The sequence below is a fragment of the Ruditapes philippinarum genome, unplaced genomic scaffold (genome assembly GCF_026571515.1).
Source record: "Ruditapes philippinarum isolate M1 unplaced genomic scaffold, ASM2657151v2 ctg334_1_1_1_1, whole genome shotgun sequence".
In the NCBI taxonomy this organism is placed as follows: domain Eukaryota; kingdom Metazoa; phylum Mollusca; class Bivalvia; order Venerida; family Veneridae; genus Ruditapes; species Ruditapes philippinarum.
In genome coordinates this window covers 150,216-222,304 of record NW_026860936.1, presented here as the reverse complement: position 1 = coordinate 222,304, position 72,089 = coordinate 150,216, and the positions used below count along the sequence as shown (strand labels likewise).

The 72,089-nt window shown below is 33.9% G+C and overlaps 5 protein-coding genes across 5 annotated transcripts in view; 2 read left to right on the top strand and 3 right to left on the bottom strand.

Moving 5' to 3' along the window:
* The window catches only part of LOC132713975 (uncharacterized), a 19,476-nt gene extending 3,230 nt beyond the window's left edge, over positions 1-16,246 (top strand). The window contains exon 2 of the mRNA XM_060696713.1: positions 14,468-16,246. Coding sequence (XP_060552696.1) covers positions 14,513-16,246 — 1,734 coding nt within the window. The 5' untranslated portion in view covers positions 14,468-14,512. The remainder of the gene's footprint in view (positions 1-14,467) is intronic.
* A 10,622-nt stretch (positions 16,247-26,868) lies between these two features.
* Positions 26,869-28,774, top strand: LOC132713974 (ATP-dependent DNA helicase PIF1-like). Its single transcript, XM_060696712.1, has 4 exons — positions 26,869-27,103; positions 27,673-27,843; positions 28,105-28,210; positions 28,463-28,774. The coding sequence occupies exons 1-4, from the start codon at positions 26,869-26,871 to the stop codon at positions 28,665-28,667; spliced, it is 717 nt and encodes a 238-aa protein (XP_060552695.1). The 3' UTR covers positions 28,668-28,774.
* LOC132713970 (uncharacterized) lies at positions 27,020-31,160 on the bottom strand. Its single transcript, XM_060696709.1, has 2 exons — positions 28,680-31,160; positions 27,020-27,118 (listed from the first exon to the last, which is right to left on the bottom strand). The coding sequence occupies exon 1, from the start codon at positions 30,973-30,975 to the stop codon at positions 28,681-28,683; it is 2,295 nt and encodes a 764-aa protein (XP_060552692.1). The 5' UTR covers positions 30,976-31,160; the 3' UTR covers positions 27,020-27,118; position 28,680.
* Positions 31,161-38,654: 7,494 nt separating this feature from the next.
* LOC132713973 (transcription intermediary factor 1-beta-like) lies at positions 38,655-40,022 on the bottom strand. Its single transcript, XM_060696711.1, has one exon. The coding sequence runs from the start codon at positions 40,020-40,022 to the stop codon at positions 38,655-38,657; it is 1,368 nt and encodes a 455-aa protein (XP_060552694.1).
* Positions 40,023-57,999: 17,977 nt separating this feature from the next.
* On the bottom strand, positions 58,000-59,235 carry LOC132713971 (uncharacterized). The gene has a single exon (XM_060696710.1). The coding sequence runs from the start codon at positions 59,233-59,235 to the stop codon at positions 58,000-58,002; it is 1,236 nt and encodes a 411-aa protein (XP_060552693.1).
* Positions 59,236-72,089: the final 12,854 nt, after the last annotated feature.

Genomic DNA, 72,089 nt, shown 5'->3' with positions numbered 1-72,089 from the left:
TAAAAATTTTCTTTTCTTTAAACTGCTGGGGTTTTTAACAGTTTTGAGTGAGAAACGACTTTGGGCGTTGTTAGAGTCTGTTAAGAGGAAATTTTTTGGTTTAGACCGTGGATGTTAGCTTTGTATTTACTTGTCTTGCGATCAGAAAATACAATCAAAGCACTGAATGTACTGATGGGAGGGCTATGACAGAATGTTTTTCAGGACTTATAGTTTCTTATTTTTTTTTTGCTTAAAATGTTGCTGTTAAATAAGAAGAAATCTGCAACATTGCGCCATTTATCGTTCCCAGCCATTCAATATATATGGTTAATTTATGGTTTTGACTATTTCATTCTTGTTAAAATATTTTCCAGAACATTTCATTGAGGTCTTACATTCGGATTGTTTTCAATGCCAAATTTAAAAAAACCAAAAAAAAACATTTATAAATGACATACCAAAGAGGTATGAGGACCAATAAATTTCATTATAAGATCATAATACTTATTTTACAGACTGACGTTTCCTTATCAAAATATTTCTTAGGATGTTCATCATAAAATTACTTTATGTTCATTTTTTATCAATTGAATGATAATAAACAAACTGCAAAGTTAAGCAACATTTTAATTGAACATAAAAATTTACATTATTTACATGTACCATAAATTGAGATCAATTAAGAACACTGTCTTGTGACCATGAGTTGTTAAATATTTCATAGCTCTACCGGACAGGAAAGTTGTTTCTCCCAAGCCAATCTTCGAAATTAAAAATCACGTTTCAGAAAATTATTTCCTATTTCATTACTCGTCGCTGACTTTTCGGCATTTTTTAAGCTAAATATTCTTGAAAAAATACATATCTTGCAAAGCTTATTCAAAATTGAATCAACCTAAGTGAAAATTGATCAGGAAGTTATAATCTTTCATTTTTTACCGCCAACACTCAAACCAACTTATGGTAGTTAATAGATAGATTTTTAAACCTCACTTGCTTGAAATATATACTGCGGAAAATCTGTTGTTAACAGGCGTGTGCGGTTATTACGTAGGTTTTCATTGTCGACCATTTCCCGCAAATAGATGAGAACATCGAAGCGTCAGTGCTATGAATGGTGTTATAAAATAGCGTGTTTGGGAGGTTTTTTTTTTAAACTTCTCCAAATCCTTCCAGAGGTTATGCACGTCGCGGAGAAGGCACACGGCAGGTCAAGGTCAAGTCATCTCAAGTACCAGAGGTGATTGGTTGACCTGTCGTAACTTACTCTGGAGGTTTGGCGCTAATGAATGCTGTTTTTGTTGTCGTCAGTCAGGAAGTTGATGCCTTGACAGTACTGTCGTCTCCTTTACCACTAACGAACGAAGAATGGGCTACCAGGAAGATTCTGCTTGAAAAAGACGTCCCCGATGCTATAATTTCGGACATTATGTTATTCCGGTGCCGAGAATAAATGAACTTAAAACTACACACTCTTTGTTGAAAACAAAAAAAAAAAAAAACAACAACATATTTTCTGTAGTAATTTTTCAAGTGTTGTAAAATGAAAACAAAATTCGTCTTATGCCGCCAATTATTTTTAGAACACAAACATATAAGTTCTTTTTATTTGATTTATTCAAATAACATTAGTCACTTCAGCGCGCGCAAATATCGTTTTCAAATTATAATTTCGTAAGATATGTTGATGAATTTCCGATGCTCGACTGTAAGTCATTTGTATATATATATTGCGGTTTTTTTGTTTTGTTTTTTTAAAGCTTCTTATTCTTTAATATTCTTATGTTATCTCAAAATCTGTATTGAAAATTTTATTACACATGGACTATCAAATTATGATTCGTTGCCCTAGAATTGAATAAACTTTTTGTAATTACACAATACGAGGTCATTAATTTTTGATTGAAGACTGATCTTTGGCGCTTTCTCTGAAATAATTATTTCCTTGTTAAACATATTTGGCCACATATTTCTGTCATTTAACTGTTCACTTTACTTCCGATTTTTGTTGTACCGGAAACACATGTTTCTATTTGTGTTTTCTATTCGAATCTATTATCAGTTTTTAATGGGATCACCACCGGGTAAAACGACTACTAGGTACTTTGGTCATGTTTGTTTTACCCAAAAATATTTGAATGTTTCTATTTGGATTAAAATGAGCGTAGATAACTAAACTACTGGTTTGTATAAATCCCTGACCTGTCTAATTCTAATAATGAGATCAGTGGATATATTAAAGAATTCCACTACAAAAATATTCCGAAACAAAAGAGCACATGTTTAAATGTATTCCCTTTACAAATAAAAGATCAGAGAAGGGATCTGTCAATTGCCAGACATATTTTTAAAAGATACTTTTATGTTAAAAAGTTTGATTAATGAATTATGTAAGATGAAAATATAAGTATTGCTTTTTTTTTATTTTTCTAATATTAAATGTAATCTTGTGGTGAAAATTTTGTCGGAGGGTCCTTACGGATTTTTGTAGTTAAATAGTTTTTTTTTTCGGCGATACATGGTTTAAGAATATAATGTTTTCCAACTATATGTTCATCACCAATTAGTGACTTTTTAGTTTAATGTATGCAAAATATTTACTAACAGCTGTATGATATAGCGGTTTTGAGCGTTTTCCGCGTACAGCCTCCTAAGGTGTACTAATAAGTTAGTTTTCCTTAGTTATCACGCAAGCATGATCCATGTCTCTGATGTAAGCGACAGTTTACCATTATTTGTCTTTAAAAAAAATATTTTTAAGGACTATTAATGGTTTATAACACAAACAGAAGAACATGCATGATATTGAGACTACGGTGTTGCAACGTTCTAGTTTAATGACCCATCATGAACAGTTGGTCGCCTGCGTAATAATTGGAAAATTGTTATCAAAAATAATAAAGATATTTGCCACCTAATTAAAGCATTTACCTATAATTTTCATTCATGCTTTTTTGTTTAAGAAAAATATTGATTAAAGTTATTATATACATGTAGATGGGTTTTTCATACCAAGAACTATTATTATATATTTTAAATGAAATATTGAAAATTATTTGATGAAATAAAATGCGTATTTTCATTTTCCGTACTTTCACTGTAAAAAATTTATTTTTACTGCAGTGAAACAACATATTTTCCGTATTTTCACTGGTGTCTTGCCGTACTACTTTTCTTTTAAATTCTGCCAGTACTCTCAAAATTTTTAAAGGAAAGTCTTGCAAATTTTTAATGTCCTGAAAGAGAAAAATGTATATAATAAAACAGAAAAATTCAAGTTTTTTCTATAAATACATGATTTTATTTTCATCTTGTGGCAAGAAAAATACCATATTTCACTCGTGGCTACCGCCACTCATGAAAATATTATTTCATACCACTCGATGAAAATAAATCATGTATTTATAGAAAAAACTTTGAATATCCTTTATTTATTACCAACGTACGTATGCCTAAACCTGATTACCGCGGCAGTATGACATTAACGGAGTAGTGATTTTTAAAAAATAACAAAACAAAATCAAAAATTTTTCTGAGAATTATTATCTTTACAAATTGCAGATATGAAATAAAAGAATGAAATATTTTCATATTGTAATGTCTGTGATGAGTGATCAGTCAGTTTAGAAAAAATCAAGGTACTATTTTTTGATCTGATTACCGCGGCAGTAAGATTTATTTGACCGATGGTATTTACATTGGGGAGGCATAGCTCCCAAAAAACGATATTATACTTACATTCTAGTGTAAAACACTGACGTAATGTCATTTGCGCTAGTATAGAAACATAGCGTTAAAGCGCGCTATTGTTAGCGTTGCACTATAGGCGCGTCATTAATCAAGCACTGAAGCACTGTGGTAGCTGCGTAAATTTATTATGCATTTTGTGGGTTCACTTTAAAGGCATCATGTCTTGTTGAACTTTTTTGACAGTTTTCTATTCAAGTGGAATATTGGTACAAGGAAGAGCATATTTGCCATATGTTTTATTCAGGGATTATCTGACTGCCACATTACACCTGTTTATCAAAAGTACTAAATCAGTTTTTTCAAGTGGTTCGTTGAGATCGAAAAACCAAACTGCTTTCTTCTCCATATATTTGGAAGTTGGTACATTTAAGAGTACTTACGTAACAGACGCGAAGCTGGAGTAGCTTCAGTATCTTTAACAATGATCGGCTTGTTATTCCACTTATAGGCTCTGAACCTGCTTTTTGTGATTATAGTTTTATCAATCTGTATTCAAGTTATTTCAGTTCAACGAACTCGGAAAGAAATGGGGTGAAAATCTTTCTTGTTTATATGCTGTAGTAATAAGTGTTCCTCAGGTAACTTTCCGTTATTGTGTACAATGACTTATCAATTGCACTTTCAGTCCAGAGGATTCAGTGAATCTCACAAACAATTAAGTCAAGTTGGGCAGTTTAAACTAGCTATCACTAAATGTGATTTATACCATAAAACTGCTTTGGACATTAGGATGTAGACAGATTACTTGTAAAGAATTGATGAGTTATGTTTGTGGGCATTAAAGTATATTGTGGTTCTTGTATGTTGCAATGTGTTGCATTCGATGAAGTTTTATTGAACATCTGTAATATCCAGAGACAGGAAAAGGGTCAGCCATAATTCTAATATGAAGTGGAGTAATGGTTTTGTACACCTGTACTTCCTTTTTTTGCTGACCATGTATGAAGTGTATTGAATTCGCAATATAGTTTTCAAGTTATGCACTGGACAAAAGGATCAAAGGGCACTTACTGTAGGGTCATTCCTCAAGTTTTGGTTTTGCGTCTTTGGTTTCTGAGGGACTTGTTTAAGAAAAATTTTTTGCGACCGACAACTGTGGTAGGTCACATTAGTGTCACCATGAGCCGGTTGTGCTCAGGTGGCTTACAAAGTAATGATCAACGTATAAGTTGTGGTGACTCGGCGTGCCCAACTGCTGTACGATACTCTATTTTTTAAAAAGAAAAGTCGATTAAAAGGGGTATATGCATCAAAAATATTTTTTGTTGCACAATATCGACTATTTGTCTTTTGTCTCGCTGGAATTCACCTTCCTTTCTTCGTACGTTGTCTGCGTCATGAACCCATACTTCCTACTGCTTTTCACTGTAAAAAATGCCTTAATTTAGGTTATTTCACTAAAGTTAATTTCCAAGTAGCTGATTTTATGTGAATGATTGATGAGCCTTTAAACGAACAGACTTTTAGTAGGGAATATTATTTCTCAGAAAATGTGATAATTAAGAGTAGTATTATATTTGAAATATGGATTAAACTTCAGGAATTGCCGAATCCTGTTCAAATCTGGACATTGAAAATAATGGGTTCTCAAGAAAAGTTGCTCTCTTTGGTTTGTGCATTGGGTATACCTGGCTATAAGCGTCATATTGAACTTTCAGTCACAGTAAAAGCAGCATTCATTTACATTGTAGCAGATATAATTCTAAATTATATATGTTTTTCAATTGGCCATTCTGAAAATATTTATTGCTGTTTCACTCTATGAATATTTTGGATCTTGCTGCCAAAAAGAACAAATTCCTTATTTGATATGTTCAATTTTTTCATGCTTACAAAAATTATATATTTATGTAATAGTTCATTAACAGCACTGTATTCATTGTTTGCGAAATCTGCAGGTTGTTAACAGCATACTCCAAGACCGCAAGTTTTCTGTGGGCTTATCATTATCCAAATTACTTGTCACATCTGAAGGGATTCCGTTCAGTTTAATCTGTGTTCTCCTATACTGAGCTTACATATGCTGAAATAGTATATTTGTCATGTTGCAAGTAATTGTTTATCTGGCATGAATATTTTCCATCATAAAGACAATGTGCTCGCATGTCTAACACTTTACCGTAATCGGAATATTTTCTTAATCTTCATATCTTTGCAGCATTTAGTAGGTTACCCTATGTAAGATGCTAGTTTCTGTGTTCACAAGATCAAAGGCAATGGATGGTGTGAATTTAAACTAATTAACTTTACAATGCTGCTGAAAACAAACCGATATTGTCTTCTTTCATTATGACAGACAATATTTGGTTTCATTTATGTGCTTCCAGAATGAAGTCATTTAACTGCAGCGGGGGTGGGGGGAGGGGGCCAGAACCATGTGTATTTTGGTGCAGGTATATTATCATTATTTTTGTATCGTCATGCTTCTTAGTGGATAAAGTAAATTTAAAGTGGATCTATACTCAATTGGTATTCTGTATGCTGAAGTTTTTCTTTTTGATTCGAAATACTCCTTCACATAGTAAAGCTTCATTTCAAATTAATGTTTCAGAAATATACATTGTTCTACTGGTCTTCCAGACAGCTTCATGTTGACGGAGTGGGCAACTTCTGTACTGGCAGTGGGAGGCAGGTTTAGTAAACAATTAACAGCATATTTGGTGTTCAAATCAAGAACTAGAGATGCGCATAATCTGTTATTGTTTGTTCAGAATAAGTTTTAATTAACTTTTGAATGGATCATTTCACTATGAGAAACATCCCCACAACCATTATCTTCTCATTTTTATTTTCTGTGTCACATGGTTTACAAGTATATATATTTCTTTGTTATTACTAGTCTACAATGATTTGGTATTCTGGAAGGAGATTTATTTTATATTTTGTCGTGTTTTGAATTAGTTAAGGGTCTGCAATGATATCAGTCAACATTGCAGTAAACCTCTGTACAAAAATTGGGCATTTGAAAATTGGAACACCCTAAAACTGTAATTTTCTTTATTATATTTTTCACCTAATTAATAGTAAACCTGTATAGTTGTCACCATCCTGGATTCAGGCTATGCACATGCAAGTGTTACAGTAAATGTTTAAACAAGTTTGATGACTCTATTTAATTACACGGGATCGTTGATTACCACAGATGACTCCTTGAACCTTATGTTTTGAAGACCTTTTGACTGCAATCAACAACGACCTAAATATCTTATCGAAAACATGACTAACCTGTAGAATTTTTTTCTTGAGCAGAAACCCCTTCCTTACGAGTTTTCAGATCTTCACTGATCTTCATTTCTCTGAGATTTCTCTTTCAGGTCCTGAGACTTCATGGCTGAACTTATCACTTTTTGCTATACATGCGGTTTGGCTGTTCTGTTCTTGTTTACTGTATAATTGTTGATCTATGCACATTCATGTTATCGTACTGGCGAAGTCTCTACAATAAAAATTTATTCTTTATAGTCTGACAAGTTCAGTATTAACAAGCAGTTATTATTTACAATTTTCTGCATATTGAATATCTGTGTTAATATATATTAATATATTATTTAAAGGTCATTTAGCCTTAGGAGTAACTATTTTATTTTGACTTTCTTTTACATATCTTGTTGACTTCTCAAATAGTTAATGTATCATTGCACTGTGTTATACTGTAGAGAATTGGTATATATTATTTATATTTTGTTGAAGTCAAATATACTTGCTACATTTTGCTCCTTTACAAAAGTGACTTTTGTTCAGTGTTACCTCTTTTCGTTGTTAACATTTAATTGTCTTATACATCATTAACATTATTGAAATGTTGACTTCTTAACGCTTTACCAAGTTATTTATCTCTGGACTTAATGTGTTTTAGATTTCACTTTTTTACCAGGATTTCTTTTTCTTACTCTTTATTCTATAGATTGATTCCTAGAACGCAAATATGGTAAATGTACTGTTACATTTAGTTCACCAATTTGAAGCAATTTACTTTTTCAATATATATAAAAAGGAAAACTGTTTCTTCTAGTAACAAGGACTCTATTTGTCACTTCCGACTCTACTCTTATTATACTTTGCTAATGGCCTTGATGGCTGAATTCTCAGGTTGTTTATAATTATGTCTTTTCCAGTCAAAATGAGGTAAATATTTTCAAGGAATCTTCTTATAAATTATATGCAACACAAAACAAATAAATTTAACAATTGACATAAGTTAAATTCAGTATTTGACGTGAGTTGGTCAGTCATCTTAAAGGGACTCCCTGAGCTTTTGACATGACCGGATTGGAAATAATTTTTCAGAGATTGATTATCTGATATTTCTATTTTGATGTAAATCTCAGCAAAAAACCTATATGCAAAAAAGTTTCAGGATCAATAACTTGCTCTGTTTCCAGAATGATTACTTGAATAGTGTAAAATGTCCCAAAAATGGCAGTGTTAGCGAGCTTTTGATTCTACATGTATCGGGAAAGAAATGAATAAGATGATATGTATTACAAATTTCAATGTATTTCTTGAACTATATTTTTGACAGATATTGCATATCATTTGGACACAAGGGGCAACAACAGCATTATTGCAAAAAGTGGTATACTGCTTTTGTTACTGGAAATACTTCCATGAGGGTAATGTTGTTTTTTAATTTGACTACTAAAGTCAAATATATATGTGTTTCAAAACTTTTCCACAGCGGCAATAAAAAAATTTGGGTTTTAATTATATAACAAACATTTAAAGAAACTTCACTGAACAATACTAATCATAGTATTTCTGACCAATCACATTAAAACCTCACACAGAACAGTGCTATAAGGTCACACACCTAAATAAATGCATTCTTGATTTAAAACATTCATGATGATTTCAAATCAACATAAGCATTCCAACTTATAGTTACTAAATCCTTTGGCTTATAGTCAAATCATTACATCATGTACATTATATATATTACCAACTTCAAAACAGGTCATGCATCAATATTTGGAACAAATCAGAAGCAAGTAAAGGTTGACTTAAACCATTCAGACAATTATATTCATTTTAATAAAATAAAAGGATTTTTGGGTTCGGCGGGGTGAAATTAATCTTAAATCCATGTTACAATTAATATATATTTTCTAGGATCAACATTTTTCATATATAGAAAGTCCAATAAAATGTAACAAAGTTTTAGAGACACAGTCTAAGTATATCGTCTGTTTTGTAAAATCACTAGCATAAGAGAATGGACACGCACATGTTGGGAGACACATTATATGGATCAGAATACTTTAAAAAATCTAGTTTGAATTTCTTAAGATAACAAGGGCAAATATACTGAGTGCAAGCTGGGCAAAATAAATAAAACCACGTTGCATATGTTTGTCCTAGTGGTCTATTCCTCATTTAAGCTTAATACTAGTTATATGTCTAAAGAGAAAACAGAATTCAAAGAAGTCAAATCGAACTTTGAATCGCATACTCAGTTTGATTGAGCATCATGGATAATAGAGGAAAGTGCATGCACTGTCACACAAAAACAAGTTAAGCCAACGCAGTATCAACATTAAACATTAAGTAAATTTGAAAACTTAGAAACATTAGCAGGTGTATTTTTATGGCAGTGATCATGGAACTCAATGTGCAATTGTTAAGTGCAGTTCCATGAAAGTGGTGTAATGATTTCAAAAAACAATGTGTTTCCCTAATGAATAAAAGGAATGGGGAACTGAACAAAAAGGCATACTGTTCATGCCAAGAACTGAATATTTTTCTTGTTTCAAAATTGGTTTAGATGTTTCAATAATTAGAGACTATAAAACTGAATTTGGCAAAGTATTTGAACTCAGTTAGTGTTTGAAGAACCGAAGTTTAAAGATAATCAACACCTCCTCTAGGACAGATTAAACAAAGGCTTACTTTTGCATGTAACCAAAGTAGTTTTTTGACTTCCATACAAAATACTAAATCATTTAACTATACTGTGATTGCTAAAAAGCAACAGCTGAGCAAAATTGGTTTAGATAATTGCCCATTTGAGTATCTTTTTGAATTTATAAACAGGCCACCAAAAATAACAGGCTTTGAAAAATAAATAAAATCATTTCTGGGGCGATATTATGACTTTAAGCAGTAGTGCTAGGGGTGAAGGACAGTAAATTGCTTTCCAGTATGTTTACCCTCAAACAAACCGAGCTTGCAACATTATCATGGTGTCATTTGGTGTTCTTAGATTCTATTTTTCCTCATGATTATCATTGTAAACAAACAATAATTTTTGTTCACCAATTTGCCATTACATAATGTCATGCTACAATACATTGTCAATAGCATTCAATAGAATTATTAGTCTAACTAATTTAATTTGTCAGAGAGACGCTGAAAAAAGTTTGTAAAATAGGTCAACCATTCAAACTGAATTTATTTTCGAACAACAGCCAGGGGCCAGTGGTTTAGAATCAACAAACCAAAAACCACTTCAACACAGATTTCTGCCCCTACAACTCCATAGTAACTCCCTGCACCTTAAAATTAGATTATATGACACCTTTCACTTTTCTGTTTGCATTGTCTAAATTTCCTTTATTTTAAATCAGATAATAGACAATAGATTATACAATGTATGACAGTCTGCTTGGTAGAAACGAATATCTATGATTGAGTAAATAAAACAATATAACCATACTAATCTATAACAGCAATCTATTATCTATTTTTTATTATTATTAAATTCTTATATCCTATACAAATGAGAATCCAGATTAATTTTATAATTTATTATTATACAGTTAGTTATTTGAATCCTTTATCTGTTATCTATTAAATTAAAGGATATACCAAACAAATGCAAAAATACTCAAACCATAAATATTTTTCAGTCCAAATGAATTTTAAAAATGTTAATTTTAGGTGGGGCGAATCGTCACTAAATTGGTACGAATCGTCACGGTGACAAATCGTTACACTGTTACCGACAAATTTTATCAACAAATCTTCAAAAATTTATCACACGGGCGGCCCAGTTTCATAAAGTCTTTCTTATTTAGCCTAATCAAAAATGAATTTTAAAAATGTTAATTTTAGGTGGGGTGAATCGTCACTAAATTGGGACGAATCGTCACGGTGACAAATCGTTACACTGTTACCGACAAATGTTATAAACAAATCTTCAAAAATTGATCACACGGGTGGCTCAGTTTCATAAAGTCTTTCTTATTCAATCGAGGAAACTGTGAAAAATAACTAAAGAACTTACAATTTCTTCAAAATATCCTGGCTGTCTGTATCAAATAACGAACTGACGAAAGTCGAATCAACATGGCTGACCTCAATGACCTGTCACGTGATTCAATCGCGCATTGATAATTTTCTGTACACAGCGCAAATTTACTGTAATTTTCGATATCATGATACATTTCAAAATGTATGATAACCCTCCTGTAATGAATGAAGGTACGGATTTTCTAACTTGTTACCGACCATACGGAACTATTTACTACGTGCATGTAGGCCTATTATTTCAGCCGAAATTCGGTTCGCCATAAGCTTCAGGTGTAGCTTATAACTTTGGGCCGCTCTGCGCAAGCGCAGCGACCCAAATGAAGGTACGGATTTTCTAACTTGTTACCGACCATACGGAACTATTTACTACGTGCATGTAGGCCTATATTTCAGCCGAAATTCGGTTCGCCATAAGCTTCAGATGTAGCTAAATTATAACTTTGGGCCGCTCTGCGCAAGCGCAGCGACCCAAAAATTATTCATTTAACAGTTAACTGTTCTTATTTTATATATGTGATAAATAGAATATTACTTTCGTGTAGATTCAATACTAGATTTATTTAACTCGTATTTTAATAAAACAATATTATGCTCGCCAGAGACTCGCATAATATAACTTTATTCCACTCGTTCAATAAATTCAGTATTGAATTTACACTCATTCAATATCATCTATGTACGTTATTTATTGGCTTACAAAGGCTTAATTTGAGAACAAATTCGCTACCTTACATTTTCAAAGTCTGATAAAATCAAAACTTGAAAAACGTAGATCAACCAGTATAGTAAAACTTTTGGTAAACTTTTAAAACAGCCGTTTTTTAGTAGATTTTTGCGATATTTTCAATTATGCACTTAGGAAAATGATCTAACAAGTGTTTAAAATGGGTTGGGTAGGGTATCATTTTTAGTCCCCTACCGGTTTACCGGAGGGGACTTAAGGTTTACCCTCCGTCCGTCTGTCTGTCCGTCTGTCTGTCTGTCTGTATGTCCGTCTGTCTGTCAGTCTGTCTGTCTGTCTGTCTGTCAGTCCGTCCGTCCACAAAACTGGATCCCGCGATAACTTGAAAAGTACTGAAAATATTTTTATGAAACTTGATATATGGATAGATGGCAGTATGGAGATTATGCACGTTTTTGCGACGGACGCGCCCTCAGGCGCGTTCAGAGCTATGTCATCTACACATGGATTTCGTCGGCTACAATCGCGCAATGTGTCCTCAACCGAATAACAGCCCACGAAATAGTACATGAATTTGATCCTATGAAACTCCCATACTTCGTCGGGATATCTTAAAAACTTCCATATTTAGCCTTTTCAATTTCAAATTAAGTTATCCAAGTTAAAAATATAAACGTATTTGATTGGTAAAAACGCTGTAGCCCCCGTAGTATATAAATATTTCCCCATTAAAAACAAAACATTTTTATTAACAGATCAAAAGGTTTTCGTGACTTTAGAAATAACTCGCGCATTAATAAAAGAACAACTCTTTTCGTGACTCATATCGCGGGTTAGCTGAATATCCAGCAGTTATTAAAAAATAGACTACAGAACAATGGTTAGTATTATAAATAGTGCATGTAACAAGGAGTTTTTTAACACTTTACCACCATGTAGTCTTTCATGGTAATCTTTATTGAAGGAAGTTATAATATCAGTTTCTACTTCCGATTCTTGTGTTTTGCTTTACATAGTTTCTAGTCACGATATGAGTGATTATAATAGCCTTCGACCAGAAGATAACACTATTCTAAAAATAGATTCTGCATCATCTGTGCTAACTTTCGGACGAGTAAATAAAACAGCGGATACTTATTTTGTTTACATGTGTATACATGCAATACTTTAAGAAATTCTATACAATTGTAAGAAAGCAAACAAGTTGAAAATGGAATAAAGTGTGAAATTGAAAGGGACAACTAAACACTGTAGTGCTTAAGTCAATGAAAAAAAAATCTCAAAAAAATTCACCATTAATTGCTGATGATTTTAACCAAAAATATTTTAATGAGACATATCCAAGAGAAATCAAAATACAAATGACTTATATTTTATTGTCTATATGCCCACTATGATATAACACGAAGCAATTCTAATAACATTCTCACATGTATTTGTATTATATTGAAGTTTATTTGCATGTTTTTATTTTAGAAATATTTCGTTGACAGTTTTTTAAAAAATATATGCCTCTACAAATCTCGAACTTGTATGGAACAAATTTTCTCTGTTATATCTTTTGTGTTTTTTTTTTCTAAAAAAGCCTTAATGTCTCTCCGGTTGCATGTCCGTCGCATTCAGTGCTGCAGCACTTTGATTTTCTTTTCTTCCTATGTTGAAAATTTTGGTTGCTATGGCAACAAATAGGCTTAAAATATGGCAAATTTTACACATAAACTGGATCCAGTGATAACACAAAAAGTACTGGAATTTTTTTATGAAACTTAAAATATGGGTAGATGGCAGTCTGGAGATTATGCACGTTTTTTTCTTTTCTTCCTATGTTGAAAATTCTGGTTGCTATGGCAACAAATAGACTAAAAATATGGCAAATTTTACACATAAACTTGATCCTGTGTTAACGCAAAAAGTAATAGAAATATTTTTATGAAACTTGTAATATGGGTAGATGGCAGTCTGGAGATTATGCACGTTTATTCTTTTTCTTCCTATGTTGAAAATTCTGGTTTGCTATGGCAACACATAGACTGAAAATATGGCAAATTTTACACTTACACTGAATCCAGTGATAACTCAAAAAGTACTGGAAATATTTTTATGAAACTTGATATATGGGTAGATGGAAGTCTTGAGATTATGCATGTCTTATCTGTTTTCCCTATTTTTGAAAAAATATGGTTTTCCTTGGCAACAAATTGGGGTTAAAAAATGGGAAAATAAAATTGTTTTTTATAAGTCAAAAAACTAAATTTTTTTATGGGAATTTCATCTTTAAATTTAAGAGTTATCTCCTATTAAAACATTTTTTCTTTTTAAAATGTTTTATTTTGTAACAGGGGGTGTTTCGAATATTACTTTTAAATTCCTTTAGTCCCTCTTCTTCTGTTTTAAAAAAAGTTTTCCCGTGATCACTTTAAAAAACTTTCCAACAAATTACCCTTAAAAAAAAAACTTGAAACAAAACCATTCCATTTGATGGGGTTTTAACCGGTAGGGATTATGATTGCTTGCAAACTATGAAAATTTCTTGTTAAACCGTTTTTAAAATTCTGTTTAACATTAAACAAAACATTGCTTTTGTAATGTGTTAGCTGGATGTAATATTTTCTTTCCTAACCATTATTACTAGGCAAACAAGTTTCATAAGGCTGGTAATAAAGTTTCCTGAAAAAAAGAAAGATTACATACATTTTGTACAGAAAAGTGTTTATAAGTGTTTAAAATTCCAAAGCCGTACAGTAAATTGTGTTCAAATTTTGAATATTAATGTCCTACAACACAATTGTTTTGTTAATTTTCCAGTTTCTGATAGTGCCTATAGGTGTTTACTACCATAACTCTTGACAGATGGCAACAGCAAAAGAGGACGGAGATACGATGGCAGATGCAAAAGAAGACGGAAATACGGACGAAGCATTAGAGTTCTTTTGTGGTCCTTGTAAGAACGAGGATGAGCATGAAGTTCCTGTCAGTTACTGTGAAGAATGTAATGAATATCTGTGCAAGCATTGTCACAAAGCCCATAAACGACTGGCTGCTACAAGAAACCATGTGGTTCAAGAAAATGCTGGACTCCTTGCACAACCTGTTGTGAAAAACTGTTCAAAAGAATTTTCTGAAAAATGTACTGCGCATCCCAGTCAGGTGATTGCTTATTACTGTGTATCACACAATGAGTTTTGTTGTCCACAATGCCTATCTTTGGGCCACAAAGTCTGCAAAGATGTCAAAAGTGTCACTGATTATTTCAACGATTTTGACGTGCATCAAGAAGAGAACAAGTTAAAATGCAAAATGCATACACTTTGTGATGAAGTTTCAAAAAAGATGACCAAAGTTCAGAGTAGCATAAAGGCTATAGAAAATTGTCACGAAGTAGCTCAGAAAGAAATGTTAGATGCAAAATGCATGTCTATTGATCACATTGAAAACCTATATAGTTCACTTACTGGGAAACTTAATAAGATGAGAGAAGAAGATATGAATAAGATTGTCCCATATAGACACAAATGCAACGCCGTTTTGTTTGACATGAACACATTGGAATCTTACTTCAAAGAAAAGACTAAGTATAGTAAGAACCAACTGTGTTTTGCTATTAAGAAGGCCGATGCAAAGGTAGACATAAACTTCCATGAAATGTCAGAGGTAAACTGTAGTGAACATTTAAATTTTACTAGGTACAAGTTCATACCTAACGAAGCCATAAAAAATATACCAACACAATTGAGCTCTTTCGGGTCACTTGATATTCAGAATAATGTAATTAAGTCTGCTGTAGAAATTAAAAGTTTGCACACCAAAGATGTGACTGATGGCAAGAACTGTTGCATTACAGGGCTTGCTTTGATAGCAGATAGCAAAATTGTTCTGACCGACTTTAGCAATTCATCCGTGAAGCTTATTGATACTGATGAAGATAAAGTGATATCAAAATTGAAAGTTAAGTCAGCACCATGGGATGTCACTTGTGTGTCTAACAATAAAGTAGCTGTTACTGTCCCAGAAAAGAAAATTATTGAATTGTTAACGATCGACGAAAGTTCAAAATTTTCACTCAAACAAAGCATTACATGTACAGGCAAATGCTACGGGATAACAAAGAGTAAAGACAAACTTTTAGCTATTGTAATTGAAAAGGATAATACAGCTAAATTACAGCTATACGAATCAGATGGTACGATTCTCTTATCGGTTTTAGTTGATAACAAAAATCCGCAATATGTTGTATGTGATGATGATCGTTCAAGGATATATATCTCCGGTAATTCTCGACATACGTACGTGTATATCGTAGAACTCTCAAGTGAGGACTTCAGAAATTTAGACCGATTGAGGTCATGTAGGTATGACGTAATTGGTATGGAAATAGACAATACTGGGGTTTTGTACTATTGTAATTCGAACTATAATGAAATAGGTGCAGTCAAATTAGACGAAAAAGAAGGAAATGAAAGGAAAGGACAAAGTCTCATTTCAGGTATAAAACCTAAACCTAAGTGTTTAGCATTCTGTAATGAGACCAGTCGACTTTTTGTCGGGTTAGATGGAAATGAAATAAAGGTTTATGTTGTGTTTTAAATATCGTATATGCACTTGTGTTCTGGTTAAATAGAGAAAAACGGAATCCATAAAAACACACTTCAAACGACAAAATTGAAACTGTTGCAGGATCGGTTCAATTGAATCTGTTCATAGACTGTACTGGGAAGTGCTAGCTACCGTCCACACCCCTAGCACCGGCTTAATAATTAAAGTTTGAAATATTTTTGTGATAATAACTAAACAAAGACAAGAGGATAAAGATATGTAGATATGTTCTCGTACTAACTACGGATTAGTTATTTAAGTCAGTATACAGTATGAACCTGTGTTAGTGCATATGTAATTAAAACTTATTATTTAATTAGTAAATAATGCGTATACGTTAAATTTAGGTCTCTCCCTTAAATACTTTTTTTTGCGTATGAAGAATAACTATTTCTTTCATGTGAATATGCACATCTCATGTTTAAATATAGAAACAATTGTAATTTAAGAATGCACGTACATGTATTTACTAGAGGAATGTATTTAGTAGAGCTACTGGAATACAGTTTAACTGAACATAGGTTCTGTTTTTCAGTATAACCTGAATTTCGTGGGGGGGGGGGGGACTTTATGAAGAATTTGGATAAACTATTCAAGTTTAACATAGAAATATGCATTATCTTCCAACTATTAAGCAAGTGAGTGTTATTCTATCGTGGTCAGTATAATCAAGTTAACATTTATGATTGATAACAAAACAATAAAAGGGTGTCATGTTGACTTCAAGCTGAAACATATCCAAAACGTAAGAGGTCTAATTGCTTCTCTTACAACACAAACCATCTGTAAGTTGGAAGCTACATACAATTGATATGGTGTTCTACGAGAATTGATCTAGACATATACATTCTCGATATGCTAAAAATCAAATGTTCCGAGTCATTTTTCCTCGGAAAAATAGTTTGTCTGACACTATCATAATGTATCATTTACCAGAAATATATCCGTAAACTAGTATTTACCATATCTTCAATAAAAATGACACGAATATTGTCTATTCAATGTTTAAGAAACACCGTTGGTCCATAGAATATTTTAATTAGGCAGTATCTGACTACATGTACTTTCGATTCTTTCCTATCTATGTATTTTTTTTCATATATATTCTTTTCTATCCAGGGCTCCACATTATGTGGAGCAGAACAGATAACGACAATCATGTTACATTTATGAGAATGAAACCCATTGAAAGTTTCTTTATGACATATGTTAGATTGACATCTATCTTTTATTTAAATCTAAAATCATGGAGGAGGTCAACACATCTAAACACCATGTCGGTTTATATACCGGTATTTATTTTAACTTTGTCAACCAGTTTCGGATATTAATTATTCATAAATTTATCATTTTAACTTAAAAAGTCACTTAAAAGTCACAGCTAAGGTACATGTTGCTGTCGGATATTTCGTATGATTCAAAGATTGGTTGGATAAGTTCAGATATATCAAATTGGAAAATGTTTTCATCTGTTTTGGTTTTGATATATGTTTTTTTATTGTGCCACTCTGTACATAGAATATTCCATTTAATTTTGTTTAAAATAGATATCATAATGTAAACTTTAAGTATGATCCTTTCTTTAGTATTTTAGTTCTTGCGTTTTTCTATTGCTAATTTTAGTATCTTGATACCACGATGATGTACGTCTATTGTTTCAAAATATTTATTCGATTGTATATTGCTAGTGCTCTTTAATGACATAAATATTATAAAAAATATTTAGTATCTTCCACAGGGGTAAGACGCTTTCATTTGATATTATCACCTACCGCTACCTCCTCCCCCTAACTAATACTATAGAGGTAAAATGAAAATTATGTATAATAGCGTCATATAAATTTTGTAATGAATACTAAATGTGGAAATTGACTTTAAATAATATTTTTGGGGGTTGTAACTGGGACTGGGGGCGGGGGGGTAGCGGATAATAGGGGATAATATCAGATCAAAGCGTCTTATCTCAGGTAGGATAATAGTTTAAGTGCTTTAGGTAGAAATCAGCATATTCAGAGACTTTTTCACGAGGGACTTTGTGAGTGATTTTTTCTGTGAATTTTAGAAAATATATAAAATAATGATGCTCTACTTTTTGAGCAAATAAATTCAATGTGATTATAAGGTATAAGTTTATATTTCTAGTATTATCTTAAAAATAAATTAATTTTTTTGGACACATTATTAGTTTAGTGTGTACAAATATTGGTAGACATACTTAATTCTACATAGTTAAATGATAACTGATTATGTGTATTTCCATGCTCTTCTCAAATAGTGTAACCGCCAGACATCATAAAGGCCATGAACATTAGTATTTTAAGAGTTATTGCCCTTGACTTAGTAAAAATCTACAACTCAAAATGTATTTGATCTTTAGTCATGGAGCCTAACAGGAATGTTGCTCAGCATGTGAAGTTGTGCACCTGGGTATTTTCGTGTGGATATATATATATAGAGAGTTTTTAGAGTTATTGCCCTTTACTTAGTAAAAATTTGCAATTTTCAGCTTGTGTCACATATAGCTCAAAAAGTATTTGACATAAGGTCATGAAACGTCACAGAATGTTGATCAGCATGTGAAGTTTTGCATCTGGGGTTTCACTTGTGAATTAATATGTTTTTGTCAGAGTTAATGCCCTTGACTAAGTGAAAATTTGTGATTTTCAATTTGTATCGTGCGTAGCTCAACATGTATTTAACCTAGAGTCATGAAACTTAACAGGAATGTTGGTCAGCATATTTAAGTGTGCACCTTGGATTTCGTTTGTAAATTTATTCAGTATTTGTAGAGTTATAGCCCTTGACTTAAAAACTGTTTCATTATGTTGTATTATTTGTTCATTGAGTGTTTGAGTTAGAATCAATCAACTTTGCAGGCATAATGATCAACATCACTGTGAAGCTATGCACCTGAGATTTTTCATGTGGATTGTTTTCAGTTTTGTTAGAGTTATTGTCCTTGACTTGGTATAAATTGGCCATTTTGAACTTGTTAATGCATAGCTCAAATAGTATTTGACCTGTAGGTCTTAAAGTTTACAAGAATGTTCGTCAGCATGTGCACTTATACACATTGGGGTTCGCTTGTGGATTTATTCAGTATTTGTAAAGTTCTTGCCCTTTGCTTAGTAAAAGGTTTTTAGCTTTCGACTTGTGGCACATGCAGCCCAAAAATATTTGACCTAGAGTCATAAGATTGACAAAAGAGTGGAGTGTGGGGGCACCCATTTTATAGTTTGTCTTTCATTTTTGTCTGATATCCCATTAACAGTTTTTATAATAATACGAAACAAGAAAAGCATTGATGCAAAGCATCAAAGGGCGTCCAAGCAAGAAATGCAGAAAGTGAAGAATAACTTGTAGACATATTGTGACAAGATATTCATATAAACTTTTCAATGGTTAATTGGTTTTTACCAGAATGAACGGACGAAAGACATTGTTCATTATTAACTTCGATTGGCATGCTAGAGATTAGAATATTACTTGTTTTTTTATGATCGTGATTATTAATAGCAACGGATATACATGTATACAATCATTTATAATCCATATATATGTGTAACGCATGATCAACAGCACACTTGTGGAATTGTCCCTTAATATGTTATCACTATTAGCGAAGACCCCCTCTTAAGGTATCTGTTCACACTTAGTAAAAATATGATACTGGCTATATTACCATGTTGATCATGTTGAGCATAATTGTTTATTATACAATAATTGTAATAGCTATTTTAATATAAAAATACAGATTTTATGAATATTGTTTTCCTCTTTTTTGTGTTTTATGTGCTTTTTTAATACTGAGTTTTTTATGTTTACTACCCTTTTTTTAAAATAAATTTTAAGAATTCAATTGTCATATTGACCGACGATTATAAGTCAAAACTTAACTGGAAAAAGTCAGTAAATTATGGTTAATCTTTCAATATATAATATTGTTTATTCTTAAACTATGTACATGTACATTTGTATTTTTCTTTATAATTTTCTAAATTATCAATTAATTGAATAATTCATAAAATCTAATTTGTACCTTTGAATAATTCCTCGGCATCTTTACTAAACACGAATAACAAATTAAATAAAATGTTTCAAAGTTGATAGTGTCATATTAATACCATAAAAATGTACCTTTTTTCTCAATTATTGTACATATTTATTGTTTTTATCTCATATAGATAAAATGAAACATGCTATTGTTGTTCGATTTTTTTCGAATTGTATGTTTATGTATAAAAATAATCAATAAATTTGAGAGTTGATCTATGTTTATTAATTATTGTAACCAAACTAAGTGACAAACATTCATTTTGGAAAAAAAAGCTTATTTTTCTGTAAAATATTTGCTCTGTTCTGTAACGATATCAAACATCTACTCCGAAATCGAGAGAAACCGGACAATAAACGTGTGATTCTATTCGCCGGTCACTAGTAAATCCCGGTCAAAATAGAACGGGAGAGACCGGGAATTACCGATAGGAGTACATCCCTCTATGATGGTCATCAACTCATCATTCTATTTTAACATACCATAATAACCCACTGTGTACTACAAAATGATAAATAAAAAAAACCGAAGAGACGGAAAAGGTTATTTCATTTGAAAATGTTTGCATTGCGAAATTCTCCAGTTCACTATTCATTGTACATATCGCGACATTTCATTTTTAATAAATAATAATCAAGCACCCTCATACTGATCTTTTATTATGACCGACTAAAAGGCTCGAGAAGTTGCTGTCGCCCTTTCACAAAATCCGATTTAATTCCATAAGGGGCGCCGCGCTTCGGCGCGGACGCCAATAATTATTAGGATGATCTACAGAAGGAGAGTTGTCTTAAGATCGTAAACTATTAAAAATTGTTTCAAAATCAATGGGTTCACGGGGGAGGAAGTGTTACACGAAGGATGGAGTTCTTATGATAACTTGTTTGGAGTTCTAATGATAACTGTCACGGAGTTCCTGGAAAACGTTACGGATTTCTGTGGAAAACTTTTCTATTTACTTGGAGAACTCAGGTGAAAAATGGTCATTTTAACTTTAAATGGGGAGTTTGAGGTGCTAAATTAAACTTTGATAATTAAGCTTGCCCTATATATTGTATAATGTTTCAGAAAAACCTTTTATTCAATTTTTCATCGCCTATTTATAAAAAAATTGAGTAGTTTTGAGTAAAATTTCCAAATTACTTGCTCATTCGTACATATTGACCTTTTCATTTGTGATCTTCTTCGTTGCTATACATAATTACATAATTATAATGCAGAGTTGCAAACATAAAGCCCAAGCTAATAAATTTATACCCGATTTTTCAAATGTCACGGAGTTCTTGTGATAACTCAAAATATGTCCTGGAGTTCTTATGATAACTTTTGTTACTGCCAGTGTGTTTCTTGTGCTAAATTACGGCCCGTTTAAGCCATAGGAACTCTGGAACAGGACAGCATATTGCGGCGCATAAATCCGAATCCGTACCGGCTTTACATATTGTTTGTCCGACCTTTGAATATCTTTTCATATTATGCGAGCGGGTGGTCTTTAATTATCTAATCTCAATTAAATATAATCTGCTAATTTAAAAATCAGTCAAATATACGGTATATTGAAAAAAGAAAAGGAGTGACATACGCCATTTGCCGCAACGTTCGGCGTAAGTTACCCCCCTTGATATGCTTGATTTTTGTTTTAATTTTTCTAGTAATGAATACGAGATTAGTGCCTAAAATATTTATCTATGGATCATGTTTAAATATTCCTTTTTTCAGTTAGACAAAATCAGTTGGACCATATTACTAAAGTGTCTGTTTTCTCCATTTTAACAAATCAATACACGAATACGCCCGTTATAATGCCGCCTATACATGTCAACACGTGTACAAACAATAAACCGTTAACGTTATATCCGGACGATACCTGATAGTTGACAAAAATAACGGGAACAAAATTCTGAAAAAATAGTAATCAATTGTAGCCAAAGGGGAAAAACTCATGCCGAAAACGTTGTGGCAAATGGCGGATGTCACTCCTTGTCTTTTTTTATAATACCGTAAAATTTGACCAATTTTAAAAGAGACAGATTGGGTTCAATTGATAATATATTTTTTGAGTCCATACACTCGGATAATACTAAAAGATATTTAGATGTAACAGAAACGTATTTAAAAACCGTTACAAGATCGAAAATATACGCCGCAATCTGCGGTCCCGTTCTCGAGTTCCTGTGGTTTAAGCGTATTTTATTAGTCACTAAGTGTGTAAATCATAATGAAGCATAGTACGCGTATCATTTGCACACACATTTGGTTATATAACGGTGGTTTAGAGTGTATTTCAGTTCAAGAGATATTTTTCTTACCTCCGTTTCTTGTGTTTTTTTGTGTTTGTTTGGGTTTTTGGGTTTGTTTGATTGTTGTTTTTTTCCATTTCATTGGAATGACTGAAAACATACTTGATGTAGAGCATTTACTTACATGATAAAATAGGCTTTGAATTTAATATTTAAGCATGATTTCTTCATGTATACATTATTCCTCGCAGTTCTAGAAAACATAAAGTAATTATGCTATCGGTCTGCCGAAACAAATTACATGTAAATGGATGGTTTGCAGCAAAATAGGAAGTAGTATGCATTACCTTTATCTAAATTTAATGAGGTGGGTGTCATCTTTAGATATTCAATGGATATCTTAATTTCTAAAAGGTATAAATTTTGTCAAAGAAACGTATAAAGTTCTATGACAATGATATGACAATAGAAAGTAAGCCTTTAATGGTGACTCACATATAGATATCATAATCATGATAAGTTTGAACATTCTCGAATCAAGTGATTTAAAGTTTTTAACAAAGTTCACAAATTGTTTTTATTAACAAATGTGTTTGTTCATCGTAAATCACTGGACAAATTAGTGTCTTTCTCATAATTAAAACTGTTTATTACAAGAACATGTACATCTGCTATATCAAACACTTTCGTTAAATATATTCGTTAAATATACACATTCAGTCCAATGGCAACTCTTAAAACTATGGAGGGCGTTTGTTGCCAAAATTCCAGACATGTAAAGTGTTCCTTTTGAAAACTACTTTTGATAATGCAAACGTGTATGTTTAGCATTTTGGATTGTATTCGTGCACTGCAAATAATAGCCTTTTAATTCAATCTTTTAATTGAAGGCACCCGCTTTTAGATAACAAGTTGACATATAGATTTTAACAACTGACTTAACATGGAAAAAAAAACACATTTACAAGTTCGTATATAATACATAAGAAATTTTGCACACTTATAGATTCTTATCTGTACCTGAAATATACAAATGAAATGTAGAACTCGAATACAGAAAATAGAGTTTAAAAAAACGTGTTTCCATTTTTAGAACTACAAGAGTACGTTTACACCGTAACATGTTTAATATGACAAAAGTAGATTCACAAAGTTAAACGATTTTAAGTCATGCATGACGCCCCGCCCCTCTCTCAGTATTTACGAACTTCTGTTACGGAAATGTACGGACAGGTATAAAACCCGGCTCCTCTCCCCTATTTCTCAATAAAGCAAATGAAAACACGGTGTCCCCTTTAACATTTTTTTTATTTATCTCAGGAAAATACGAGGTAAAATAATAAGTTAGTGCATACGTTATCTTAATCATTTTGTATTAGATAAATGGTAAAATCAGCAATTTCAATTGATTAAGCAAGTGATAAACTTTTGTAACAAATGCAACAAAAATATGTTAGGAAGAAACGGGGTGTTTTCCTTCAGTTTTATTAGAAATAGGAGAGATGCGCCGGGTTTTATACCTGTCCGCAATAGAAGTTCGTAAATACTCAGAGAGGGGCGGGGCGTCATGCATGACTTAAAATCGTTTAACTTTGTGAATCTACTTTTGTCATGTTAAACATGTTACTGTGTAAACGTACTCGCACGTTTTTTTTCTGTATTCGAGTTTTTCATTTCATTTGTATATTTCAGGTACATATAGTTATCTATAAGTGTGCAAACTTGCATATGTATTGTATGCAATGAAAGATACGAACTTGTAAATTTGTTGTTGTTTTCCGTATTAGGTAAGTTGTTAAGATCTATATGTTAACGTGTTATATAACGGCGGAAACCTTCAATTGAAAAGATTGGATTGAGAGGCACATTACGTGTTATGCACGGATACAAAAAAAAATAGTAGACATACAAGTTTGCATTATCAAAAGTATTTTTAAAAAGAACACTTTACATGTCTGGAATATTGGCAACGAACGCCCTCTATATAAAACATTTACATTGGAAGAAAAGTGGTGAAATGCCCGAAAAAATGAGGAATACAATACTTAATTATATTGGACGTGTCGATCCATATACATATAATTATAACAAGACGCTCGTGTGTCTTATTAGCTCGACTTTGTTTATGAAAAAAACAATCAATAAAAAAATCAAGATAATGTTAAATCATGACGGCGTTGCTGTCCGCAATCGTGTACCTTGATCATAACTTTTTAAGTTCTTGATGTATTGTCTTCATACTTGGACACATCAACCCTTGGGACAAGACCTTACACTAGACCAGACTAACCTTGACCTTCATCCATAAATGACCTTAACATTCAAGGTCAGATGTCAAAATTTTAATTTTCTTTTGCTATTAGTTGCTATAACTTTGTTATTTTTGAATGGATTGTCTGCAAAATAATCTTTTAGGATAGCCCTTGGCTTTAAAGTAATAAAAAATGACCTTGACCTTCACTCGTAATTTTTTTGACTCTCAATGTCAAGTTATTGATTTTTTTTATTCTTTTGCTAAAACTGGCTATACCGGTTATTATTTAATGGATTGACTTCATATTATAAAAGAAAATTCTTTAGGATAAGACCTTCATGTATATCAAACTCAAATTGACATTGGCTCTTTTATGACCTTGACCTTGAAGGTTAAATTATTGAATTTTCACTTTAATTTTGCTTCAATTGACTGTAACTTGGTAATTGATAAATGGGTTATTTTCATACTTTGACAAAACAACATTTTGGACAAGACCCTTTGAAAGGTTGAACTGACATTGACCTTTAAATGACTGTCTGTCAAGGTCAAAGTATTGAATTTTGTGTTAAATTGTCATAATTCTGTAACTGGCTATAATATATATAGCCATGTAAGAGAAATTTTAGTCACAGAGACTGAATGAATACAATTTAAAGTTATGTATTGTTATAGATATTTAGCGTGTAATTAAGTAGAGTGTAGCATACTGTTATCCCATTCTGAGTTGAAATGATAAGGTTTCGTATTTGACTGATCATTTGGCGTGTTGGTCGCGTGTGTCCTGCTGTCATATAAATAGGCTGTGTTGTTACGGTATGGCCTGCTGTCATAACCTGGCGTGTTGATAAGTAAGGCGTGCTGAAAGTAGGGTAAGGGGTACTTATTTCATCTGACATGTAACAGTACGGCCGGGTGTCATTATCTGACATGTTGACACGGCATTTTATCATTATAGTTAAGGATGAAATGCTGCTATTACCTGTCGTGTTAGTTAAGAATCGCGTTTTGTTGTAGTACGGCCTTGGTAGTAAAGGATGAAATGCTGTTATAATCTGACTTGTTTGTAGACTCTGCCATTTTGGTAGAATTTGGCAAAATAAAGCTTGAAAGGTTGTGATTATCCACAATCTAAATAAAATCAGCTCCTAAATTACGCTACGCATTAATTAGGATCTAACATAGTCACCTTTTCGTTGTCTTTCAAACAACCAATCATTGGCGATTTTTCATTATTTCGAAACCGATGCGGTTTCTAATTTTAACCTCTGGAAAACCAATACAGAGGAGGTAGCTGGCACAGGTGCTAGTGGCATTGATTTGACCTAATTAAATGTGTTTGACCTTGTTAAAAAAAAAAAAAAAAAAAAAAGACCTAAAATGTGTTTGACTTATTTATACAATAAAATATCAATATATTAAAAAAAAAATTAAAAAAAAAATTTTTTTTTTCACTGTTATATTATTATAGACAAGGTATGCAACATTCAGGTACGAAAATTATGGGTACGCCGGTTATCTGTGTTAAAATTTTTATCGGGCGGTAATATCGTCCGATTTTTGCATGGAATCAATGCACAATATATTTTTCTATTACATTTTACTATTTACAGATCCCCAATTAACCGCTAGTTAATGTTATAAAGCCCGAAAGTAAGAAATCACCCAGGTCCGAAAGATGATACCGCCATGACATGTGCGTTGTAACTTGCATTTTCGCTTGAAATGCATAAATAAAGAGACCAACAGGGTCTAACACACATGCAAACAACTGGATGCTACTTACTTTTTAATGTTCTTATGCTCGATAAATGAAACTCGGTCTAATGAGCCTGTATTTCAATAAATATTCTGCTACTAGGCGATGTTTTCTTCAAAATTATTATGACCCGGAAGTGTTCGTCCGACAACAGGTGCGTGGTTCCCCGTTTCGCTTGATGCTATAGCGTGGTTAACGGAAGCCAGTAGAATGTTTTCATTTATCATTCGGCATTCTCACTTATTATCAATGTACCGTATATAAAACGTTTTTCTTTTCGCGGAATACGTCAAATTTAACTAAAATATGGCAAATCTCAACAAAAATCAGTCGTCTGCATTAGATGCTGTTCTCTCAGGCCACAATGTCTTAATCACAGCAGGAACAGGAAAGTCCTTCCTCATTAGCGAAATAGTTAAAACATGTGAAAATCAGGGTAAAATTGTAGCGCTGACATGCACAACTGGCATCGCCTGCTCTGTATATACGGATATGACACTAAAGGCAAACACATTGCATCGCTGGTCAGGGATAGAAGATGGTCGGTATCCTCCGTCTGAAATAAAAACAGTTATTCTAAACAAGTTAAAAAATGAAAATGGTTAATAACTTAGAAATACAGAATTCTCATCATTGATGAGTTTAAAATTTAAGTAAAAAGGTGTTTTACAGCCTAGTGAAATTTTTCTATAAAAAAAGAAAAAATTTTATTTTTGGGGGTATAAAAGCTGGTTCTTAGTTGATTTCACCCCGCTTCCACCGTACCCAAAACCAGTATAATGAGAAGGGGAAATACGCTTTGAAAGTGATTTATTCTCAAATGTGATTTCACACAAAATTATGCTGAATGAGGTTGTGAGACAGAAAAATGAAACATTTATAAAAGTTCTAAAAGAAGTTTCTGCAGGTGCACTTTCCCATGACTCGGTCCAATTCATTAAATCCCTCAACAGGCCCCTTGTAAACAGTAATCAGGAAAGCCTTAAATTGTTGCAACAAATGATATTGTTGATGACTTTAACCGAGATAAGTTATTGAAAATGGAAGGTCCAGTATATGAGTACATATCAGAGGACAAAGGTAAAATAACGTGTTTAAATCATGTTCTAGCACCACATAAGTTGTGGCTGAAAGTGGGTGCTGTAATATTACTAAGAAATCTATCAAATAAGCTTGTAAATGGCATTAGAGGAGATGTTATCAGCATTTCAGAAGATGGACCAGTGGTGGATTTTCATTCAGTTGGAATACAAGCTCCAATGAAAAAAATTCAATTCACAGGTAATTGAATGATAGTATAAATTTTTGACATGTAGTATACTAGCACACATTTTAAGTCACACATTTTTTTCTGTAAAAAACCCAAAACAACAACAAGAAAACAAATACAGTATATAAAACATGTTATGATGTATGTTTAAAAATTGTGAATAAATTTTGGTCAAATTTGATATAAAGATACAGATGTTTCATTATAATAAGCATTGCAATTGAGATTTAACATTTATAGGTATAGAACTATATATTCCTGATATTTTTCAGTGTTCAGCCTTAGAGATAATAAAGACATTGCTGTGAGGGAACAACTGCCATTAAAGTTGGCTTTTGCCATAACAATTCACAAAGCACAGGGAATGACGCTTGACATGTAACAGAATAGTTATAATTTAAAGTAAAATTTAGATTGATATTGTTATTTATGCATTTTGAATAATTCCTTTGTATATATTGCTAAGTGTATGCACACAAGATATGGTTAAAAGTTTAAACATTCTTAATTTATTTTCATACAAAGTATGTTTGCAAGAAAAGTGGTGTTATGTGTCTTCTGCAAAAGAAATAAATGACTTGGTTAATTTAGTTTTCATAACTAACCATAAAGTTCACTTTTATCATTCAGGGTTGAAGTGGATTGCAGGGGTATATTCAAGCCTGGTCATCTTGGAGTGGCTATGAGCAGGGCTAGAGATTTCTGTGGACTAAGAGTTACAAATTTCACCCAACGGGCATGCATGCCACAACCTGACATTGTAAAGGATTTTATCAACCAACCATCACAGACATTTTCTGAGGATCTAAGTTGTTGTCAAGAAACATTAAGGTAAATTTATACTGACCTTAGCACCTGATGACTTTTATTGGAGGTCTTTCATTGACAGTCGATGAAGCTCGACGTTTCAGTGGCTTTTTAATAGCTGACTCGTATAGCATGGTCCCATCTCTAAATTTATCTGTATTGCCTTTTTGAGATATTGTCTTTTGACCTAAGATTATGCTATTTAATGTTCTTCCATACTGTAATGCATTGGGATTGCTGTTTTCTCCATTATAGGTAGACCGCATTTGGTTAAAAGTATTTTCAATCACATCAGAATTAATCAATCCAGGCGTAATGTAAATAGAACATTTCTTGTAAAAAAAATTATTGCACAAACTAATAAATCCAATAATACATGCATGAATATCCTCATGGCATTGAAATGAAAGCAATGATTTGTTGGATCCTTTGCTACCAGACACTGAAAGTTCCCAGGTTTTGAACCACTCGTCAATTTCATGTAGCTGTTTAAGTCTTTCATCATCCAATGAACGCACAGGCTTAAAACTTCTGAAAATTTCTATCAATTTTGAAGTTTTTTCGAGTAGTTCTATTGCTCCATCAAGATCACTTCTTTTAGGGCCAAGATAAAGCTTGTATTGTTTAATGACATGCAGCATATCACTGTTTAAAACCTCTTCAGCCAAATGATTTCTCATTTTGGACTGAGTTGAAGGAAATAAGTGTTCATTTGTTATTTTTTGATGCAGTTGTAAAGCATTTGACCTGTCCCATTGAAAGCAGTCAATGAACATTTGCCATTGAACAGTTTTATCAGAGGTGAATTTAAGTAGACGTGTAGAGGATTTGAGGATACCACTTTTTAACATGTTGTTCCGAATTTTCTTAAGTACATGGGACACATCCATCATGAATATCATCGAGTCTAAATTACATGGATTTTGACTGGAATATGTTGTTAAATTTGAAACATTGTATTTCAAAAAAGATCTATTGCATTGAGCTCCATCCATACAAGTGTATATTGCCTTGAAGCCAAATGTTTGAAGTTTATCAACTGCTTCCCAAAATAGTGAATACAGTTCTGGAGCTTGAATCCCATCTGTTATAAAATAGGCAAATGGGAATCTAAAACCTGTTATGCCTGAAAAAACTAGTTGGAGAGCATGGGTACCTAGAATGTTATCTGCCTTGCCAGTTCTTAGTATATGGCAGGTATTACCTTCAGAACCCATTTCCATAAGCCCAGAAAGTTCCACAACATCACCATTTTTGTTAATTTGAAGATCTGTCTGAATTGACATTTCGTCCAAAATGATACCTCCTGACCAGCCCTCAATTGGTAGTGCTCTACGTTTAGCCTCGAGGTGCATCCATTTGAATATGTCATTGTCAAAACCAACATTATTTTGAATTCTATTTTTATATAAAATTAACAATAAGGGTGAGGGTAACAGTAGAAGTTTGCTATCCATGAAGTCCTGATAAGACTGTGGGCTCCTCATAAACCACTTAAGGCAAGCAGATATTACACCTGAGCTCCACCTTCTTCCTCGAGGGTCTCGTTCACAATTATTAGCCTGATTTAAAAGTATGTCAATAATTTCCTTGCTTGCACCAGGAAACATGTTGATTATGCTTTCCTTTGTTGCTCTTATTGGTTTTGAACTATTTTCTTTGTTTGCTTCAATGATGTTTCTTTGTTTTAGAACTTGATTTTCAGTATCATTGGCTTTCACTTTGTTTAAATCTGGAGCATTAACTTTCATGTATTTACATTTGTGACACATTTTTTCTGTAGAATTTAAAGGCACAATCCGATCACAAAGTATTGACCTGATTTTTCTGTGCAGGTTATCCCATACTTTTAGATTTTCAACTGTATGGTAACGGCTTACAATCACAGATTTTGTCAGGGGAAAAGCATAACATAGAGGTAAAAGACTTGCCACTTTGCACACATTATTTATGCTATTTGCAGATAGTTCATATGTGTCAGACACACAAACTGCATCTAAATTCACATTCTTTCCAGCTACATTTAATTTCCATGTACCATCTTTATGAAAAGTAATTAGTTTGAATATTTTACAGCCATTTACTTCATAATCAAGGTCGTTGTTTTTACAAGTTAGAGATGTTTCAGTCTCTGACTCAATGGTGACAGATTCCAGTGGCAGGTGATCTTTTAAGTTTTGAAAATGGAAAGTTTCAGCTGCGTCATAGCTAGTTGTCTGTAGCTTTATACCATTGAAGACCGTCTCTGTCGTCTGCTTTGTTTTTCGACGGATTTTGACAACATTTGGGAATAAGGCTGAAATATGGGCAGAGAACAACTTTTTTCCAATATTCATCTTATAGCCTCCCTCAAGTGTTTCAAACTGAAAAGCATTATATAGCACTTGCTGGTCTGTCTTTGAATCACAGGATTCAACAACTCTGGACAACAGCCTGAAACAAAAAAATGAGGATTTCAAATGGGTTAAAGGCACATTAAGTCCCAAAATGTAAATGTTTATATTTCTCAAAATCTGTTCAATATTGGGACTCTGTAACATCTCAACATTTTTTTTCCTTCTTTTACATTTTTTAGCCACTACTAAAGTTGTACTATTTTGTATAGAAATGTTTTGTATTTAAGGCAAAATACCTATTTTTAAAAGAATACACAGGCAAAATCATATCGCTTCATTCAGAATTTTTAATTCAATATTCTATTAATGTTTTAGAAATGAACACACTATCAGTTATATGTGCGAAGATTTTATCCTTATGAAGAAATAAGTGGAGGTTTACAACACTTACTATTTTACAAGACGTAATTGCATGTTCAGCGTTAACTTTTCCTCTTGTTAAACGTCTAACATGCCCATAATCCATTATTTAAACATTATTAAACACATGTTTGACATGTTTCCAAAGAATATTAAAAAATGTATATTTCTGAGGCATAGTGTGTCTTTAAACATAATTTGGTGATTCTGTTAACTTTTTATATAATTTAATTTAGATTCCATTTTGTTATAAATCATTTATATAGACAAATATGCTGGAAGTTGTAAACTTTCATTATTATTGTGATTTGAGTAAATAAAGTTAATATAATATGCCTATGTATCCTTTTAAAAATCTTTGATATTGCAAAATATTGATAGTTGCTACACAGTTTCTTTGTAAATATAGAATAAACTTGTTTTGACTTCACAGAAAGTAGATTATTGTATTATGTTTAAAATTCTACACATTATAGGTCACAATATTAATATAATAGTGTCATTAACAACATTTAATAGCAGTTTTTTTAAGGAAGGTCCAACTTGACCTGTCATAGGGAAACATAGCTTAATCATGCATATACATAGTTCTTTTAACCTTTTTATAAGACATATTCAGTAAAAATGTCATAGATTTCGATAGATTTCTGTTATTAAAATATTTATATAATGGGTGAGCATAGTATTGTTAAGATAAGAATCTTATGTCATAGCAATCAAAGGTATCAAAGCAAGCATTGTCTTCCATAAGCATGGATGTCCACTTTCCATACTAAGCAATTTTTTTTTTCCTTTACCACCACTGACTCCCCTAAGCAACAAATTTGACATGCCGGAGCACTCAATGACTTTTTTGTAACAATTGACTTTCCAAAGCAACAAATGACTTCCACAGCAACAATTGATTTTCCATAGTAAACAAAATACTTATATTGAACAAATATAAGGGTCTGGAATTATAATCCTCTAAAAGCATATTAGAATAAGTGAAAGAGACAGAGGGATTTTTGAAAATGAAGATTTAAAATATATTTATTTATATTTCAGGAAAACAGAGGTGTTTGGGTTTATCTCAGTAAGTGACAAACCAGTGATCCCTTTTGATATTGATATAGATGCTCAGTGTGAGGACCAGTTTGACAGTGAATTTGAACAACTTATTAATGAAATAGATGAATTTAATGCTGACAGTAATCTTCCGCAAGACCTTAACTTGGACCAAATAATCCAAGATATGAAAACAGATGAAGTTCTCACCCCATTTCAAGATAATGTGAACACTATTATAACCTCTTTAAACAAACAGAAATACAAGGATTTCTGCTGCAGAGAATATAATTTTTTGAAAGATCTTAATGTAAAAATGAATTTTACTGGTCCAGTTAAGTGTGCAGATTTGGGTGACTTTTACACTTCAGTTCATAAACATCACACAAGTGCTGAATTTCTATTAAGCTGTATGCAATTATTTGAAAATGAAAGTTTCATGGATGAACACAAGCATATATGTTTTTTTCATCAGTAGAAATCAGAAAGTTCATTTTGAAGCAGTCGTCTGAAAACTATACTTCACAACAAAGCGGGTACATGTAGTACAAAGGACAGTAACAGATGCTTCTCGTACTAGAATAAGGTATGTAGGTGGTTACTGCATAGCAAAATTAAGATTTAAGTACATAAAGAAAAAAAATACTGTGAGATATTCTAAAAAACCTGAAGATCAGCAACTTTATGAAGAGTGTTTGATTGCTACTGAAATATTGAACCAGATGCAAGTGGATGAACAGTACATACTGGCAAACAGCAGTGAACCTGAATCACTATATGATATTACTAGGAAACAGAATGTCAATAGAGGATTAACAAATATTTCTGATGAACTGTTTAAGTTCTTTATTTGTTTGTCTCAAACTGTTTTATCAATCATGACCACTGAAAAATTCAACAAGTATAAAAAAGATTTTTTTGAAAACTCTAAACAAGAAATAATAAATAATAAGGAGTTACTGCAATCCTTTTCAACTGTAGTTCTGAATCAGTCAAATTTAGACAATGTATCAAGTACTCCTTTCAAAGTGTCAGAAAATGATATTAGGACAATTTTTGAAAAAATTGTGAAATCTTTCCTCTTAATCATGATTGCACAGTTTCGGAAAGATATGATAGATTTGTATAATATTGATAAAAAAAATGGCACATAGAAAGCAAATAAGGGTATCCAGTAAAAAGGATTCTAAAAAATCTGTAGTTGATGAAACAAAAGACAGTAAAAAAGGCAATGATAAAAAAAGCAGAATCAAAAAACGAAAAACAACTGATGTTGAATCCTCTGATCAACTCTTAGACTTAGAGGCACCATCCCGTGTAGTTTCTGTTCTTGAAAATGAACCTTCCACCAGTAGTGAGCCAGCTCCATCAACATCACATAATCAGACTTTATCGGATTCGGATGATAACGATGACAATATTCTTTGCAAAAAGTGCTTTACAGCTGATAAAGAAATTGAATGGATACAGTGTGATAATTGTTCCGAATGGCTGCATCGCGGTTGTGCAGGTTTAAAACATCACCTAAAATGGAAAAAGTACAAAAACAAGGGTTCTGTTTACACATGCAATGAATGTTTATAAAAAATCTTTCAATTACCATGTAACCAAATTTCATTTTGTACGTTTAATATAAATATTAACAATTTTTCCGCCAATTGTAATACAGTGCCCGATGTAAACAAAGTGTAATATGACGAACATTCTACTGGCTTCCGTTTACCACGCACTAGCATCAAGCGAAACGGGGAACCACGCACCTGTTGTCGGACGAACACTTCCGGGTCATAATAATTTTGAAGAAAACATTGCCTAGTAGCAGAATATTTATTGAAATACAGGCTCATTAGACCGAGTTTCATTTATCGAGCATAAGAACATTAAAAAGTAAGTAGAATCCAGTTGTTTGCATGTGTGTTAGACCCTGTTGGTCTCTTTATTTATGCATTTCAAGCGAAAATGCCAGTTACAACGTACATGTCATGGCGGTCTCATCTTTCGGACCTGGGTGATTTCTTACTTTCGGGCTTTATAACATTAACTAGCGGTTAATTGGGGATCTGTAAATAGTAAATTGTAATAGAAAAATATATTGTCCATTGATTCCATGCAAAAATCGGACGATATTACCGCCCAATAAAAATTTTTAACACTGATAACCGGCGTACCCATAATTTTCGTACCTGAATGTTGCATACCTTGTCAATAATAATATAACAGTGAAAAAAAAAATTTTAATTTTTTTTTTTTAATATATTGATATTTTATTGTATAAATAACAAAGTCAAACACATTTTAGGTCTTTTTTTAACAAGGTCAAACACATTTTAATTAGGTCAAATCAATGCCACTAGCACCTGTGGTAGCTGGCGGACAGGTAAACTGGCAACTAAAAATTAACTTCATTTTTTTTTTTTTTTTTTTAAATAACACCAAAGACTTTTTTTCTAGCAATAATCAACAATTTATTAAACTTCCACGGGTAACGGTATTTAGATACTTCTTTAAATGCCTATCTGATTGCATGGATAAAAATAGCCTTTCTCAGGAAATCCGATTTATAATGAAGGCGAAACATATACGGCCGTCATCAGATCTACATGGAAGCTGCTTACTTTAGTCAGATTGTGATTATCCATTGTGAACTCGTGTTATTGTCCGGTATCTAAACATATTCCCGTGCCGTGTTATTTCCTTTCCTAGGATTGTTTTTAATTTCGTTGTTATTTGCCAAATTAAGATAAACCCCTATTCACTGTTAACATATACAGAATAATATCAGGTAAAGAGACATTCTTTGATTAATACTTTCTGTAATAAATAAGACGAACTTCCCAACAAATGACCATTTTCCGGAGTGAACCATAGCTTACAAACTGATCCGTTTTTCGGATTGGCCACATGAGTCCCCCGTTAACGACAGCGCTCCTGTAAGAAAAATGGCCGCGAAAATTTATTGAAATCTGACATTTAATGGTAACACATCTATTCACACAATTTGCCAATAAATTATTGATTATATTCCGGTTGTACATGTACTATGATTGAAACAAAAAAGCTGCAAATAAGTTTTTTTTAAAACACACTGGTATACATGTACAATGATAGTTAACACGAATATATTTTGAATGCATAAAAATTAGCATATAGCATCTGCATTTTTTGCATGTAAATTTCAAAAAATTTCTTTTGTTAAATCGTCTTTTGTATTTACACAACGTTATGAAATAAGGTTATCATTTGTTAACTATTTGATAACATTGTGTAAATTTTAGCGTATGCTAGACTGTAATATCGTACTCATACTAATGTGTTCAATGTCTTAATCAAAGTTTGACGAAATGGGCCAAGAGGTTGCGATTTCAATTTCAGCGAGACACAGGCGTTTAAGTCTTCATGACGGTTTCGTGTGCTGACAAATTTCAGAACCTACACTGAGATACCCATGGTTCCGATTTCGTTGCAGATTGGCCAGAATAATGGCTTGATGTTTCCTTGTACGGTATTTAAAAGCTCGAATTGCATAAGCTATATAGTCAACGCAGATTGTTTATTTAGAAAATACACAACACGTATTATTCGTACATTATTTTCCGGGGTCCTCGCCCACTGAGCAACGTCGCAAAATGTCCGCATCGCAACGATTTCTTCTGCTGGTATATAAACTGCGTATATTCTAAAAAAATACTCAATACATAATAGAAAGGGCATCGAAACACGAGGTGATTTGTACGAGGGAGCAGGGCAACTATGGTGGCTGATTTGGGACATTGCGCGTTGCGTTGTCGATAGCGACAAAATAATATTGAGATACAACATGGGGAAAATCTTAAAATAGTATTTTCGTCATTGAAAAGTGTGAAATTTTCACTGTGAAATTATCAAATATAATTTTCACGGATAAATCAGTAATCCACTGAAAAGCATAAAATAAAACGCTTGCATTACTTTCGTTTTCTTTCAAAAAATGGTGGAGCAATTTTATTAAAGTGAACGTACGAGGACAACATACGGGTACTTGGTTAAAATCCTTGTTTAAAGACACAAAATAACAAAATAATAATATATATAGAATGCACCGAGATGATTAGGATGTTCAGGGTTGCGTAATATTATTAATTATTAAAATACTGTCATTTTGTTAAACTTTTTAATTGGAAAAAACAATAACAGCCATAACAACAATCACACAGCAGTGTATAGAAGATAAATACATGTAAAAGAATTACACATTCCTATATTTTACAATAAGTTAACACAGAAAGTTATAATAATTTGTGCTTGTCGGTTTAATAATCGGAATCTCCCTAGTGTAAAGTACCATTATTATATCACAAAAGGTTGTAGTTTATTTCTCAACTTAAAGGTTATTAGAGGAGCGAATATATACATGTATGTGTCTTATTATATATTGGGGTTGCGTTCAATGAACGCCGCCTTTCCTTGTTGATCTTGTTTATCATATTTCAGGTGTACATGGTCACATACAAGATAGGTATACAGTATTTTTAAAAAGTGGTTATATCACTATAATTTTGTGTTATTGTATAGGACTGATTATTTCCCTTATCTTGATATTCGGTCATTTAAATAAAACGATTAATTAATTAAGCTATTGAAATTTGATATGTTAAGTTGTAATTTATATTAAAGTATATTGAAATTACAGATATAACTATTTAGCACTATTGTGATTTAAATAGACCAACCGATCTGTCACAAATTTGTTTTGTATCTGTATTAACATTTGTGAACGCGCACCTCAAACTTCACAACAATTATTAAAATGATCTCAAAACAACTTTAAAATAATAAATTACTTTACTGATAACGGAAAACGTTATTTTGATCAGATATTTGAAGTTCAGCTTTAATCTAGCAAAACAATATTTACAATTACATAGTCTCGTGAATTATAAGGCAATGTACATCCTGGTGTATAAAAAAATACATAATTTCCATACCCTAGAACAAAATGGGATAGATCAGATTAGACTTTAATTCAACTTAAACTAGAAATAACATGTCCCTGCTGAGAGCGACTATTTTTATGCAGAAATATTACTCAACACAACATTACTCAACACCATAGCACTTGCAACATAATTGTTTGATCTATATTCACGACAAGTAGTTTGTATTAAGAATGGCCATATTTCCATACTAACTGTGCATAATTAAATTTGATATAATTATGATGTTTGATGATAATATTAAAGGCACATTATGCCTGGGGAAATCCATAGTTATTTAATTCTATAGAAATGTCAAAAATATTTTGATTATAGATTCATGGTATGTTAGATGTTTAACAGCTGAGGAAAGTACAGCTGAATATGCCATTATGTGTCGTAAAGGAAGCAATATATAATAAAGTAGTATTTTTAATTCTATACAAAATACTTATTCACCATAATCATATCAATTGCCAAAAAGCAAAAGGAGCAAAGATAATGCATCTACATGTATATGGCAAATGGATATTTTTGAAGCTGTATTACGATACAAAAATAAAATGTTTTTGAGAATAAAAAATATAGCATTTCTGAGGCACAATGGGCCTTTAACTGAGTGTGACATCTAATAATAAATATCACACTAAAACCCAGTCTTTCAACATGCAAACATGTGACATGCAAATAGCCATTGAATAAAAACCAAGTAAACAATGCTCATTGAAATGCAGTCTTGCACAGCTTTCGAACTACATAATAATTATTATTTATGTTGGTTGCGAATGCTTGGATTGCTTCATAGTTATTCATGCCATGAGTAAAAAAACTACAATTTTATATCCCTTTTTGTTAAACAGGACAGTTGGGTGATATTCAGTCATCTTTCGGCTGCATTATAGGTAATTATAAATATCAGTTTGTGAGTATCAAGTTTTTTTTAAAGTCAAGCATTTTAATGACACTGCAATTTTCTGAATCAAAACGTTCACTAATAAACAATTTTCCTTTGCCTTCTACAATGAGGATGGACACTGGCCTCCCTACATCTTGCAAGTAGATATATTGCCTTTCTCTTGTTCTAGGTACAATGACACCGACCTTGTCGCTCTTGTTTAGATAACAAACAACGACATAATCGCCGTCGGCGACTGTCATGCCAGCTGGCCGTCCCATCTCCTCATTTTTTATTGTTTTTGTTAGATGTCCTTCAAGTGTAAATTCATACACAGCTTCGTTCTCCCAGTCAGAGACGTACATTCACACCTTATTATTACTCAGAGAAACATATCTTGGATACTTTAGTACGGTAGTATCAATGACTTGATGAAGAATATGTCCTTTCATGTCTAATACCTGAATAGCAGGAGGATCATAGAATGATACAGCCAGTGTACCATTGTGATGATCGATTCCCAAGCACCCTTCCCTGACTTTAAGTTTTCGACTAACAGACAATCCGTTTTGCGTATCAAGAAACAAGATTTTGTCCTCATTTAGTAAAGTTGTTGCAGCACAGTTGGAATTAATTGTCGTAACGTCTGCTGGGGGACTGGCTGTTTCTAAGGTTGATGTGATTTTACCCTGTGCATAATTAAAGACTTTTAATGATCTGTTGATTTGATCTGCACACAGAATTTCAGTTTCAGATATGATTGTCATACTCCTTATGTAACAGTCCATTTCCTGTTTCGTCTTAATATCGAACTTCTGCGACAAATGAGCTTTAATGCCAATGATACTCTCCCTGCATTTTCCTGGGTATTTCTTTAATTGCTTATCAAGATGGCCTATGATTTTGTTATCTATTTTCAAAGCGTTCATTTCTTCAGAAGGAGTGAATTTGAAAGTGTGGGTTTGACTTTTAGATGAAATATCCTTATTTATTTCGTGACATTTCTGCAGTTTTTCCTGCACAAGTTTAGATGTAACAAACAAGTTATTAATATTGTCTTTACACTGTTCTAGTTTACTCTGTAATATGACAATTTCATCATTTATTTCATCGCATTGATCATGAAGTTTCTTCTGTGTACGAACATCACAATCATTAACCATTTCAACTTCCTGCATAAGAGTTTCTTCTACATTGTCAAGATAGGTGTCCATATCTTTACGGAATTGTTTAATGTCCTTAATGGCTATTGCTTTTATTTCGTCTGCTGTTTGAAGACTGCATTTGATTTCTTCTTTACATGACGCCAGACTTTTCTTCAGATGATCAATTCTATACTTGGTATAAACAAGTTCGTCACTGACATTACATTTTCTGGAGACGTCTGGAACGAGTTGAATCTTGCAGGAAGTATGTTTAAGAACCATACAATCTCTACATCCAACACTATTGTGTTCGTTGCAGTAAAACTTTACTATTTCGTTCTTATGGTAATCACAGAGTTCCGTGCATGCATCATTTCGAGCAGGAAGAAAACTGGGCATTTCACCTTTGAATTTGATTACATAAAATTTTGTCACGGCCAACTTCCGGTGTGCTTTGATACAGGATGAACATATAAACTCATTACAATCCTCACAATAACCTTCTGCCTGTATCGTATCATCGTCACCCTTGCATGGCTGGCAAAATAAAATAGCATCTGAAGATCTTTTACGTCCCGGAACATCCATTCCAATAATAAAAAATAGCCCTTTCCGACACAAACCTGTTTATGCACGTTTAAGTCCGCAATAATAGAGTATATAGTTTTTGTTTTGCTATGCACTAACGTTGCTCCTCTTTGTCTGTACACTCATTTCTTAATTTTAAAAACAACTAAACTATCGTTATAAAGATAAATTTATTTACACTACATTTTTGTTACTCGTGGTAGACTAAATATCTTGTATATATTTTCGTGAACTGTGATATCAAAAGATAAAAAATCTAGGTTATCGATTAGTGTCTCGACGAATGGAGATTAATCAATAATGCAATATTACCGTCTATAGTTTAGTTAGAGTTATATGTTTACTTTGTTTACTGAAATGCAAGTACATTTTATTTGAGTTTTGTGACAACAGTATTCGTCACGTATATGCCTAAACATAATAATATATGCTTAAACACTTTTTTCCAGTATTTCTATTCTCCTAAACTGGGATGCATATGTTCGCCGTTTGTCAGTCCGTCCGAATAACTAGATAAGGTTTCGGCAATTTAACAGTAAAGCGTTCCGTTCAATTCTTTCTGCAGCAATAGAATAAGTAGCCGTCGAATGACAAATGAGTTCTCTCCAAATCCATTATGATAGAGGGCGTCCGTCCGTCCGATATTTCCGCCTTTACAACCTGTCCGTTATAAAATTCACTGCCCAGAGACCAGAGCCCTGGTTTTTATAAGTGATACTGGAAAAAGGTATTGTATTATAATTGTCGATTTTGTCAGTAAAATATTTCAACAATATTAAAACTTGACCAGGGACTTTACCACATAATACGGGTATGTTCATTCTTTGAACTTTCACAGCTATGCCCTTTCATTCCTGTCATAATTTGGCCAGAACACATCATTCATGCTAGGCAAACGATATTGTTTAACTGCTCACAGTGATAAAACACAGTGAAATGAGTGAGTGTAAAAACATTGTTCTAGACTTTTATTTTAATAAAGAATTATGCCCCTTTGATAGTCACATAATTTTGCGGTGAATATAACTCTTAATCTGTTTTAGAGTTTTTGTTGTAAGGAATGTATTGAGGAGAGTATAGGATAATTGAATAGCAAATTTTGCAGCATTAATTTCATGGTAGGGACATTACTAAAGATGTATCTCCACGAAAAAAAGTACACGAGTGAATATCTTGTAAAAGTTCTAGCATCGTCATTTTGGGGCATTCGTATCGAAATTGAATTTTAAATGATGAGAAAAATGTTCTATGTGGCAAAGCATTTTTTGATATTTTAAAAACTAGCATATTCTTTTTTGGAAAAGGTGTTTATCATTTGAGTCTTGTTTTGGTCAAAGGATCTACAGCGGATTCGTCGAGGGATCTCATCTAAACAGATCACCTAAGTATGATAGAGCCATCGTGAAGGAGGAGTTCTACAGATGTATACAAAGTGAGATAATTATATAGGTCTTGATTCGCTATATAATTATCTCATTTTGTATACAGAAGGCTATTTTCTACAGTTTGTCCCGTCAGCTACCTATAAAACGAAACAATCCATGTTTAAATATACAAATGTATTCACGTACGTACTCATGTTGGTGATAAAGCATGAAATAAAATAGTATATTATTAGAATATGTGTGTCTGTGTAATGTTGGATATTTGAATTGGTGAAACTATGTTGTTACAAGTCTTTTTAAAAATGAAATGTTTGCGAATCACAAATGGATATTAATATACCGCACAGCACTTGACCAGAATGGGCGCTAACAGCGATAAACTTTTTTACTTCACAATCTAAATTCAGTTACATTAAAACAAACATCCGGCAGAATAAGAATCAAATAAGGTTCATTTTTTATTCTTTAGCATACACAATGATAAAAGAAATTGTTTCATTTCACTAATAAAATAAGAATTGTCAAATAGTGAACGGAACAAGCATTTTTACATTTATATTCTGAGAGCAGAAAAATAAAAACGAACCATGATATATGTATATACATAATAGCGGTAACATTGTTAAAAACACAGAAACCCAGCGATAGATTTAAGGCAAAAAAATGAAATACATTTTAATCTGGTTTTCTCTTGAGTAAATTTACTCACTAAACCGTGAGTAAATCAATTATTTTCTATTCTCAAATACTTCTAAACAACAAAAACAACAACAAACATTATAGGTTTAGGTCGTTGTATTTGACAGAATTATCGATCAAACAAAGAGAGAGAAAAAATATAGAAAAACAGCTCCATAAAGAAAACACTATTGAAGAAAATCACAATACATTACAACTATTAAATCTAAAAATTTCAAAAATTTATAACTACATTAATTTAAACACCAACAAAAGAAAAACAGAATAAAAACTATACTCGCCTTAATGAAAATTCTTTGTCTTAACTTTAATCACCTTGACCAGATCCAATCATCCACCAAAATCAATCATCATGGCTTTAACAGCAGTCATCTTGACTTAGATTCTGTCATCTTGGCCCCATACACACAAGTCATTCTAACCCAAATTCAGCAATCCATGTTCCTATTTACAACGGTCATCCTGACCTAACAAAAACATTCAGCCATCCTGGCCTATACAACGGTCCTCCTGACCAAATTCAGCCATCCTGGCATATACAACGGTCATCCTGACCAAACAAAAACATTCAGCCATCCTGGCCTATACAAAGGTCATCCTGACCAAACAAAAACATTCAGCCATCCTGGCCTATACAACGGTCATCCTGACCAAATTCAGCCATCCTGGCATATACAACGGTCATCCTGACCAAACAAAAACATTCAGCCATCCTGGCCTATACAACGGTCATCCTGACCAAATTCAGCCATCCTGGCATATACAACGGTCATCCTGACCAAACAAAAACATTCAGCCATCCTGGCCTATACAACGGTCATCCTGGCCTATACAACGGTCATCCTGACTAAATTCAGCCATCCTGGCCTATACAACAGTCATCCTGACCAAAAGTCTACAAAAGTAATCTTGACAAATATTTTAGTTATTCTGACTACATTCAGATATGCTGTCCTTTGAATGTAACACCCTGGCCTTATCCTGTTGTGTGTTTTTTTGTTGTTTTTTTTTTTTGTTTTTTTTAGAAGTTTGTGATTTCATTTTAACAGTTTTCTAGATAAATTAACAAGACTCTTAAACGTAATAAAATATTCATCTGAATATATTTAATAGCAAATATCTCTTAAAAATATGTAATTGCTTAATTTCTAGTAGTGTACATTATAGAAACTTAATCAGAAATAATAACATAAATAACTGTTAGCATGTAATCACAAATTCTAAAGTAAGAGTCTATGTTCGAACCCTGACTATTATCGTCTCCACAGTTGCAAGCTTGCAGTATAATTGCATATAAAAGATAAAAAAAAGTAGGGCTTTATCTCAAAATAAAAAGTGATGTATTATTTTTGTATAAAACAAATTAAAATAAATTGATTATTATTATTTAATAAGATTTGCACTATGAATGTTTTAAATCATCAAATTTCAATACAATCATGTATTATAAATCTAAATTTAAAGATACAGAAAATGTGTTTTCGATGAATCATTCACAATACCATCTTTAGCAGTCGCACACTTCCATCTACCATGTCTTTGCCAAAGTCTATCACTTGTGTTAATAATTACACAATTATGCAACTTAAACTATCTGCCGTCTTATTCAGCGACCTGTTAATCCAAATAACATTTAAAGATCATTTTCTGCACATGACATAAATATTTTAAATGCGAAATTATGCAACACTAAATCTCTGCTACCTTTTTCTATTGTGCTTACGCAGTTCTTGCTATATGTATGTCATTGAACTGTTTTACCTTTAAAATTTTGAAATAAAACTATCCAGACAAAATTGAATTGCTAACAGTTCCCTTATACGTCGAACTCTGACAACGTTCATAATCTGACCACAGAACCATCATAGTCAATATATGCAGCACCAGCCACCGCTGACTCATCAGCATATAATTATGAACACTTCCGGTACATAATCTTTAAATAAAGATTTCTGAAAAGGAGAACTTAATATGTTTCTCCAGAATTCAAGAAATGATTTGGCATCATTTGCACGTTGAAATTTCAACAGGTATTACATTACCATATTCAATAACAGACAATATATCTCTATCTACTTGAATAATATCAGTCCAATATTGCAGAAAACTTTTTAATCTTCCTTTAACAGATAAGTCAGAAATTGAGCAAGAGATTTCAAATTGATTTGCAATAAAAGAATGATAATTAATGCTAGAGAAAAAGTTACTATTAGCAAAAGTCCAATACTTATCAGAATCACTTTCTATTTGCTGTTTGTTGTTGTTGCATGCCTTAGTCCACAATGAATTGTTGTTGTTATTGTTGTTGTTGTTGCTGCGGGCTGAACTGAGAAGAGGGTGTGGCGACTGGTCCCAATGCTCCATGACCACGAGATCCGATGACTCCGTATTCGGTGGCACAACCTGATGCGAGGTGTCCAATTTCTCCACATTTATAGCATACTACCTCCCCCAACTGCATGAAGCGCCGCCCCATTGGTCCCCTCGAATAGGGGGTGCTATTTCCTCTATAGCTGCGAAAAGAAGACTGCCCAATAGGGCTGAAAATATCAGAAAACACAGCTTTCTTACGTTTTTCAATCTTATTAATAGCCCTTTCCTCTGCTTTTCTGATACGCCTATCATCATCCGAATCAGAGGCAAAGTCACACAACTCATACTCATTAAATGTACCCCACCCAGCTGAGGAACTATCAGCAATACGAATAATTTTATTTCTATGCTCTAATTTTTCTCTGGCTTCCTTCAAAACTTGCTTAGCTTTTGAAGCATCTCTTTTACTAACTGCTCTACCACAAATGTCTAACAGCTCTAAAATTTCACAGTTAAAATCAAATTGCTTCTTATTTCCAGCATTGGAGAAAGAAATTGAATTGTTAAGTCTGACCTTCTTTCTTGAAGTTTCAGCTGTCCACTCTTCTTCTGCTTTCAAATCGTGTTTCAATTCTGAAAACTTCTTGTCGAAAATTTCTTGCATTTCTCCAATAAGAGCCCTCTTTAAATCTGAACTGCTTTCTTCTGTCATTTTACGAATTGTATTCTGTCAAATACAGACCTCGAGTGACGCTTATACACATATACTCCCTTATATACAGTACACGCACGTGAAAATCGTTCAAAATGATAAAGGAATGTGCAACAGAGTAAATCGAATTAACGTAAAACCATAAATATTTGCTATAGATATAACAGATACCATAAACTGCGTATTGTTCAAAACGAAAATAATTTCATGTAATTTAATATGTAAAATGCACAAAATAATTTGCAAAAAAATCACACACCTAAGCTGTATCACAATGGCCTCTCCTCCGATAGTGAACAGACTTTTAGTTTCAATTCTTTATGAATATGAGTGTTTAAATATTCTTATCATTATTATGTTAAAATACTTAGTTTCTTGTTATCTTTCAATATGAATATTTACTGATAAATATGATATGTTATAAATTGATAAAGAAATGAGAATGATTTGCTAAACACGAATAACGTGAATATAAGTAATTTTAACGGTCAGTTCATTCCTTCAGGATTCTTCACAATTTCTTCAATTACGTTATGGATAAGTACGAGTTTTTCTTCAAAAGCGTTTATCCTAGCCAACTGTCTCCTTCACGTCTGTAAGAAGGCACTTTTGAAGAAAATACAAGTGACTTTATCTGACTTATACGGCGTTTTTTTTTAAAGTGTAAAGAGCAGATAAATCAAAAAATGCATTTACTGATAACTAGATTTCATTGAAAATAATGTATGTTCTTGCTGAAAATGTAATTCTATATAAATAGCTGCATGGCCTATAAGATTAAGGCAGTGCAAGGTGTGGATAAATTATATTATAAATTTTCTTATTTAAATCGGACAAAATTGACTTCCATTCATTAACGAACAGTGTTAAAATGGCTTTATCAAAAGGGTGTCATATTTACTAAAACTGATTATGTTGATGAACATTGAAATATGTACCAAACATCTATTGCGTCAATCTTATATGGATAAATCTTGTGAACCTCAAAGTTGTTAAGTTTTCTTATTTACATTTTTAACGCAATGACCGTTGATTTATTTATCTATTTATTTATTTTTCGGGGGGGGGGGGGCGGATGAGCGACAGTAAATGTCATATTTCTTTTCCTGATAGAATGTTACACGGTATACAAGAAAAGATAGAGTGGCAGCATCATCCAACGAACAACCGTTTCGTCGAGAGAAAAAAACAACAACAGTCGACAGTAGCTTTGTTCAATGAAATGGCCATATATTTCCTTTATTCTTTTTTCGATAAACTAGAATTGCTGAATTGCGCTATCACGTTCGCTACAACTTTCCGTCTGTTTCTATAGTGTCCAGTTGAGGCAGTTAAATTCTCGCCTGTTAAGTTTTAAGACTGACTGAATCTCTTGTTATTGCTCGCCTATTTAGTTTAATAGATACTTGGTTAAAAGATGTTGACAGTGGAAAAATTATCGGGGCTGTATTCTTAGACTTAAAGAAAGCCTTTGATTTGGTTGACCATGAAATACTTTTGCATAAACTTAAACTTTATCATTTTTCTGAAAATGCCGTTAAGTTTTTTAAGTCATATCTTTCTAACAGAATACAACTGGTTAAGATAGGTAATCTTCAATCTCAGCCAATGAAAATAATTTCCGGTGTTCCACAAGGCTCAATATTAGGACCTTTATTATTTCTAATATACATAAATGACATAGCTTTCATAGGTAATGATATAAAAATTGATTTATACGCAGATGATTCTACTCTTTATGAGTCCGGAGAAAATATATCAAAAGTAGAAATAAAACTTCAAGATCATTTAAATAACATTGACAAATGGTGCAAAATAAATAATATGGCCTTAAATCCAGATAAATCAAAATGTATGGTAATAGGAACAAGACAAAAAGTAAATATTATGAGAAAATTAATTCTTAAGATAAATGAAATAGCTCTGGAAAATGTAACTGATCAAAAAGTCTTGGGTATTTGCATAGATAACAACTTAAAATGGCACTTGCAAATTGAGAATGTTTGTAAAAAACTTAACGGAAAAATTGCCTTATTGAAAAAAATATCGTATTTTTTGCACTTTGATATGAAATTATTGTTTTACAATGCATATATATTGCCCATTATGGACTATTGTTGTATCATATGGGGTAAAGGAAACACAAACTACATAAATAATGTTTGTAATTTACAAAAACGAATTGCTAAAATCATTTTACAGCAACCTCAAAGATCTCCGTCAATAAATCTATTCGAAACTCTTAATTGGTTACCGTTCCTTGACAGATGTAAATACCACACGGCGGTGCTTGTTTTTAAAACTTTAAATAACATGGCACCGACTTATATGACAGAACTGATGACTTTATCCGACAACAAAATATATAACTTAAGATCTAGGTCACGAAAAGATATTGTATTATCGACAAGACCTAAAACAAATTATATTAAAGACACATTTTCTTATTATGGCATGAACATTTGGATAAATATACCTTTAAATATTCGTAATGTTAATAACCTTAAATGTTTTAAAGAAAAATACAAAGCATATCTTGATGTTCATATGAGTGAATGAATGAGTGAATGAATGAATGAATAAATATATACGAACGAACGAACGATGCAATATACGTATATGTTTAAACAAATTGTTGAGTGTCTGTCGAAAGTATATGAGTTGTATTATTCTAAAAATTACATATTATACACTCATTTTTCTACCTATGCATATCCTGTTGTTGTTGTTGTTGTTTTCTATTTCAGAAGGCCACATTGGAAATAAGATATATATGATTGTTATTGTATGTTCTTAATGTGTAACCTTCTTTAAATAAAGATATTATTATTATTATTATTATTTGAAGACTAGGGGCGCTATTGTACTCACCCAGACATCGATGTCGGCGTCATTCTTTGGTTTAGTATTTGCGTGCAAGTTGGTGTCTCCAAAAATACTAAAGGGAAGGAATGAAACTTAACTTATTTGAGAGCATAATATGCTTTATCAAAGGCCCATTACTCTAATGCGGATTTTGACAGAACTTTTGGACCTTAGAAAATTCTACATTATCCGGACTCGTTTTTGTACCAAGCACTAAGAATAGTACGTGGAGCGCATAGATAAGTAGCTAGATATTACATTCTCTTTTAAAGAACATGCATTGTAGTCACGGGTGCTGTTGATAAGATACAGTTCTTGAAAGGAACATGCGAGAAAAAAATGAATGTTAATCATCTATAAAAATACAGAAGGGGGACACAAGACTTTTAGAGAAAAGAATCTTGCATGTCAATAGGTGTCTTATTACTGGCCCAAACATGACAACGAATAATGCAGCTGCACTAATTCTGCTTGAAATGTAACAGTTCTTTAAAAGTGTCTTCTTACAGACGTAAGAAGACAACTTTTGAATGACTCTGCTAGGGTATAGTTGTATAAAATAGCTTGTAAAGTGCCTACTATTTTAAGCTTTTTAAGCATGATTTTGTTTGTTTAACAAAATGTCACCTTGCTGGATGTAGTAAAACAAGATAAACAATTTTCGTAACATTCACTTTAATTTGAACAAAAACCAAAAAAAAAAACACAACAAAATTGGGAACTTAAGAAGAAATACGGCTTCAGACTATAATCGCTCACTGAACATGTACATCTGTAATGTGTTTCCCTGCATGCGGATAAATAAATTAAGATTTTATGATCAAGTGTAAAAAAAATATTTCAGTACCGGTTACCATGACCCATCAAAAATAAGACAAAACTAGAATTGTGTCTATATGACACATATGCCCCCACTCATCCAGTGCTACTAGATACAATTATATGCCTAGACACTACATTTCTGAAGTCCATGTATCTCTCTTTTATTTTTTTTATAAAAATAAAAAAAACAATAATAAATAAACACTTCAATAATTCAGTTGTACAGTCATGAGCCAAAAGAGGGGATAAAAACAATAATGAACCAATGGAGAAAGATAACAGTTAATCAAAGACGCAAGGTTGTGAAAAGGAATTGTTAGATAAAATAATGATTTCAGAAAATAGAACTTGTAATTAAAGAGCAACGGTAAAGGTCAAAATAGAAAATGGTGTATTACACAGGTGCACATGCTCATCAATATTTCTGTAAAGTTTTTGTGACTAGCCGTATTGATTTTTGATTTATATGCGACGCAATTTGAAAATTGAACATTTTTACATGATTCAAGGACCATAACTCTAACATTTCTAAATAAATCTACACCTGCAATCCCAGGTGCTTAACTTAACATGTTGATCAACATTCCTGTGAAGTTTTTTTTACTGTAGCTTTAGCAGTTTTGGAGATAAAGGCGCCACAAGTTGAAAATTGAAAAGATTGACTAAGTAAGAGGCCATAACTCTAAAACTTCCAAATAAATCCTCACTTGAAACCCCAGATGCACAAGATCACACGCCGATCAACATTCTGGTGGAGTCTCTTGACTCTAGCTTCAGTACTTTTGGATATACCGGCGACAGAAGTTTAAAATTGCAAAATTTGACTAAATAAGGGATCATAACTCTTAACAAATCCAAATCAGTCCACACCTGAAACCCCAGGTGCACATCTCCATACGCTGATCAATATTCCTGTGAAGTTTCTTGACTCTAGCTTCAACACTTCTGGAGACACAGGCGACACGACATTTTGGGACGAACGGGCGGACAGTTTCACCGACAAGGGCGAATCTAAATGCCCCCACTCTGAGGGGGCAAACTTGAAGGATCATCTCCGAAAAATATGTACAATGTTTGACTGACATCAACAACATAATACAATCATTGAACAAAATTGAATAAAAATCCATTTCTAGCACAATTGTAAATAAGGGGGAAATTATTTGAAAATCAAACAAAGCAGAGTTATTTTATGGCTCTTGGTTACTGCAATCCCTCTGACTGATCTAACTCGTTTTTACAGTTGAAATTATTTTCTTTCATCTTAGTCTCAAAACATGAGTGACAGATGAATGAACAAGGTGACCAATATGTACACCCTATCTCTATTGCGAGATAATATACATGTCTAAAACGAGTGTCTAAATTCTGATTTTGTAAGTAGTCAAGAATAGTCAAAAAATAAATATATTGTTCTTTTTGTCTGAAATAAGATGGCATTTTGTACATGCGTCTATAATGAAGCATATTTTCTTCCATATTAAATTATTCATCTGGCATAATTAATATAAATCATATTCAGAACTAACACTGCAGGTGATTCATACTCTCACCCAACCACTTTTAGCTATTTTAAAATGGAATTTTCTGATGTCAAAATTGATCTGGACCTATATTTTATGATGTTTCATCAGTGAACCAATGATAATTACAATTAATTGCCTTGCTAAAAGGGTATAATAATCTCCTATCCATGATTGTGGTAAAAACAAAAGGGCAGATAACTAAGTAAACAATAATCTTATGTATAATAAACTTAAAGTCTTTCCTCAAAGATTGCTGTGTCAAAGTATACGGACAACTTCATTCATAGATAAGTCAGCTACAGCCTCAAGTATATTTGTAATATTTTTTAAGTTAGTAAATACATATTATTATGTCAAACTTAAACGGTCAGAGTTATGAAACTTTACACACACGCGCAAACACACGCACACACAGAGATTCATTGGTCCAGGTATTTATAATTTCCGTTTCTAATTAAAAAGTGTTATCGTCAATCACAGCAAAAATCAGTGAGAATTCAATAATTACACATTCAAGGTAAATGACATTTAAAAGTCAAAGTTAGTTTGATCTTCATAAAGGTTTTGTCCTAAAGATGTCGAATCTATATATGAAGACAGTCCATTCATGAACTAGAACTGCCACAGGAGTGACGAATACCCCCAACTTATCTCTTTGCCACAGCCTATATTTGGTAGCATAATTTATAAATATTTAAAAAAACACTTTTACTTCAAAGTTAAAGTTAATTAGTTCTGCATAGAAATGGCATGGGTTCTGCACATTGGCTTGTTAATATGAGCATTTTAATCAAGTTAGAAAAATACTTCAAAATAAAAGGATTTCTAGAGTAACTGTCTGATTTTTGAACTTTGACCTCCAAGGCTGACCTTTACCTTGAGCCAGCAAGGCTGTGACATGAGTTTTACCAATTGCAATGCCTAGGTTATCATGATCCAAGTTTAATGGAAATATATCAAGGAGTAAACAACTTTCACAGCAAAAACAAAATTGTATGATATTTGACTTTTGACCTTTAAGGGTGACCTTGACCTAAAGTCAGCACATGTGGTATGACTTTTGCATAACACGTTGTTAATATGAGCATTTAAGTCAAGTTAAAAGAAAATGGTCTGTAAGGATTTACTGAAGACCCGTAAATTTGTCTGATAGTTAACCTTTGACTTTAACATTTTTAAATTGAACCAGCAGAGTTGTGATACAAGTTCTGTCCAGTGCATGGCCGTCGACATGTCCTTATCCGAAAAAAATATTTGTAGTTAGCGTGCAGTGACATTTCATTTCCTCGATCACTTCTTAATTATTATTGTTGGAACAATCCCACCAGAGCTGGTCACGGTGTCCAAGTAGTATTTTTGCAATAACCTGTGGGTCTTCCAACTTGAAGTCACAGAATTTTACGATCCGTCTACGGCCCCATGAATTGCAAACTCAACGGTTTTAGTTTATCGTATACATCGATATGCCATACAAAGTTTAGACCAGGATACGAATACTTCCTTTAAAGAAGCCGCTTACTTTTTCTTCTGTCCATGCCATCTAGATCTGCTATCTGCAAAAATCATATCAATGTTGACCGACGTACATTCAGGCCATATCTAAGTTTAAGTCTTTTCCACATTGCTTTATATCCAATACATTTACCACTCCCAGATAGTTCTCCAAGAATTGCACGAAAAATATCTTCATTATTTGATTCTACTGTTCGCCTTTGTAAATTGAGTTTCTTTATGATTCTTTTTAAGTGACGATAACTAACTTTTATTCCATGAATCAAAAGAAGACTAGCTAATATCTCTTTGTATTTATATCCCACCGAGAAATAATGAACTATCAAATCCATCATCGCTTTATTCGCAATACGTTCTCCTGTTGCCAGTGCAGGAAACGCCATAGAAATAATGATGAAATATAATACCAGCATCTGCAATTACATCAGACAATACAATTACTTAATATACCATATCTTGTACTCTGACAAACAGATGCACAGAGATTGAACCCTGACATATATCAGTATTTTAAAATAAAAACTTCTGGTTTAGACCCCGGCCGGAGTCTTATTCAAGATAGGGGGCTACATTACGATGCAATAAAAACCACAACCATGGGATTGCAATCAGGACAATATAATACTCTTTTAGGATAGGTAAGTTAATCAGACAGACCTTGACCTTCACTCATAAATGAATTTGATCTTGAAGGTCAAATTATGGAAATTTTCAATTTTTTTGCTGACATTGGCTAAAACTTAATTATCAATGAATGCATTGACTTCATATCATAACCAAACATTCCTTAGGATAAGTCTTTATGTGTATTAGACTCAAATTGACCTTGGCTATTTTATGATCTTGACCTTGTAGGTTAAATAATTGAAATTTTCACTGACTTTTGATATAATTGACTGTAAGTTAATTTATAAATGAATATCTTCAAACTTTGACAAAACAAAGTTTTTGCCAAGAATTACGTCTTAAAGGTTAAACTGACATTGACATTGAGCTTTAAATATTACCTTCAATACTTTTACTTATGAGCATTTTGTGAAAAATGGCTGTTTTCATTGAAAAGTCTCCCGTTACAAGTTCTAATTGCTATAAAACTAGAAAAACTGCTTCAATACTAATCAAACTTGGCACAATCATCACTGTACAATAACATCTAATAACACATGTCCAATTTTTCACAATTTTGTTACTTCGAGTGCAATATAGATTATAATGCACTTTTGTAGACTCTGAATATAAAAGAATCGACGATCAATAGAATACAATTTGGATTCGAAAAGGTTCTTTTCTTTACTTGGAAAATGAAAACGAGGCTAGATTGAATAGTATGGATTGTCCCCATTGTTTGGACATGAAATATGAATAATAATTTTTATTTGGCGACCACATTGTACAAAGTTTATACAAATCTGGTACTTTTTATGTGAAATAAAGAATTCTACATGTATTACACATGTTGTATAAATTTAAGAAAATGCGGGATAAGCACGTCTTGCTTTAAATGTCACAAAGGTCTGGGTTTGACTTATGTGACAAATATTAAATAGTTTCTATTAAACCTACATGTACTATGGAATGTGTGGCGATTGGTAGTATTTTTCTTTGTTATAAATGTATAACTATTCAGTTTCCATTTTTTTTTAAGTTAAAGGGATTAGGTCTAGTTTCGATTCTGACCACGTTAGATTCGCCTGTGCAATTTTCAAGTTTCGAAAATCATTTTCTTTCAAAATAAGTATATCGAGTAGACCGCAAAATCATTATTTAAGCAATTCGAGACTATTCGGAAAGTTATTCAAAGTGAAGCGATCAATTTGCAGCTCTACTCGTTTAAAAATAAACTTTAATGGAGATAAAATTAGTTTTGGAAGAATGGCAATGACTGGGTTGATCAAAGTATAATATTTTATTTCAGCATTTTTTGTTGGCTAAAAGTAAGTAGCTATGTGCCATCTGGTACAACATTTCAAAGTTTTATTGATATCTCAAGGCCCAAATGGGCATGTGAGAAAACAACAATATAACAAATGATTACAAAACAATGTAAAGTGATACATAAATGAAATGAAACCGTGGCAATGTTATGAACATAATTATGTATGTAAGGAAACCAAAAGCAAAAGAACAAAATAGAATATAAAAAAAATATATACATGTACAAAATTTAACAATTTAGAATCGGAGAATGAGATCAAAATGAAAAAAAAAATCAATATGTATTGTTAAGCACAAAGATAATTTTCTTACATAATATTGCTAGATTTAGTTTTTTAACATTTTTGCTTTCATTATTCATTAACTTTGAAAAATTAATAATGTTAGGCCTATGAAAATATGAATTGTCTAAATATGTCGTTCTCAGGCATTGAAAATAGGAACAGTGAAATAAATAATGAAACTCGTCACCTAACAGATTATCAGAACATAAACAACACACTCTTAGACTTCTATCCAATTTAAAAAATCTACCTGTTTCAATTGGCATTTTGTGGTTCATACATCTAATTTTGAAAAACGATATTGCTAAATCTGATGGTAAAATGTTAAAGTATTTTTCAAAACCATATTGACTTTTAAAACTTCTATAATTCAGACATTTACTGGATTCATAAATAGTAGTTTGCCAACCTTGAATAAACTGATCCTTAATTCTAGCAGAAATATTTTTTTTTTAAATATGGGACGGAATTGACTGTTTGAAAAATCCAAGAACTGGACAAACCGAGAGAATCTAAAGAAGTATGCACAAATTTCAACCAATGAAAATCCACATCAAAATCAGAGTATATAGTTTCTTTGACATGCAATACAGCATAGAACAAATTTTATCTTTTTTATCATTAATCAATTTGCCCCAATAGTTCAGAACTATTGACTTAATTTGCAATGACAAAGGCAATATTCCTAGCTCACCATAAATCATACATGATGGGGTAAATTGCTTCAGTCCGAAAACTAATTTAATATATTAGTTTTTAATATATTTCAATTGGAAACGATCAATTATTTCCAAGAAAATCACTAATTAAGGTATCTGAAAACCCTAAAAAAAGAAAGTCACACCCATCTGTTTCTGGCAATTTAATGTCTCCATCAAAGTCCAAACTATCTGAATAGATAAACATTGACTATGTAAAACCTTCAAAATTGCAAAAGAGAGCAAATTCAACAAAGTCTCCAAAGCCCAGTGCCAGTAAATCAACAGTTGAGTTTACGAGGACTGCACTTTCAATGGAAGACAGTGAGAGTGATGAATCACAGTCCAACCTTGCAGATAGCCAGGAATACGTATGTTATGTCTGTAATAAGTTCTGACCAGATACCCTCAATCTTGAATACTTTCTTGAATTTATTCAATGGGCACAATGTGATAAATGTGGACATTGGACCCATCTCGAATATTGTACAAAAGTAAAGTGCCTAAGGCGGGATTTAACATTTTTGTGTCCCCATTGTAGTTAGAATCTGTTGTGTCCCCATTGTAGTTAGAATCTGACAGAAAATTGAAAAAAAAATTAACTTGTTATTGTTTTAGGTACAGTTTTTGGAACAGTAAAAGTATTAACAGTTAACTAATTTTGAGTCTTTCCTTAACTAAAATAACAACAAACACTATACTAGCATGACCAGACGGGGTACGTTTATTTGATGAGCAAAAACAGGTAACAGGGCTTTAAACAGAGCAATATTTTACACACAATTGATAACAATGGAAAGAACATGTAATCTAAGCACGTTATTATTATATCAGTTGTTCTGGTCTTGCAAAATATTCATTACATGATAACAGTATACGCCTTTGCCTGCGAATAAATTGTTTTTTAAAAAAAATATACAACCATGAAATGCTTTTATACAACAAATTTAATCAGGCACGCTAACGCGATCTAACTCGGTCAGGAAAACTCAGAGATAAAATTCATTTTTTTAATGAAAAAACACTGAGAACCTTTGTCCGTTTGCCAACTGTAAGAACGTTAAATCCTGGACCTCATTTATCTAGCGTTTGAATCATACTATGATAAACATCAAAAATATTCTCAATACATCATGAATTTGTAAAAACAAAACTTATTCAATATGAAATTGGATATGTTACGCTCGAAAACGTCTGGTAGAATGACCAGTACACATTAACATTAACCGTTCATTGCGACTTAAGCACGAGAAAAACGATGACAAATCACTGTATAGAAAGCGATACGCAAAGACAAACATTTTACGCGCTATACTATCGAAACGCGTAAAATTTCAAGTCTTTCCTTAACTAAAAATAACAACAAACACTATAGCTGGCATGACCAGACGGGGTACGTAGGAAAAACTATCAAAAAGAACGGGCTGGAAGCCGCAATCACACACTTATTATAGACCTAGCTGTTTCGTGACAGCTAACCTTCCTGTCTAGTGAATCGGCAACATAGCCGTTACTTTGCTCTTATCGCATTTCCAACGACCGTGACGTTTCCAACAACGATCACTGACAGAAGCATTTGCAGCAACCGTAGCACCACCGCTTCTTAAAGAATGTAACCCGAAATCAACATTGCCTGCGATTTCACGTAATCTATGTAAAAGCGTTTCCCGAGCTCGAGTGTAACTGAGCGGTTTATCTTTATAAATGAGCTTAGAAATACCTCGCGTTCTGAAACACGGCTTGAACAAAAAATGAGAATTTGCAGAAAAAATGTTAGCCTCTACGAAATATCTTCTTAGCATAGAATAAGGACAAGCGATTGTGTCGCCCTTAGCAACAACCACGTCACTTCCGTGCCTGTATTGGTCGGTTTTGCTTTTACGGATATGTAAAGAAAAATAAATCGTCATGGAACGTAATGTCATTACAATGCAAATTTCGTATTTCATTCAAACGGAGAAACGCTGAAAATCCTAATAAAATCATGCACAAATCTCTTAATATTAATACATCAGTTGTACTTTTCGTATTTACTACACAATTCAATTAAAAGATCTTTAGTCACTGGTTGCTTCTTATTCACATGTCTAGATAAAGTACGTTTAGCACTTTCAACTAAGTTTTTTACAAAATGGTTCTCTGTGGATCCTGAAGATTGTTTAAAGAATGTGCCCATTTGATTCCATAAACAGTAGAGGAAATCACGTGATTAGAACAACCTTTGTTCATCAAGTCAGTTAGATACAAAGCTATACAAACTGGTGAAGCAGGCAAAGCACTCCCTCCTTTAGACGTAATGAATGTTTTCCATTTCATGAAAATAAGAGAAATATTTATTACAGTAGTGTCACTTCTAGAGTCTACAATTTATCAGCCATTTGAGATGCAAGATTCTTCAAAAGAGGGTCATCAATCCCGGCCTTGTTGAGCTCATCGTTTATCGTCTGCTTCAATCTCAAGCCTGAATAAGAAGTACAACAATGCAGAAGCATGAAGAAATAATTTATATAAATCTTAAAGCTATAAAACCAAACTTCAATGGTCTGCCATCAAATATTCCGTTTCTTCCTCTGCCCCTTTTTGTCAAAATTCCTGGCTGAAAGAGAAACATATTCAAGTACAAAAATTTGCTTGATTTTTTTCCATCGGGAAACAAAACGGGCCAATACGGTGCCGACCGCCATATGGGTACAACTAAGTGCACGTGCATTTTTCCTTTTTAATTTTGTTCAAAGTAATCAAAACTAATCTCGGGGGCGGAATAAGCCAATTATTTTCACCAGCCCATGCTTGTGCAAAAGCGTCGATACCGGCTGTTTCCAGGGCACCAACATCTAGAATTGAATTTCAAACATTTACAATTATAATCGTAAGCGAAACGATCAAAAGAATGAGGACCCATTTTGACTCAAGTATATCGAACACCCAGTCTGTAACTGACCAGTCGTCACTGTTTCAAAACACCTGCTGAGAAAAATCAGCCTCCGAATTATCTTCCCTTGGAACCAGTGAGGAAACAATGATATGTCATGCTTTCTGCAAACATCATAAATTTGCACAGAAATATCATTCAAATAAGGCTTTTTACTGCCAACTTTCAAAAATTGAACATACATTTCTGTTGTCTGAATTTATTAAAACTTTATTTTCCTGCAGATATTGCAAAGAAGAATAAATAGACCTCCGTACAGCCTCGAGCTCTCGCCACGTGGAGCTTAAAATCTGCTCAGATTCGGACCATGTTGCCAAAAAATTGACTATCGTCAATTCCATCAACATAACTACCAAATCCAGATCCACTGGCGTCAACAAAGACGTTTTTTACACCAATGACGTCAACGGAGACGCTTGCGTTATCAACGCTCTCCATCTGTCCAAAACTACACATGTTCAGTGACCTCAAATTTTCCTTCCAAAAAATCAATTCCGATAAAACCTCGGACGAAACCTTAACAGGTGCGTTCCAACTTGCCTTGGATTGTATACACTGATAAAGTGACCTTGACTTTAAACGGACAACTGGACCTAATACACATTGCATAGACAATAACTGGCCTGTTAAACATGCCAACATACGGACTGGAATGAAAACTTGTCCTGTACTAACTTTCAAAACAAGTTGTTCTATAAGCTGAAAAGCTCTTTCTAATCTATCCTCCGTTACTCTCAAAATTCCCTGTTCCATGTCCCAGAAGTAACCTAGCCATGTTAAAAATAAACAAGGTTGCCAGTTGCATTTTTCATCCGCTATCAAGAACCCAAAATCTATCAAGTCTTGTCTAATGAAAGAACTATCTCTCAAAGCTTCAGCGAAAGTGTGATTGCCACCAAGGCCGTCATCTAAAAATAATACGACTCTTAAACCCAAGCTACGCCATTTTTCTACAAGTACCCTCAAAACCTTTGTAAAAATATATCCTGCTGTGGATATCCCAAAAGGCAAAACGTTGAACACATAATACTTTTTGTGACCATTTTGTGTCCAATGAAAACCTAAATATGTCCTATGTGACCGATCGATCATTATATGGTGGTATGCACTTTTAATGTCAAACGAAAACACATAATCACCTTTATGAAAAAGTTGCCTAGCAACAGACTGGTCTTCGTACCGACTTTGTGATTTAAATAAAACCGGATTTACATGTCTGCAATCAAGTACCAGTCTGGCTTTACCTGAACGATTAAAAGCTACAGTCAACGGGTTAACAACTAACGGAACCGACTGTACTTCAGAAACACACCCTTTAGCCACCAAATTTTGGATTTCTGCAGTGACAAAGGTAGAATTCTCTAAAGCAGAACTGTTATTCTTAATTTCAGTAGTAGCAGGAAAATTCATAAAAGGAAGTTTATAGCCTTTGTCTATAACATCAATAATATATTCATTAGAACATGCCTCCTTCCAATGCTTTAAGTTTCCCCTTAACCTACCTACCGGAGTGACTACTTCCGGTGACATTTCTAGACCGTTACAGTAGTATAGGCGCCTCTTTAGGGGCACGACTGCGCATGCGCGGCGCCATATTGGATTCTATTTTTAGAATGACATCATCGTTCTATTTTGAGAATGTGATCATCCGTCTATTTTTAGAATGACATTATCGTTCTATTTTTAATCTCCCGGAAGTATACGGAGCTGACTCGTATACACGATTTAGGGCTTGAATCGCGGACATTGAGGGTCAGGTCCTCGGCCCTAGACGGAGAGATAATTAACATCATGAAAGATAAAAGAAATGTTTCTAAATAGATACGTGCTTAATTTATAAATAAAAAAACAAATAGTTTTTTTTTTAATATGTTCAAAATAAATAATATTTATAAAATATAACTCGTTTACTTACCTACATTTAGTAAGGAAATGACTGTCATAGCGTAACGTTCTTGTAGACTGCGCATGATCTATTTTTAGTCGCGGTATTTCACAACCACCAGGAGCTATTTCATCAGCCCCACGCGGGTGTCAATGAAAGAAAAAGGCATTAAGTACAGTCGCCGCTCAGTCTAGATTCACAATACCTAGCGGAACTATTTTGAACAAAAACCCTTTATCCTTCGTTACTAAATATAACTTTTCATTAATCACAAAAGAATCTATTATCCTTTCAAACGCAGCGACCGTCAAGTACAGTCGCCACTTAGTCTAGATTTACAATACCTAGCGGAACTATGTTGAACAAAAACCCTTTATCCTTCGTTACTAAATATAGCTTTTCATTAATCTTATCCTTTTAAATGCAGCGACCATTAAGTAAAAACTCATTAACGAGAAATTGCTACGCATGCATTAACATATTTTAACACTTCATATATTGTACCGTTCCTTTTAAGTGCATGCTACGGTAAACTGATTGCATATTTTAAACACGGTTGCCCTTAGCAACTGGTCAAATTTTGTGATTTTTATGAACACTTCAGATTCTTATTTTTTTATACAAAAATAAATTTTAAATGAATAACTTATGTATAAGAAAGTTGTAAACTGATTTTAAATGAAATTTATAATACATTTAAGCTATAAACCGGTTTTTTATCGTTTGGGCAACCGTTTACGCTCAAAATTTTCGAGATAAAGTCGTTATAAGATAGAATAAACCGAAAGCTTTCGTTTTGACCCGGGGTTCTCGATTCGATTTTCAGCCGTTTTTGAGTTATGACGCAAGAGCGATTTTAAACCCTAAATTGCGAAAGTCAATAAAAACGTTAGAACTTTTTACCAATCGATTCGTCTCGTCGCGCTGATTAAGAAAATATATAGGTTTATGGGTTTATCTTTTACCATTTTCGAGTAATTCGAGTTTAAATTCACCGGAAGTGACGTCACAGAAATTTCAAAATCGATTTCTTCGTTATTACTTGACCGAATATATACGTGTTTGGTATCGTTGGAAAGCATTTTACCACACCTGTTACCTGACGCTATTCAAAAAGCCATTGGACCGGAACTGAAATCACTGAAGCGTAAAAACGTGTTTTCTGTACCACGTCCGGACCGAACTAAGGCGTGTTTGGTATCAAACGAAATGTCTTAAGTCGCTCTTTATGAATACGGACTAAAATCGAAATTAAAATCACTCATGCGTAAAAATCATTAAAATAACTAAAATAAGCTTACCCCCAGTCTTTACTCCTTGCCTATCAAACTATTTATGACAAGTTACTATAGCCTATCGTTAAACGGTCCAGTTACGACAGGTTTAAACCGGTATTGCTATTTTTGATTAGCCAATGAAATTGAAGAACGGTGACGTTTAAAAATAGACAGCCTCGTTTTGAACCCACTCTTTTTCATTAACCAATCAAAATGGAGAACGATGACGTTTAAAAATAGACAGCCTCGTTTTGAACCCACTCTTTTTCATTAACCAATCAAAATGGAGAACGATGACGTTCTTACCAAAAATAGATATGACGCGCGCAACGGAGAGTATATAAAAATGCGCTTTAGCCCCCTCCGTCATTCTGACTTCAGAACTCTAACCGACAACATGGAAAACATAGCAGCTACTTTCGAAATGATGGTGAATTCTTTCACCGACGCTGAAGAATTAATGAATTTTGCTGCGACATGGGGGATACAGGATTCCCCCGGGGTGCGGTTTCGACTATTTCAGTTAAGGAACCCACAATATGGAGATGACTTTGTGAATGAACAAATGGAAAGATTACTCGACAGTTTAAACGACACAATGCAGAACCGAGAAGACACGGAAAATTTTGATTTGGCGCTAGAGTACGTAAGAGAGCAAGAGGAAATCCATGGTGCAGTAAGAGCACTATTATTTGACGAAGAAATGGATAAGATGGCGACTGCTTGTGTGGAAGACGGGGAGTGGAGCCCTCAATCACCAGGGCTACAAGTAGGGAGTGGGGATGAGCCTCAAGCGGGACCCTCTCATAGGCCCGACGCCCCACGGAGCTTCAGTATACGATAAGTAAAAAATCAGAAAGGACATACGCAACAAAAGCAGCGGTGGATCGTACATATCAAGTGAAAATTGATGAACAGTATAATGGACAGAGACTGCAAAATGTGAGACAAGGACTTCACCAAATGTTTGAAGACGTGCTCGAAGAAGCCCGGGGCAATTTGGCGGGGAACGATTTGGGTCGTGTCGTTATTCATCATCAAGGATTACACGATCCCATCATTGTGCCCCTCCAGCCCTGGGACCAGTTGACCGCCGATAAAGTGATGGAAATCATCGAAAAGGTACTGAATAGCAACCAAAACTTGTCCATCGATGAAAGCTTCTATATATCTATAGGCTCTATTGAATTACCAAAAGGAGGAGCAAGGCGGAGAATCACTAAACTAAAAGGAAAAAATAATTCGTTAAAGTTAAAAACCTCTATAGTCACAATTGAGAACGAAGATCAACTGTGTATGGCGAGGGCGATCGGGGTGAGCTGGGCAAAACTCAATAGATGTACACCAGAAGAATGGAAAGAAATAGCTAAAAAACGTCAAAAGAAAAGTAACCTACAACTGATACTAGAAAACCATAAAGTGCCAGAGCATTACTACAAAGATTTGATCAAAAAGAAAAGAGACGAACAGAGACAACTAGCGGTAGCCATCAGCCAATTAGCCGGAGTGCCCTTAGATCGGCCCGCTAGTTTGAATGACGTAGAGGCGTTCGAAGAAGTGTTGGGAGTGCGCGTGATGGTGGTCAGCGCCATACTAGGCAACAAGTTTATTACCAGCCCTAGTCAGGACGAACGTCCATGTATTTACCTGTACCTCGTGGACGACGACCACTTTCACGCCATCACCAGCATAACAGGATTCTTCAGCGCGAGGTATTTCTGCGACCAATGCCTCAAACACTACGACCACAGAGAAAATCATCAGTGTGAGACCTCTTGTATTGTGTGTAAGACGGACAACTGCCCAGAAACAAACAACACAGTCAAATGTGATAACTGTAACATGACATGCAGATCAGACAAATGTTTTAAACAACATAAAACAGTACCAGTACATAAAAAAGGAAAATGTAAAGGAAAACCCAGCGGACTATCCCAGTGTCAAAAATACTGGAAATGCCCAACATGCTACAAAGTCATAAGGACCGACAAAAGGAAAAAAGAAGACCATGAGTGCGGAGAATATTTGTGTAACTCGTGCGAACAATATGTAATGGAAGGACATTTATGTTATCTCAGATCAATACCAGCCAAGGAACATTATAATTCTAAATTTATATTTTTTGATTTTGAATGTTGTCAGGATGAAGTGTCAGAGTGTGAAAATGGATATGTAGCGAGTAGAAAACGAAATTGTAAAGACTGTCAATCAGAACAGGTATGTAAATCTTGCTCTAAATGTCAACACTGTAAATCATCTTGGTGCGGAAAAGCCACTCATCGTCCCAATTTTGTAGTAGCACATACTGTATGTCCAAAATGTATCGATAAAACCTTGACCCCCGAATCTATATGTAAAAAATGCGGTACACGGTGCGACGAATGTGACAACTCTGAGCTACATGATAATGAAGACCCAGGACCGTGTCCGGGTAAATGTGGATTCAGAGAAGTCACGTTCGAAGGAGCCGACACTGCAGAAAAATTTGGTGAATGGTTATTTTCCCCTCATCACGAAAATTTCAAAGTATTTGCTCATAATATGAAAGGTTACGACGGTTATTTTCTGTTAGAGTACTTAATAGACCAATCCATGAGACCGGACAAGATTATTTACAGTGGCTCCAAAATTATGTATATGACAATAGAGTCAGATTTACATATCAAAGTGATTGACAGTCTCAACTTTTTACCCATGAAATTGTCCGCCCTCCCTAAAGCTTTTGGATTGACTGAATTAAAGAAAGGTTGGTTTCCCCATTACTTTAATACTAGCGAAAATCAGACATATGTAGGCCCGTACCCAAATGCTCAGTGTTATGGTCATGATTTTATGAGTGAGAAAGAGAGAGCTGAATTGTTAGTGTGGTTGAGTGAGAGAAAGGACGACGTGTTTGATTTTAGAAAAGAAATATTAGATTATTGTAGGAGTGATGTAGATATTTTAAGACAAGCGTGTTTGAAATTTAGAGAGTTGTTAATGAGTGCTACGGGTGAAAGAATAGAGGTGGTGAATGAAAAAGGAAAGAAAGAAAAAACGTGGTCGGAGCCGTTGATCCATTCGATTCCGTGACCATAGCTTCGTCTGCATGAATGTCTTTAGAACCAAATTTTTAGAAGAAGAATGGAAAGTAAAATTAGAGGGGCAGGGCATGATTGGATACCTTCAAAATTAATAGACGGAAAGCTTTATGTGTTGCGCGAAAACGAATGATCCTCGAAACCAAACTCACGGTGAGAAAGTAACTGAGACAGAATTTGTAAGGACACCCATAGCGAAAATTCCTCCTAATGGTTATAATGATCAATATAGCGAAGCGTCCATACAATGGTTAGAAAATGGGTGGCGTGTACAAAAAAACGTCAAAAATTCAGCACGCTTTAAATAAGGGAGAGAAATCTTTACCGGGAACACGTTACAAATTAGACGGTTACTGCGAGGAAACAAACACGGCCTATGAGTACCATGGTTGTATCTTTCATGGATGCCCTGATTGTTTCGCAGATAACCGAGAAGAAACGCGTCACCCACTCACCAACCAATCATTAGATGAATTGTACGCGTTAACGATGAAAAAGAAAGCTTACATCCAACAGTTAGGCATGAAATTACGTTTGCATTTGGGACCCACCGAATTCAAAAACAACAAAAGATTCAAAATACTGAACTGAAACAATTCGTAGAAAGCTTAAGATATAATTGATAGGTTAGACCCGAGGGAAAGTTTCTTCGGGGGTCGCACCAATGCCAGTCAGCTCTATTACAAAGGGAAGAACAGGAAAAAAATCAAGTTTGTGGATTTCACGAGCTTGTATCCATGGGTGAATAAGTATTGTCAATATCCCGTAGGACATCCTACCATCATAACCAAAGATGTTAAAGACATCGAAGGCTATTTCGGTATAGCCAAGGTTAAAATATTACCCCCTAGAGGATTATACCATCCCGTGCTACCGTATCGCTCAAATAACAAGTTGAAATTCCCCCTATGTAGGACCTGCGCCGATACTGAGAATCAAAACCCATGCGCCTGTTCAGAACAAGAAAGAGCGTTGACTGGTACGTGGTGCACTCCGGAGATTCAAACGGCCGTTAAATTAGGATATCAAATTAAAAAGATTTACGAAGTATAATCCACTGGGAGGAATCCACACAATATGACCCAAAAACCGGATCAGGGGGACTGTTTGCCAATTACATAAACACATTTTTAAAAGTTTAAGCAAGAGGCAAGCGGTTTCTCGCCGACTGGATACACAATGAGCAAGATATGACAAATATGTGTCTCAATACTTACAGAAAGAGGGAGTTTCGTTGGATCGGGCAAACATCTCGAAAGAACCGGGTTTGAGAGCTCTGGCTAAATTATGTCTCAATAGTTTTTGGGCAAGTTTGGTTCAGAGACTCAAATATGCGCCAGACAGAGTTCTTTCACGAACTACAGGTCAACTCTTCTTCCAATTGTTTGCCGATCTGACGAAAGAACCTCTGAATTTTCACATACTTACAATGACATGATACAATAGAATGGCAATATAAACGAGACTGCCAACCCGAAGATAATAAAACGAACATATACCTTAGCTACGTTTACTACATGCTGGCAAGACTCAAACTCTACAGTGTGCTCGAAAAGCTCGATAGACGAGTGCTGTATTACGAATACGGACAGCGTCATCTATGTAAGTCGCCCTGGACAGTATGATCCGCCATTAGGAGATTACTTGGGTGAACTCACGATGAGCTGAGTGAGGGGAGCAATATTGTAGAATTTGTTGTCGGTGTCCTAAAAATTATGCTATAGAACCAATAAAAACAACGAAACTTGTAAAGTCAGGGTTTCACATTAAATTATAAAATAGCCAACTCATCAACTTTGTAAAGTGTGGAAAGATATAGTAACAGACCCACAACAAGAATTCAAATATCGTAGTAACAAACCTAGTAAAATTGTAGAGATAAAAGAAAAAGAAAATTGTACAATAGGAAGAAAAGAAAAGTTATCAGATGGTGTATACAAGCGTAGAAAACTGGACAATTATGATACTAGTACCATATGGATATTAGAATAAATTATTGCTGTTGTAAATATTTGTTCTTATTGTTTCGTTTTTCTGTCACATGCGTTAAAAAAAGTGTAACTGCTTTTTCAATTTTTGTCACTACTGATTCAAAAAGTGTTACGCATATTTCAGTTTTTGCACGTTGTACATGTAATTTTCCATAGGGTATGTTTCAAAAAAGTGTCACTGCTGTGTCAAAAAAGTGTCACTGCTTATTCAAAAAGTGTCACTAATGTGTCAAAAATAGTGTCATTGCTGTTTCAAAAAGTGTAAACTACTTTTTTCATATTTGTCACGTATGATTCTGTTTTTTGTCACATGTGTATTAAAAATGTATATTATTGAATAAAAGTATGTAAGAATATGCAGTCTTGCTTATTTCATTCTATCTTTCGTAAGAATATGAACGATACCGAGTCCCATGAACCCGAAAGGGACACGTTTATTCACTTTTCAAAAGCGGATGAAGAAATACGTTCTAACGGAGACAAGTGGCATTTATTAGGTACACGAGTACCCCAAGGCTGAAATTGTCTACTTTTGCCAAATGATTATTGTCTACATTATTATCATCGTCTCAATTATAAATCTATCCCTTCAAAACGGTACTACGCGAATTGTGGATAATGTTTGCTAAGGCAGTTGTATAGATACGCCTTACCTAGTCCTAAGCTGAAGAAATAATAATGAAGGCATCTCTACCTTTCGAACCAATGGCTCCAGTATGTGTATAAGTGGACAGGGACGGGAAGCCGGAAAAACGCAATGGTGTACAAGTTTTTGCTTAACTTGAGAGATATGTATTCTAAAGACCCCACCATCACACATCTTATAAGTTCTTATGGTAATTCATCAGGACTTATTTGATATGAAATGGAAATCGGTCCATTCGCAAATTTTTACAGTAAACGAGGTCTACCAACAGCGGAGAAATGGATGACTTTACGCAAAGACAAAGACATAAGCTGATTATCATTGATGATCTCATGCATGAAGGATGATGAAAAACAAAGATATGGAGCTACTCTTCACGCAAGGTTGCCACCACAGGAGAGTATCCTGTCATACTTATCACGCAAAACCTGTATCCAGGAGGTAAACATGCCAGGACAATTGCTCTTAAATACTTGGTATATGGTATTTGATGAAAAAGTTTAAGAGACGTGTCTCAGGTGGGAATATTGGGACGTCAGCTCTATCCCGGTAAATCGAAGGATTTGTGAAAGCCTATGAGGACGCCTTAAGTACAAAACACGTTATTTTTTGGTAGACATGAGTCCACATGCTGAGGATAAATACCGTCTAAGAACGCATGTTTTCCCGGCGAGGACCCCTTAGTTTATAAACGACGTAAGAAGCAGTGTGGAACTTGTAAGAGTAACCATGGTCGAACTCATTCAACAACAACGTCATTTTCTTACATCTCCTTAAATAGTACTACAACCGCACAAAGGAAGGCATTGTTGAGTAACAATACTAAACAACAGTTGAAAGCTCTTTCTCAAATTGCCTATAATATTCTGCGCTTTAAAATACGCCTTACACCTCGGAGAAAGCTCAACTTAAACGTCAAGACGTGTCATTCATCTAATCTGGAAACAGATCAATAGGTTTCAAACAAAAGAGGGAGGCCATTCGACATAAGCCTAGAGTGATCTACACCCTGGTGAAAATTGCTTTCCGCGTATTTGAAAGCCGGTATTCGGCATAATGGAAAAGTTATTTTTGGTACCCTTACGAAAAATATCAACGTATGTTTCGCAACCGAAAACCAAAGGTTTGGAGAAGTAACGGAAGAATGAGGCCACCAAAGTGTCATTACCACCTCCCGGAGAACGGAAGAAATTAACTAAAAAGGCGGGAAAATTCTCAAAAAGACTAAAATAGACTGGATATCATTTTAGAAACAAAACAAAGACAATGTTCTTTTTTTCATATATTTTATTGCTATATAACAAAATAAATGAATACAAAAAAATACATTTCAGAGTTTGTTTTTATTTACAGTATTTTCTAACATATATATCATTCCATTGTCTATTAATACACATCAAAAGGTTTGACAATGTCTTTCATAGTCCTTCCTGTACATCTGGCCCGTGATATTAATATACACAATAAGCAGTCCGCAGGTATCTGATTTAGTGTCCTGAATAGGATCACACACCATCCAATACTTGTTCGTTAATACGGTTTCTAAGCCCACATTGTAGTCACTCGGTATTTTTCCGAGAGAATCAAAGACTCGTACGGCCCTTGTCTCGGAAAATAAAAAAGTAAACCCAATGTTTCCCTGCCCATCGCTCGTGTCTGTGTTCGAGATCACGAATTGTCCTATTTGTTTACGGATTTTGATCAGCAGCGCACACTTTTTACGGGTACCCTTCGAGTAAACGTTCCAGTTCTAGATTATTCATTTCACGTTAAACCGCCCTGGCTTTGTCAATATTGAGTACTTCTGGGAAGGTGGCGTACATAATCAGTGTGACACTCTCTGGTAAAGCCTCCGAAAATTTAAGTTCTAGCCGACAGTGGCCCTTTCCTTTTCGTGTTGAATGAATAGTAGGGGTCAATATCTAGGGCATATAAGCAGTACCCTTTTCTATAAATCTTGTTTTGAAATGTTCAAACTCGCTTTTGTAGAGAGCTTAATGTTCTGTTTTTTTTTTTTTTTTTCTTTTGGGGGAACAATTCCACATACTGATCCGCCGCATAATTAAGGTTTTGCATCGGCTGGCTAGGCTAAAAGACTGTCCATAGCCACATAGAGTCCTACAAAACTGCAGTTGTAATGTTTAAATGTTGAATGGATTCTTCGAGTAATCGCCATTAAAACGCGGCACTCGGGACATAGACTATACATATCAGTTTACTAGGCACTAATCTTGAAAGATATTCGTCCAGCGCTGTAACTGAATTGACCCGTAGCAATGGCTGTCGTTTTGATCTCTGTGCGTAAGTAAGGTATACGGCTGGTATGTCTTTGAATGAGTTTTTTCGTGCGCTATAAGTATACGCTACTAGTGAGTCGCTGAATACATAGTTTAAAATAAGCGTCCACTATTTTTACTCGATAATCGGGATTGGTGGTGTCTGTAATGAGTCTAAATGGGTCCCGGGTAGGATGGAGTTTATACAGACAGAGACTCCCGTTATGAGTAGCTTCGACTGTTGAAACAAAATCAACGTGTAATGGTCCCTTCCATTTCTACAATTTGCTACCTTTAGTGGAGGCTGTATCTGATATTATAGTCCGTTATTACTTCCTTTACCATTATTTGGTACCAACGTCTCCCGTATCTTTATGGAAAAGTTGGCTGGTCAGTAGGTTACTTTGCATATTTTCGTTGGACTGTAAATCGTGTCGATGTACGCTTTGTAGGGAATAATTGATTCCCGTGTGAGATAAAGGCGTTTGTTTGAAGAGATACATCGACTTGACCGAATATGTGTGTAATGGTAAATTGATTGTCCAACTATTTCCGTCCGGGTCTACTGCACTACCGTCCCGTGGACAATATTTTGCAGTTTTAGGTTGAGCACGCTTCTTTTTAGATCCAAGTACGCCGATGTATGGCCCCGGTATATTAAATTCGAGAGCTGATGCATTCGTCACTTGATTTACTGGACGTTATGTAAAGTCCATTCTCTCGATTGTAATGACGTGGTCCTGGTAGGGGGTGTAACGAACAAAGACAGTTCTTCCTGATGAAAATCTTCATGTTTAGAATTGAAGAATTCTGGATTTAAGTCTCTTTCGTTTAGATGGTTTGTAGAAGCGGGCTGTCGGTGCCTTCTTACGCTTTTTGGGGCCCCTTCTTACGCTCTTCGCCCTCTTCATATCTTCATTACGATTGACCTCTGACTTGGCATATTTCTATCCGCTTGTGCGATCGGGTGAGACCAGTTCTTAACTGGAGGTGACCTGTTTCATTTCGGCGGCATTTTTTCTGAGATGATTTCCGCTACCTACGATTTAACGGCCTTTAATGATCGGCTTTAACATACCCCGTTCCTCAAGTCCTTGAAATTGTTGATACCTATTTCTCAGGTCGGGGTCGTATAGGGAACCCATTTCTGTTGTTTAGATCGTAAGACTTCTAGGAGCCCATTACTTTTTGAAATGTAATACACAATGAAGAGATCGTTGGATTGAACTGCAACTGAGTTTAAATCTTCGTCTCTCAAAATACAAATGTAAGGAGTTGAAATGATTCACATCACAGGTACGGTATACCGGGTGGCTATATTCTACAAATTGAAGTTTCTTGTATCTCGAACCGACTTCAACGTTTCTAAGTACGGGTACTTGCGTGTTTCTTACGTAAGTTTGTTTGTATCAGGTTGCCAGCATAAATACAGTCTTTTGCTTCTCGGCGTAAAAGTCCACAGGTGAGAGAAGTTTCTGTGACCGGCGCAAATCCAATTTTTTCCATCAAAAAAAAGGTGCTACGATTTGGGAAACTGAATATAAAAGTCTGCGGGGGGTCGTTGTTCTTACGTATGTCCTGGAGAATCTCTATCTACTGAGATAAAGGTAAAAGTCTGACATGTTTGTTTTGCTTCACAAATACATATGACCACGGTCTTCTTACGCTTCCTCTAGTTGTCCGGATTTCGTCCATAATAGTGTCAAAGAGATACGGCGTCTTAACAATACGGGTACGAGCGAGTGATGACGTCTTAACACAGCGATTTCTTTCTAGTCAGTGACACATTTTCAGAAGCTAGGGATCGTAGCAAATTTCGTCTTCTTTCAAGTAATTGAACATCTCTTCTCGGGGGATTAATGGTTCCATTTACCAATCTTTTGGCCACTTGCGCTATAGCCTTCATTTTGACCCCCTGTCATATTAGTGATCATATTCTTTTCTGACAGCTACAGTGGCATCTTTTAACTGGAGAAGAAAGTTGAGTTTACGGTACACTTGAGACTGGTTCATGGTGATTTCTCTTGACGTTCACTCTTTCTTACGTGTGTAGAGTTCCAGTTCGATGAGTACAGGGTAGACTACGTCATCTATTTGTGACAGGTTTTTGATATCAGTGATTACCACTTTGCCGCTGTGAAAACAACAAAATGGGCTCCTTCTCTTTTAAAATTAAGGGATGGAAAACAGTTCGGGTTCATATACGACCTGTCTTTCTTTCGCCAACAACTGCAAATCTAACGCGTTACTTAGGGTGTGACTAGCCGATATTGTTATCAATTTTGATCTCTTTCAGCCGCACAGTAAATCCGAGACGCTGTATACGTCTTGCATATTGGCGTAGTCTCTGGCGCCCCTCTGTAACACTGAGTGCTTTTCCGTTGCAATTGATTACACCATTGGAGAAAACTAAACAATTCCCGGCCAATGGTTTTGTGCTGCCAAATCAATCCGGGAAATGTTTTTGGATCATAACGAGCGTTTGCTATTACGATAGCATAACTGCTTCAAGTCAATGGAACAGCTCAAGTTAGCGCTGCACACGACGTTGGTAATTATCATGATGTGAAGTCTCGAATCTCAATATCAATACTGACGATTTCTAGGGGGGTATATCTGTTTTATATACAAAAATGATCACGTGACTTAAGAGTACTGTGTCAGGTCCTTTTTCTGGGATCCAGCTATCAAATTTCTTAGGCCAATGCAACCAACGTACTAGTACTTCCTTTCGTTTGTTTCGCGTCCTTTTCTTTAATATTTTTCAACGTGGTATTCTGTATTTTTCGTCCACACTAACTGCCTGTAATTTCTTGTTCGTAAAACGTGCCATCAATTTTCTCTTCATTGGCCCAGTCTATTAAGGTATATACGCATACATTGTCTCGTTTGAAACGGCTTTTTTGATTTTGAATATTTCGCCAGTCCACTTCTGAGAGTACTCTCTGTCAAACACGCTTTTCACGTGCGATACTCGTACTGTCTGACCTACTTTGAACTTGTAAATGTCTGATCCTGTTGTTGGTTGGCCTGCCTTTGGTCCTAAGTAAGTACTGCTGAAGTCTGCTTTCTCCTTCTGACTCTTTTTGTAATGTTTATTGGTTTATCGCCAGACTTCTATGTATAGTTGAGTTATACGAAAAGTACAATATTCCTGAGACGTCAACATAAGTTGGTTCTGTTTTTTATCATATATCTAAACAGTTTATGCTTTTAGCGTCTTGATACA

Bases quoted from the DNA above. Each gene is read 5' to 3' on its own strand.
- LOC132713971 (XM_060696710.1), bottom strand. From the start codon at position 59,235: ATGTCACCGGAAGTAGTCACTCCGGTAGGTAGGTTAAGGGGAAACTTA.
- LOC132713974 (XM_060696712.1), top strand. From the start codon at position 26,869: ATGGCAAATCTCAACAAAAATCAGTCGTCTGCATTAGATGCTGTTCTC. The intron at 27,104-27,672 runs GTCGGTATCCTC...ATCATGTTCTAG, and splicing joins CTGGTCAGGGATAGAAGATG to CACCACATAAGTTGTGGCTG. The intron at 27,844-28,104 runs GTAATTGAATGA...GATATTTTTCAG, and splicing joins GAAAAAAATTCAATTCACAG to TGTTCAGCCTTAGAGATAAT.
- LOC132713970 (XM_060696709.1), bottom strand. From the start codon at position 30,975: ATGAATATTGGAAAAAAGTTGTTCTCTGCCCATATTTCAGCCTTATTC.
- LOC132713973 (XM_060696711.1), bottom strand. From the start codon at position 40,022: ATGGATGTTCCGGGACGTAAAAGATCTTCAGATGCTATTTTATTTTGC.